Below are 58,998 nucleotides of genomic sequence, written 5' to 3' on the forward strand. Positions count from 1 at the left end.
TGCTCATCATGCTTAAAAACCTTAATGATTTCTATTACCGTCAAATGGTTACAATGAGATACAATATTCTTGGGCATATGGAACAACATGGGTTCGATATCGACACATATAAATTACTAGACCATAGACCAAGGGTCAATCCATGTGCCGAAACATCTAACAGAAGATCATTTACAGAAATTAATGAGCCTCTAAGTGTGGTGTATCGTCGTTTGCACAGGCAAGGCCTTATAAGAACAAAGGGATACGTATGTGCAATCCCGCCACCTGAAGTAAATATGGAGAGATACTATAGTTATTGCAGTCAGTTTGGCCATACAACTGATTCATGTTATGATCTTCGATGCTCTATCCAAGACCTCATTGATCGTAGGATAATCGACCCAATCCACACAAGGCCTAGGACTGGACACAATCTTGTGCGACGTTTTTCATCGCAACAATGGTCATCTCAATCTGCAATATTTCGAGGATTACTCGAAGAAGGCGCTATTAAACACTTCCTCGACGACCTGGAGCCAACCCTATAGGAGTAGACCTCCACAAATATTGTCATTATCACCAACTTCACGATCACGACACCGATGGATGTCACGCTCTTCGCTTGCGCATCAAACATACCACCAAGATATCACATTTGAGTCGTAAAAGGTCAATATCCATTAATGTCTTATCAACTTCTAATGATGAAGAAGACCCTACGAGTCTCATGACATACGATCCTCTAAGTGAAGAAATGGGACGGATGAATGTGAATGAACGGTTATCTCCAGCACCACAATCCGATGGATCATCCAGTGATGAAGAACCCTTTTGGATGAAAGATGAGGAATTTGTCGTGATTGCGGATGGAGAAGATACACCCGCAACAAAAGTAGCTTCTATTCAATCAATCATGGAGCCACATATCTTTCTAAGACGGATCGACAACGAAACCAAGAAAGCATGTACTCAAGTATGTAAAGCATGGGCTAGATGGTTGTATAAAATGAAGCAGGATGGTTATGATGAAGAACCTAGCGAAGGTTCAGGACATTAAAAAAGAAATAATCATGATCCACACTTCCGTTCATTCTTAGCCAACCTCGTTGAAACGCAACTTCTAGAAAAACCCACAAAAAAAACAAAAAATAGAAAAACCCACAAAAAAAACCAAAAAAATATAAAAACCCACAAAAAAACCAAAAAAATAGAAAATCCCACAAAAAACCCAAAAAAATAGAAAAAAAAAAGAAAAACCCACAAAAAACCAAAAAAAAAAAAAAAATCCACAAAAATGTCTCCTTTTACTACCCTAAGAACTACGTGCAGCTTGATCCCCCATGGCACACTATAACACTGAAACTCCTATAATCACCATACCCTTAATTACTTCCTTTTCTCACCACGCCATTTGGGGTACGTAGGCAACTCAGGCATGAGTTCAGCTGCTCAAACACAAAACCAACCTTCCACTTTATATGTGTATTGCAAACAAAATAGAGATTATGCAGAATTTGGACTCGTACAAGGTACAAGGAGATACGCAAGCACGTAAGAAAATTGTTGAATTTCATGACATCCGCCGAAGAAAATTATTAAAGGGATACAGGCCCAGGCCATGTTCTACATCTTTGTCCTTTATTTTATTTTTTTCAAAGTTGGTATAACATGAGAGATGAACACCTATAAACTCTTTTGTTAACTCAGATCACTTCCCCTTATTGATTAATCATAATACATCTCCGTGTTTACATACCAAAATGGTTTCAGTAGCATGGCTAAATGTCAAACAATGAGCGAGTTCTAACATCTTGGGTGCCTTGTATGTAAAGAAGCATTTAATCTAACACCTTAATTCAACGACCCTTACTGACCTTTTCTTTCCTTTATCAAAACGTCATTTACTTTTTTTCCAAACAAAAAATTCATATATATGCATTTCTTAAGTTTCTTTTTTTTAAAAAAAAAAAAATTCTTATTTGGCATATGAATTTGCATGATTCATACATATCTTTTCTTTCAACTTTGGTTGACTTTAATACCCCTTGTATAGGTAACCACCCAGGATAAACAGACGTCTGATTTGGAAGCCTTCTCTTTACAAATATGACCAATCCCTCTCAACAAACCAACCTTTCAGGCCGACTAGAAAATCCCATCCTAAAAAACCAAGGTTTGATGCCCCAGCCACTTACTAAGGGTCTACAATTAATGATGAAAATGGGTTATATACCTGGTCAAGGTTTAGGTCGAAACAATGAAGGAAGGAGGGACCCTATCCCCATCATTGACAAGAAGAATCGCCATGGTTTAGGATATGATCCTAGCCACGACTTTCACACTCACAAAAGATCATCTTTAACACTCAATGGACAGTTCGTTTTACAAAATGATACCGAACCATACCATGAATTCCCTGAGCCATGGTATGACTTTGCCTCTCAAAAAATACTCCTTGGACTGGAAATCTTCTTCGCTGAGGCTAGAGACGAGGATGTGGTAGAAAAGTGGTTTTACGAGAAGCCTAAACAAAAGGAATACATTGATTGGATAGAGTACTTGAAGCATGGTGTTCTGACAAATTTATTTTCTACAAAATTTGGAGATATTGAAGACATAGATCCATTATCACTCATAGTACCAGTTGAGGGTGATGTTCAACTCCAAATGAAAACTGAAAAGACCCAAAACCAACCCTACCTAAAAGACCCTTCCCTTAAACTTTTTTCAAAAATGAATGAGATTCATTTCTCCCACTCAGATGGCTATGAAACGGATAGTTCTTCATCTAGCCAACTTTCCCTCCACACACAATCTGACTTTTCTGATCATGAAGACTTTGAAGCTCTTGTAGAATCTAAACATGTTTGTATGCAAGAAATTAATGTTGATTATCATGAGTTATCTGACAATGAATCTTTCAATGAGTCTAAATCATGCATGACACCTATAGAAGAGTCCATAGTAATAGATATAGGCATAGAAGGTGACATAAGAGAGGTTAAATTAGGATCTTCCCTCTCCCTTGAAGAACAAGTTGCATTCATTTCATTACTTAAAGACTATGTAGATGTGTTTGCATGGTCATACGCCGATATGCCAGGTGTGGACCGTAACATAGCTGAACATCGTATTCCTCTCTATCCAGACAGCAAGCCAAAACAACAAAAGTTGCGAAGAATGAAGCCAGAAGTCAGTCTTAAGGTTAAAGAGGAGATCCAGAAGCAACTTGATGCAAAATTCATTCGACCAATTAAACACCCCGAATGGTTGGCTAATGTGGTGATAGTTCCCAAAAAGGAAGGAAAGGTTCGAGTATGCATAGACTTCAGAGATTTAAATGCAGCATCGCCAAAAGATTATTTCCCACTGCCCCACATAGATGTCTTGGTGGATAGTATTGCGGGACATGCAATGTTCTCATTCATGGATGGTTTTTTAGGATATAATCAAATACTGATGGCGATGGACGATACACCAAAAACATCGTTTATTACCCCATGGGGGACATTTTGCTACCAAGCGATGCCCTTCGGACTAAAAAATGTCGGGGCTACTTATCAACGTGCTGCAACAACCATCCTACATGACCTCATTCATGACACTGTTGAAGTGTATGTGGATGATATGATTGTTAAAAGCCATGACCGCATGGAACACATATCGGCATTGAAGTCTTTCTTCGATAGAATTTGGAAATACAACTTAAGATTAAACCCCCAGAATTGTGTGTTTGGGGTAACTTCCGGAAAACTTCTAAGATTTATTATAAGTCAAGAAGGAATCATGGTTGATTCAGATAAGGTTAAGGCCATTAAGGAATTGCCTCCTCCAAAGAATGAAAAAGAAATAAGAGGTTTTTTGGGAAGAATTCAGTACATCAGCAGGTTCATATCACAACTTACAACTAGATGTGAGCCAATCTTCAAACTTCTTTGGAAAAATGTGCCAAAAAAGTGGAATGATGAGTGTCAAGCTTCATTTGATTCAATAAAAAATTATCTTTCTAATCCTCCAGTTTTGATGCCATCCAAGCCTGGGGAACCTTTGCTCTTGTACTTTACAGTGACAGAAACTGCCATGGGTGGATTGTTGGCGCAATATCAGGAAGGTACCAAGAAAGAAATTGCTATTTATTATCTAAGCAAAAAGTTCTTAGAATATGAGACTAGATATACTCCCTTAGAAAGGGCATGCATCGCTCTAATCTACGCGACAAAAAAGCTCCGACATTATCTACAAGCTCATACAACATTCCTTATCTCAAGATTAGACCCTATCAAATATATCTTTGAGAAACCTATTCTGAGTGAAAGATTTGCGAGATGGCATGCTATTCTCTCATAATTCGATATTCAATGTGTTAGTCAAAAATCTGTTAAAGGGAGAGCCATATCTGAAGCGTTAGCTGATGGGCCTATATCAGGAGATGAATTCAATAATGACTTTCCGGATGAACATTTATTCAATATCAATACATCACAATGGAAGATGTACTTTGATGGAGCATCTAATAGAAGGGGGAATGGTGCAGGTGTGTTACTTATTGATCCACATGGAGTTCATATTCCCTTTTCAATAAAACTTAGTTTTCCAACAACCAATAACACCGCTGAATATGAAGCTTGCATCTACGGTGTAAAGGCAGCCTTAGCAGCAGGGGCAAGAAATCTTATAGTATATGGTGATTCAAACCTCATTATATCTCAGACAATTGGAGTATGGAGGGTTCGAGATGAAAGGTTGCAAATGTATACTGACCATCTCCAACAACTTATCCCCTGCTTTGAGGAAATCGATTTCAAACATCTCCCTCGAGAACAAAATAGTTTCACTGACGCGCTAGCAAATCTGGCAGTAAATTTAACCTGGGAAGATAACGTTAAAGTTCGGTCTGTAACTGTAAAAGAAAAAAGTTCCCCAATGATCATGGATGATGAAATGATCGCATCATTAACTATACGAGACGAAGAGGACGCTTGGTATAGCGACATAAAAAATTTCTTGGCCACTCGGGAATATCCCGAAGGAAGTCATAAAAAAGATCAACTTGCAATACGAAGGCTAGCCGCTCACTTTGTGATATTAAAAGATCAATTGTATCATAAAGGTTTTGATGGAACCTTGCAACTATGTATTCATGGTGAACAAGTCCGAAAGGTCATGGGAGAAATCCATGGAGGAGAATGCGGACCACATATGAATGGACGAATGTTGGCTCGTAAGATTTTGCGAGCCGGGTATTATTGGACCACCTTGGAGACAGATTGCATACACTTTGTAAGGACGTGTAAGAAGTGTCAAATCTTTGCAAATCTCAACCATATGCCACCCGTGTCACTACATAATCTCACTTCACCATGGCCATTCTCAAGTTGGGGCATCGACATCATTAGACAAATTCATCCGAAAGCTTCAAATGGGCATCAATACATTTTAGTAGCGATTGATTATTTTTCAAAATGGATTGAAGCAGCATCATTTTCCAAGTTAGGTGCAAAACAAGTCTCGAAATTCGTGATAAACAACATTATTTTTCGCTATGGAGTACCTTTTGAAATGATTTCGGACAATGGGTCGCAATTCGAGGGGCAATTGAAAGAAACTCTTGAAAAGTATAAAGTTAGACATCATCAATCTTCTCCTTATCGCTCTCACACCAATGGAGCAGTTGAAGCAGCCAATAAGACCATTCATATAATAATCGCAAAAATGACTGAAAAAACAAGGGAATGGCCTGAAAAGTTGCCGTATGCTCTTTGGGGGTATAGAATCTCTATTCGAACCCCAACAGAAACTACTCCTTACTCCTTAGTGTATGGGATGGAGCCCATCCTTCCCATAGAAATCGAAATTCAATCCTTACAGGTCATGAATGAAAGTGAAATCTCTGAGGATCAATGGTTCAAACTTCGGAATGATGAACTTGCCTTAGAAAATGAACGAAGGTTACAGGCTCTTCACAATACCCAACTTTACCAACGACGCATTACTCGAGCCTTCAACAAAAAAGTTCAAGATACATACATCCGAGAGGGTTATTTGGTGCTAAATGAAAATCGCGCTCCTCTTCATGATCCTCGGGGCAAATTTAAACCAAATTGGTCAGGACCATTCTTGGTCAAACATATCACTCCTGCCGGGGCAATACAGTTAGTCGATATGAATGGTGATACTTTCCTCCACTTCACCAATCTTGATCAGCTCAAAAAGTATTACGCTTAGTATCCATACCCAAGTCAATACGGGTAAAAAAAAAAAAAAAAAAAAAGATCTTCGCACGTACTTTGGTCAATAAAACGGGAAATTTCTTGTCAATGTATGACATTCAATCAGCTCTAAGGTTGCATACGAATTATAGTTTTTATAATCTCGTCTCCTTTAGATTTATCGATTGTATATTTAGGCTTTAATGTCATTGTCTAAACTTTGGACCTCCATTTACGGTTAAAATACATGATTGGGCTCATAAAATGGAATATTCTAAATCATGATCTCATGTTCATAAACTTTAAATTTCAAGTAACAAGTGTCAAAATTTAGAGCAACAATACAGTTGACTTTTAAAGAAAAACTTCATTCCAATGAGAAATTCCAACCTTAAAAACACAATGTTACAAAAAATGACATTCGATCCTAATTCGACGCTTCAAATGCCCATAGTGCTAAGGAAACCATAGACTTATTACGTAAAAGGTTCAAGTGCAAAAAAAAAGGGGGGGGGGCATTTGAATCTTTCCGTTCTTGACTTTATAATTTCTCTTCCTTAATCCTCTTCGAATCGCTGATCGAGGGTTCATCCTCTATCTTTGGCCTTTTAAAAGAACCCACATCTTTGAGAAGCCACCCTTCATAATAAACATCAATAGTCGAATCTCTTAAGACAGGGAGAAATGGAATTTTCTTAACCTCGTTCCCAAACTTTGAACAGATCCCTCAACATGTTGGTATCTATCCAATGAGTAGTACATTCATCAGTGGGAAGATCCTTTAGGAAGGTTTGTCGCTGCCCGAGCTGCCGAAGACACCTCCACGGATAATAAAAAGTGATCTTGTTGATACTTGGAAGCACTACACCCCTTTTGTTAGCAGTACTATATATGACTTCTTTGATCCCCAAATGAGAGGTTACCCATTGGATTTCACCTTCAAGGCCACAAGTGAAGCACCAGTGGGCTCCCCTTCATGAAGGTGTATGGATGTTCCTTTTGATGATCAAGACTAAGGACCAATTCTCCCAAGATCAATGGCCCTAATCGGCCCCCATAAACCATTTGTAGTGCATAGCTAGCTACATTGTTATGACACAACCCAAGATCTTCCTTGAACAACAAAAGACCCATGAGGGCAATCAAGCATGCTCGACTTCGTGCGGAGCCATATGAAATATTGAGTTTAAGACTGGTACCTTTTGCTTTAAAAGGTTCGATGACACAATTGATAAGGATGGAATATTCATGATGGAAAGTCATACCATCATGATAAGATATGCCTAAAGCCTCATGTAAATAACCACTAGTAGAAGTACACTTTTTTGTGGTAACCAATGGTCCACTCATAGCAAAACCCAAGAGGCCTTCAATTTCTTCTACCATTAGCACCATCTCCCCACCTTTAAACCTAAAAACATGCTTTTTTCTCATCCCAATATTTTGTAGAAGCATAAATAAGGTCATAGCAAAGTGGAAGTTTGAGAAGAGGAAGAAGGGAATCAAAGAAGATTTTTGCATAACTTTTCTCTCCTAAAGCAACCTCTACCCCCATGGAAAATAAAGTGTTTTTGTAGTATACTTCATTGATTTCATTCAAGTAGCTGGGTTCTTTTCCTTTCATATCCATAATTTTGAAAGAAAAATTGAGGAAAAGGAGGAAAGGGAAACAAGAAAACTAAGTATTCTTGTTTCAAAGGAGAATAGAAGTGAATGATTATGATCACCCAAACTCATGTCTTATATAGGCAAAGAAAAACCCCACCTTACATTGAAACACCTATAAGATTTCATGCATTTAGTCCCACCACAACATGCAAAAATCCCACATATAAGCTTTCATGCATCTAGTCCCACCACAACATGCAAAAATCCCACCTTACATTGAAACACCTATAAGCTTTCATGCATTTAGTCCCACCACAACATGCCATTTTTCTTCATGTAAACTTTATTTACATGCATGTGTTATGATAACAATCAATTGTTTTTTTTACTCCATATTCTCATGGTTAAAGTTACCCGTGAAACTTGCTTTTTTTGTACATGAATAGTATAGTTAAACATAATCAAATTAATTCTTAGAATGTCTTTTTAGCCAATTTTACGGTTACACTTTGATATGCCTCAAGTTGTTTATTATTATATCCGTCCTATCTATATAGAGTCTTTCAAGCCAATTTTTCAACCATGAGTAATGAACGATTAAGTTCTTTATCGAAATTTCCAAAGCTGGTTTTTCAACCACAACTGATCAATAAATCAAAATTTTCGAGCCGGTTTTTCAACCGCAACCAAAATTCCCAAAGCTGGTTTTTCAACCACAATTGATCATTGGTTAATTGACCAAGACTCTTTAAGCCGGTTTTTCAACCGCTATCGAGATTTTCCAAAGCTGGTTTATCAACCACAACTGATCAATAAATCAAAATTTTCGAACCGGTTTTTCAACCGCAACCAAAATTCCCAAAGCTGGTTTTTCAACCACAATTAATCATTGGTTAATTGACCAAGACTTTTAAGCCGGTTTTTCAACCGCAATCGAGATTTATCAAAGCTGGTTTTTTAACAACAACTGATCATCAATCAATTATTCAATTTTATTTAAGCCATTTTTTTTTCAACTGCAAATAATTGGCGATTAAGTTTTAACCACAGTCAATACGTTGTATTTGACCGCAAATATTCTTACACCACATTTCAGCATATGCTTGATGATTATTAGCATTTTGTTTTATTTTACTCTAGTTTCTTTATAAGTTCTATTTAAGGATCAAAATTTACTATCTTTTTCTAATCATTGATCATCGTTTGTTCCAAACTCGATCAATGAGGGGCATTCTGTAGACACCAAATTTTGATCCCCTATTTTCCATATTTTTTTTTTACTTTCAATTCACTAATAAATTTTGTGTTATTTCATAATTATAATAATAAGATCTGATTTTGCTGACGAAAACCGCAATAATTAGACATAAGAGACAAATTCAAGTAGTGTTTATTTATAATTTTGGAGTATACAAAACTCTTACAATTTGTACTCCTAATTTACGAACAAGATACGAGATTAATTCGAAGCATAACTCGAACCTTGTACACTCCGTACCGGGAACTTCAAGTCGTCATTTATTCATGATTATGAAAATCATTAATGCCATTAGTAGCATCACTAACGCCATGATCAAAGCTAAATATAAATTTAGCACTCGAAAATGCTCGTCGAACGGAGATGGAGCTTGACGATTTTTGTTGCCGGGAGCCATGGAAACCGAAGAGGAAAAGGCAAGGGGTGTGTTTTTTGAGTAAAGGGTGATTTCGGATAAGGGAAATCTCCCTTTTATAAGGGATAAATCTTATCCGTATTTTTGTCGTATCCCAATTGTATAATCGTTTAGTCTAATAATAGTAGTAAGTGTATCTTTTAAAAATAACATAAAATAAAAACAATGTTGTTACCAGTGACATATGTAATAATAATGTTGTTTGACATATCCTGGTCAATAGTATCAAATTTTGACCCTTTAGTCTGTACATTTTTAAAACCGTGACCATTTCTTAAGTATCACTTTCTAACCCCTAATAAATTTTTAGTAATACTGATTCTTTTTTATCCTATTGTTATTATAATTATTCTACTATTTTTATATTATAATTGGGTTCATCATATGTTATGTAAATAATTGTTACATTGTTGTTGGATTTTGTTTCACGATATGCCTAACCCATTAACATATTCATGGCTTTTGTTTATAATTTTATTATTTTTTTTAAAAAAAAAAAAGGAAAAATACAAATCATAAAGGACAAATTAGCATATTTTGATTATGTAAAAGAATGCAAAGCATGCATGCATTACACTAAGCTATTACCAATGCTAACAAAGTCACGGTTTTCCCCCCTCCCCAACTTATCATTTTTATTTTTTTATTGTGTACTTTAATTTTTTTTTTATTTTTCACTCATAAAATGCATTTTTGTTAGATTTCACTTTGTTAATAACGTAGCTACTACCTTATATTTCATCTTCTACTTTCCTACTCAACTTCCCACCAAAACACCATTACCACTTACCTTCATGAGTCATCTTTTATCTGTTTCACACACTCAGAAATAACAAGTGTAAGTATGTATGCTATTTCTCTTCCGGGTTATTGCAATGACGACAATATTTGACAGTAAAAGAGTGGCTCCAAGCAAAGATACCTCTTCCATTACCACTCATTTGATATGTCAAATCTCTACAGAAAAAGAAAATGGTAAGCTATGGTTGTAATTTAGTGACGAGAATCAGAAAATGGTGTGATATGACAATACGTTGTATCACTGAGCCGTGTTTCTTCCCAAACGGTAGGTGATATGACTATCCACAATCAATGGCAACCAATTTTTTTCCTTGTTATTTTCTGATAAGTGGGTTGTGTAATAGTCGTATTTTGCTATGGTAAGTTTAATATACGAAGAGTAAGTACACTCTTCAAAGGAAAGTAGTACCAATTAACCATTGTATTCAAATTATATTAGTACTTTTAATTATTTTTACTCATTAATAATATTGTATTTTGTTCAGTTAATAGTAATTAAGTTTTACATAAAGTAGTAGCTATTCTATTTGTCCTCTACCTCATTAAGACGATTTTTTATTATAATTTCTACCTAACTCTTGTATTCGTACGTATTTATTTTGTGTAACAGTATATTCTATGTATTTTGTATTTTAGCTCCCATTTGCTCCCATATATATACCACCCCACTCTTCACGAAAGGGAAAAAAAATATCGAAGAGAATAGTTAAGAAAGAAGCTAAAAAAAAAACTCATAAAAGAAGTCTAAATTATTTCAGCACTATAATTAGATAAAAAAAAAAAGGTAATCAAATTTTTATTTTCAGTAAAAAAAAAAAGAATATAAAAAAAATTGTAGATGGACTTGGCCTAAAAAAAAATTAAATCGATCATTTTGACACTACCTTGACTAATTCCTCAAGATAGCTACTCAAATCCAAAGGTAATATCTTCTTTCTTTTCATTTGTGATTTCATATTATTTTTTACATACATTTACTAACTTTTCTACTTTTGTGTGTTCCATAACCTCCTAGGGCACTATACGTGTCGGTTTCCTAATTTGGAAACCAAGTAGAATTCGACCGACCGCGAGCGAGTTTGAGAGTTAGTATATATGGTTTGTTTGATTTTTTTTCTTGTATGTATCATCCTTATGTATAGTATGAAATGGAAACAATGATAATTGTACAAAATGCATAAGGAAGCTCCAAAGAATGAATGATGGAATTCTAGCAAGATAGCATTTTCGACTACTTTTTTTTTATTATGTAAAAAATCGTTATTCATCATAAAATTAAAACATAAATTTTTCAAATTAATATTATGTATTTAGGAGTGTATGAGACTTGGAATTTTATAAAAATAAATTTTAACCAACTCACAAAAAATCAGACATGAAGACATAGTAACACCACAAATTTCTTACTACAGGTCTGTCTATTTGCCAATTTCGACCAGTATCCTTTTTTAATAATAAAATTTGAATTGAATATCTAGAAAGAAGATTCATTAAGCTTTGTAAGTTGGGGTCACACGTTCCCATAGGATAAATACTCTATTTTTTATGATTTTTACAAAACAAGGTATCAAAATGATAAACTGATTTGAGGCTGTTTTCCCTAACCAAGCATACTCTTTTTATTTGGCATATCAAATGACTTCTAAAAAGGGGGAATTTTCTACAGAAAATTTATATGCTTGTCCTTAACATACCATTAAAAGGATCATGCCAATTTCGAACTACTTTGACCATTATCACCCAATTCCTCATGAACGTCCCAAACCGGAGTGTTTTTTAAAGAAAATTCATTATCTTTCATTTCAACAGCTAGATGAATCCCAATTTTTGATATGTTATATAAGACTTATAGAAATTTCCAAAGACCTATCATATGCTTAAATCCGACTGTTAGAACCTGAGTTATGGTGTCCGAAATATTAGAGACACTTTAAACCCTTAAGCTTTTTAAGGAAAAATGGAATGAACATTATTATATAATTTGTGTCACCCTATCATGTATACCTCTGGTTTTTTTTTTTAGTCATTTGAGGAAGTTATAAATTACTCATGCCTCAAGTTGATATTAATCCAAAAAAGAGACACATTTGTATCAATTTAAGACTAACACTTTTTTTTTTTATTTAAAAAAAAAAAGTCTTCTTCATTCTATGGCTATATGAAAGGAGCATTATAAATAATTCATTTAGTTTGGAATAGAATGTCTTATAATTTTTAAATAAATCTTGTTTAACTTTTAATTCCATCATCGTTCGGAAGAGCAAATTTCCTTATGCATTTCTTAATAAAGAGACAACTAACTTTTAATTAAGCAAAATATGGCCTTGCATGCTTGTATCATTTCATTAATAAAATAAATCTTTCGAGTTATGGTTTATGGCTTATATTTAAATAAGAGGGTAAAGTTGAATATTCAATCATGATAGGTTATAAGATGATCTATTTGCCGCAGAGAATTATGCTTTTAAAGTTTTATTATCTCTGATAGATCGCTTACTTAATCTAACGTGATTAAGGTTTTCACATATACTACCTATCATTTAGATTTAAGCCATATAGAATGTCCATTCTGCGTAAGTCAATTTCATACAATCTAGACACATTTCCTTCATATTCTTCTCAAATTCATACCAAATAAAATTCCTTTTTTAGCACACTCAAATAATCCCACACAATCTCTTTCTGGAAGTTGGTCAACCCTAAATAAAGTCGTTAATTGAAACACATTTTACAAACAAAATCATTCTCCTCAAAGAAACTCCTATGGTGTCGCTGATTCTAGTGACTTCCTCAACCTTGATAAATTGACCTCCACCTTGAAAGCAAGATTGCTCAACCTCATTCAAATGACCCTATATGGATCGACCACCTCTCCTAAAAAAAAATATAAACTTTCTTGAAACCTCGTATGAAATTTCGAACATGTATAAATGGACGTTCGTAAGAACTACGTAGGGTTTTGATCCGGGAGTGGATTCAAATCCCACAATGAACGGTACGTAGGGCAACTTTAATGCTCAAACCCACCATATATCATAAGGTTTAATTCACTTTTATTTTACATTTGAGTGTGATTGACAATGTGGAAATTTTCGTGTTTTTATGCATTAGGAAAAGTATGTGAATAACCATAAATAATTAGCAACGTACTAGTAAGAGCCTGTTCATTAGAACAGAGGAAGAGACGAGTTCCAAACGTTCGATCTTCCTAACTTATACCCCGTACCTAGATCTCTAATTTTTCTAAGACCATACTTATATAGTGCCTCACCTAATGGAGTCAATGTCGTTTTCTATTTGAAAGCGATCATAAACCAAAAGACCATCTCTATTCGGGCAAAAATAGAGTGGCGACTCTAATTTCTTTATTTTAGTCAAATTATCGACTTACGTGGGATTTTGAATTCTAATTTTAATTAGTCAAAAAATGGGTACCACACATACAAAGCATATCGTTCTTAGCTCCTTGACCTAAGCAACGTTCATTATGCAACAATCACTTCTTAGCTTCAAGACCTAAGTGACGTTCAAGATCGTTTCTTTACACCATATATGATGCTTAGCTCCATGACCTATGTTCATCTATCGTGTCGCATGATGTAATTGTCCTTAGCCTCCTGGCCTAAGAACATGCATCATGCCTAAATTATTTTCAAGACAAGCAATTCAATCCATACGATTCATTTCGTCTTGCTTAAGGCGGAAATTCAAAACTTCTTCCCTTTTTAATTATTTTCTTTTGGGGAAGTTCAAAAAAAATTTCAAAATTTTTATCGAGGGAAGTTCAAAAACAAAACTTCATTTTTCACGTCTTCTTTTTTGGGAGAAAGTAAGTACCTTATACTCGTTTCATGACAAAAATGACGGAAATTTTTTGCTTTTGCATTTTCTGTTGCTTATGTGTGCACACACACTCAAACTATACACACACCACAAGCTATACACATGTCATGTCGTGTCAAGTCAAACTTGGTCAAGTCAGTTGGTCAACTCAATGATAGTCTATACGAGTCCCTTGGCAAATTTTATTTTGCAGGTCTCAATTACAGCCCACGTCCGGGGACAAGCGGACCATCTATAGCCCACGTCCGGGGACAAACGGATCATCTATAGCCCACTTTCGAGGACAAGCGGACCATCTGTGGTACCTGGTTTTTAGCGGACAGAAATTAGTCTATAAAAAGGTTCCACTTAAGTGTCTGATAAGACTTATAAACAAAACTTAGAGTCGCCACCTTATTTTTATCCGAATAAGGACGGATTTTAGAACAGTCAATTTTAAGAAATTAAAACTTAATAAAAATCAACTGCTAACTCCATAATAGGAATTAAGGCACAGGGGTTTAGGTTAAGAGAATCGAACGTCTGGAACTCGTCTTCTCTTCCGTTCTATGGAACGGGCTCTTACTATTGCGTTGTCAAAAACAAGTTTTAAGACATATTAACCACATAAAAAAAAATATTTAATACAAGGTATGTTTGAGCACCAAAGTTGCACTATGTACCGATCATAGTGAGATTTTTAATTCACTCACGGATCAAAACCTTCGTAGTTCGGACAGATGCCATGTTTTAAATAACCAATTCCATTGGGTTTTTAATTTGGGTTGTTGACATAAATGTCATTTTCGTAAGTGGGATTTTAGTGATTTTTGATGGATTCACTCATAAAAGTAAAATGAACCACCTTAGTTGAGGAAAATCACCCCGATTAGTGATCACCAAAAAAATGTCTTTTGAATAAGACAATTCAACAAATGCGTCCCAATTGACGACTTTTTAGTGGGTCAAGGTATTTTTTGGAGCGAAACTTTAAGGGTTCACTATATAATCTCACTTTGGGTTTAAATTCACTCAAGGATAATTTTTGTAAAGTTTTAAGGGTTTATGTGTTTAGGCTTAATGGCATTGGACAAGTAAAACACGACACTTGTCAAGGCCTTACTTCCAAATAAAAGGGAACTTACTTCCAAATAAAAGGGAACAATAAAATATTTAATCATATCTGATTGTCAATTAATCCATCGGGAATTTATAATGGAATTTAAGTTTATTTTTATGGAGATAGATAATTGTTACAACCTTATACAACTAAATAATTAATCTTAACCTCATGTTTGGAAATGAGGCCATAACCTCATATTAACTATTATTACCTAAAAAAAACAACCAATCAAAGTTATGATTCATTCTTGTTCACAAAAGGGTTTGAAATAAGAAGGTTCACAAAATTATAAAAGAAAATAATGCTTGTTAAAACTTTTATTTCTAAAGTCTTAAAAGAAAATTAAAGTCCTTAAGACATCATTTATTTCAAAAGGTATCTTAAAAACTAAGATTAAAGATTTCAAAATCAACAACATTTAGAATTAAAGACTCTTATTTTTAAAGTCATCTTTAAAATAAGATTAAAGTTTCTTAAAATAACACTTAGAATTAAGGCTTGTTAAAACTCTTATTTCTTAAATCATTTTTTAAAATAAGATTAAAAACATTTTCATTAAAAATTCATAAGTTAAGAAGTAAATATATAATATAGTGTAATATAGGTTTCATACCACCATTAATAAAAATTATAAAAAGCAATTAAGAGAAAAACGTGCATATTTCATCTTTTTGATAGTTTGAACTAAAAAAATCATTAAAAATCATAGAAAAATCGAAAAACTTGTTGTGAGATATGGTTGGAAATATCTTGAAAAGTTCTATTACTTGAGCTAAAGAACTGGAACTGATTCTGGTCGTAAAGGTTCTTTCATAGGCCATCTTTGGGACGTGGTAAGTAATTCCTTACTCTTGAACATCCTGCACATAAACTCTTAATTCATTAAGTCTTTAAGCTCACTTTAAGAAATAAATCATTCTAAAAAATATGCTTTAGGAAGACACATGAATGTATTGAACTTTCATATTTAAAATGCATTAGAAAGAGATGCAATGCAAAATGCAATTACCCTCCTCTTTTGTAACCTATCACCTCACCAATAGGCTTGGCTTTCTAATGTGGAGTAATGAAAGATTTAGGGCTAATTTAGCACCTAAAATCGTCATTACCCCTATTGGTAAAACCACATGAAAACAAACACATTAGTTAGCATACTAATAATAATTAAGGAAATTAAGAAAGGAATAAAAATAATACCTTGAACTAGATGTAGCAATATTTTTGGATAACCCTTCTTACTTATCAAGAATGAACAGATGATTACTCCTTAGTTAAAGTGTAATAAAGAGACTAAGTGATTTTTTTTTGGAATTTTGAGATATTAAAAGAAATTAATGCAAAATTAAGCTAAAGCACCTTTTTTTTATGATTTTTTTTACTATAGAAAATAATCTTGAAAAATAAAACTAAAACTTAAGAAAGAATTTTTTTTTGGTTTTTTTTAATATATACTAGGATACTTGAGTAACTAAACTAGTGTTTTTAACAAAGATAATAATAACAACAATAATTGAACTTGAAATATTTTTTGTATTTTTTTTATAGGAATTAAAGATAATAACAATACTTAAATAAAAAAAATAGAAGTAACAACTTAATTATAAGATGCTTTTAATAAGCTAATAACTTAAAAATAAAGCTAAATTAGAGAGATTTTAACTAAAACAAAGATTAGAAGAGAAATTTTTAGAGAGAATTTTTAGAGAAAGAAGTTGTAAGAATTTTTTTGATGTCTAAAACTTGAGAATTAGGGGGGTATTTATAGGAAAATAAAGGGGTTAACTTGTAAATAAAAGAAAGTGAATAAATTAAAATTCAAGGATTATTTTTGTAAATATCAAGATTTTGGTAATAATGAGAATCTTGATATTAAATTCTCTTGTTTTACATGTAACAAACTTGCTAATCTGTTTTGCAACGCTTAAACTGATAAAATAAAGAAAACCGTAATAAAATCAACTCTAATATTCACATAATAAAAAAAAAAGGTTCTAAAATACCATGGTATATATATATAAATAATATATATATATATATATATATATATATATATATATATATATATATATATATATATATATGACCAAGTCGTGTCATAACTCAAAAAAAAATAATACTCACATGGTATACAATAAAAGAGTGCCTAAATTTAATTAGTCACTATTATACTCACCAAGGTGTTAAAAAACACTTATAATAAAAAGTCAGCTCTGAGATGTCAGCTGTAAAAGATACACAAAGACATTAGGTTACAATACTAATATGGTTGGACAAAATATCTCAGAGTTATTAAAAAAAAGCAAAAAAAGAAATAACCCCTGCCCTTATTAGATAGTACAATTACCCAAGAACATCTGAACATACGACAAAACCTTATATATACGAGCATAACCCTTACTAAAAAAAAGTAGATCATATAAAATCATAAGATTGACATGGTCAACGTGAAAATACATCATACAATACTAAGCCATACAACATAAATTTTAAGGTGGTCAAGAGTAAAATATATTCCCTTGACCGGATGACCTTTAAAAAAAAAGGTGAACTCTTATCTTACTTTACTCTACTAAAACACAAATTTATATTTATCATAGTCGTAAAAAAAAAAAGACAAAAGGTACAAAACTAGATCAAAACAACAGAAAAACAAATAAAACAGAAGCCATACTCACGTCGGCAAAGTAAATTATCATAACAGAAATTACTATTTGGAATAGTCTCAAATAGTGTTTGAATAGTGAAATGCAATATATGACACGCCTGAAATCTAGCTGTCCCAACTAACGTCAGATAAATATTGATGCAATTGGTCCAAATTGAAATTTATTGGATACAATATTAACCGCGGGGGGTAAAAAAAAGATGACGTTATTTCACTATTGACAATTGTTTATCAAAACTGACAAAAGAATACACAAAGTAGACTGAGTAAACAAACCATACACAAAAAAAAAAAAAAAAAAAAAAAAAAAAAAGCGAAAGTCGAAAACCACAAGCTATTGAATTCATTTTGTTAAACTGTCAGAATTCATTTTGTTTTCTATTGAAACGAAAGTCAGAAATCACAAGCTACATGAATTCTCAAAAAAAAGTGAAGTATCATTGAAATGATATGAAGCACGATCCTATTTTTTAGGAACAAACACTATTCATCTATACGTGCAATTATACATTTACACCCATACGTATCCCTCTTTTATTCTCATTCATACAATACTCAATTATCCTTAGATAAATATCAATGGGTTTGGTCCGAACTTATATTTATCGGATAAAGTATTAACTGCGGGACAAAGATATTATAACAAGCGTACATAAAAGGGGCCCCTTTAGCACTATAACATGTAGTACTCATTTAGATGTGGAAATATTTGTCATTTCCCTATATTGGTTGGACATGAGTCTTTAGAGTAATGGATTTTATGGCTTAGGTAAATTGGTCATATAATAGGGGAGTACACAAATAAAAAAAACTCTAACAATCTAAGTGAACATATTAATATACTTATTATACTCTAAAGGGTTAAACGATACTTGGTTATAAGGAAAATGACATATCCCCTGGAGAGACAAAAAATATTGTACTTTATACTATACGATTATTATACATATACATATAAAAATACGGTCTAAAATACTTATTTTTACTATAAAAAGAAATTACCCTTATCCAAAATCTCCACTCACCACTTAATTCTTATCTTCCTCCATCTTCCTCCTTACCCGAAAAAAATCAAACAAAAACCACCATTAAACTCAACCACCATGTTTCAAGAAAACCAGGAAGATCAACATGTCTTCACCTTTGAGGAAGACATGAGGATGATAAGGGTGTACTTCATGTACATTGTGGGGCTAGTGGTCCTCCTAATGGCTGTATTAATTTACTTGTTAATCCATAAGTAAAAACCCAAAAATTACTTCGGTGGAGCAGGGTAGAAATGTATGTAGTGTCAGTTGTACTTCAATATTTTGTAATTTAGTAATTTAGAAGTACAAATTGTAACATGTATTTTGGAAATTATGAATAAAAATCATTATTATTACTCGTTTCCTTCGTTTTATGTAATAAAACAAACGTCATTAAGTTTATAAAAATAATTAGCAAAATAATAATTATTATTTGAAAAAAAAACAATAATTATAGTAATAAAAAATAATTAATAGTGATAATTAAAAAGGTAGGATCAAAATTTGGTGTCTACAGATTGCCCCACATTGATTGAGTTTAAATAAAACGATAATCAATGTTTGAGAAAAGACACAAAATTTTGATGTATGTTAAAAAAAAAAAAAAATCCTAATTGATCTTCATTTAAACATTGACCTGAGTGCAGTTGAAAAACTGGCTACAAAATAGAGTGAAATTCTCACTCAATTACAACACAAATGTTGGCTTGGGTGCAGTTGAAAAACTAGCTGAAAAATAAAGTGAAATTCTCACTCAATTGCAACACAAATGTTGGCTTAGGTGCAGTTGAAAAATTGGCTGAAAAATAGTGTGAAATTCTCACTCAATTGCAACACAAATGTTGGCTTAGGTGCAGTTGAAAAACTAGCTGAAAGAGAAAGAAAAAAAATAGAGTGAAATTCTCACTTAGTTGCAACACAAATGTTGGCTTGGGTGTAGTTGAAAAACTGGTTTAACCTTGAAGAAGATTAAAACTCCGATTTGCACGAGCTTGAAGAAAAAATAACAATCATTCTTGAAAAAAAAAACACAATTTATGGATTTCGGATGCAAAAACAGCAGGTGGTTTGTACTGAGTTTTCGGAAAAGTAAACTCCTTCGGCCTTTTCTCCCTGGCTCTATTAACACCACCACCCCTATAAAAAAAAAGGTGGTGTTCATTCCTTTCTACACCAAATCAACTCCCTTCTTCTTCTTTCAAGCTTCTCAAGTCTTATTTATTCTCTCCTCAAATTTCTAAAAAAAAATGAATGTCATGTTTCAAGAATTCAATGAAATCAGTGGAGCTAGAAAGCTCCAACTAAAAGGGGTGATAGAAAAAATTTCTCCACCTCGTCTTTCCTCTTATACAAGTGTCTTTACTAGAACCATCACCCCTCTCCTAGTTATTCAACCTCGGTATGATATGATTCATGATGCTATTGAATTTTGGGATGAAGAACGCCATGTTTTTCGTTTTGGAGAGACGGAAATGACTCCTCTTCTAGAAGAAGTGGAGGGTTTACTAGGTCTTTATAAAGAAGGTCGTGTGATTACACCTGCTGACCCAAGGGCAACCAATGCAACCATGAGGGATTTGCTAGGCATACCATTAAATATGGAGAGCAATTATCGCCTGCTTGACAGCTTAATGTTAGATAATTTCCTTGAAACCTTCTCTATATCTCATTGGGAATCTGCCAACAGTGAGGATTTCAAAAGGTGCCAAGAGAAAGCTTGCATCCTTTTATTGCTCGGCCTTCTTTTGTTCAAAGAATCATTATTTTCCTGTCATGTTCGTTGCCTTTCTTTGCTGTCACAGATTGAGTCAGGGAACCGTTTAGGGCCTCTTATCCTAGGGGAACTTATGATGGGGCTTGACCATCTGAAACAAAATCCAGGTGGTTTTGTTAAAGGGTGTCCAATTGTGCTTCAACTTTGGTTATGCGAGAAATTCAAGCTATCTAGACCACCTTTTCGAACTCCTTACCAAACCCGACATATTCGGGAGAGAGGCTTTTTTCCTATATTTCGTCAATGTTGCAATCATGGTGGATGGAAAGACGTCTTTGCCGTAGCTGATGTGGAATGGATCATTTCATTTCTCAACATAAATTCCATAACAATTAGCACTAGCAGACGCAGAGGTGTTCAACTTCCAGGATTGTGTCGTGTCACATTCTATCTTCCTTGGAGATACTTGAGACAAGCGGGCCAACTGCAACGACTCCTAGAGCTTCATGAGCTCCCAGTGGTACCTTGTTCCACTTATGAAATTGGTAGTGTGGAAGCTCTTAGGGCGTTATCCCATGTATGGCAATTTGCACGAATGCTTCCAGCACTTTTAGTCCTCGAAGATGATGTTCCAACCGCGTCCTATACAACATGGTTGTTGGAGGACCTCGAGGGCGATGCTTGAATAAATCCCTAGAGGGATTTCGTTATTTGTACTTCAAAATTTGTATTTTGTGTTTCCCTTGCTTATGCATTTTCAATTCCAAAAGAAGAAATCGTATCCGAAGGCATTGGTCTCTTGGTTATGGTGTATGTGGTTGTTGTTTCCATGTTTAAAAATGGATGTAATCTCGCCAAAAACTGAGAGAGTTTGTGTTATGATCAAATAAAAAAAAATGTTTGTTGTAATCATATTTTGTTAAGTATTGCCTTGATCATGATCTTTTAATAATAATGAATATTTCTACATGACTCTTAAGCATGCAATGCAAACATGAATGAAATCTAAACTTTAACATGATACACATGACTATCTAGAGTTAGTAGGAGATTCACGTTTTTTTTTTCGAATCCCATAAATACAACACCGTACTAATCAAGCATAATACTTTTTTAACTGATCAAGGTTGGTGAAATGAACAAATTCATTTCCATCAAGATCCACCAATTTTACTGCTCCTGCTGGTGTAAGATGTTTGACCAGGAAGGGACCAGACCAGTTGGGCTTGAACTTTCCATGTGGATCATGAATTGGTGCTCGATTTTCCTTAAGTACCAAATCTCCCTTTTGGATATTCCTTTCCCTGACCTTTTTATTAAATGCCTGAGCAATGCGTCTTTGATAAACTTGAATGTTGTGAAGGGCTTGTAACCTTCGTTCACTTGCCAAAGAAAGTTCATCATATCGTTCTTTAAACCATTGTTCTTCAAATATCTCGCTTTCATTCATTACGCGAAGCGATTGAATCTCCGTTTCGATTGGAAGAAGCGGATCCATTCCATATACCAAAGAATATGGAGTAGTCCTAGTTGGTGTTCGAATGGAAATTATGTATCCCCAAAGTGCGTAGGGAAGTTTATCGGGCCATTCTCGAGCCCTATTTGTCATATTGGCGATTATCGTCTTGATAGTTTTGTTAGCTGCTTCAACAGCTCCATTGGTTTGAGGACGATATGGTGATGATTGGTGATGTCTGATTTTGTATTTCTCAAGGGTTTCTTTGAGATGGCCTTCAAATTGCGAACCATTATCGGAAATAATTTCAAAAGGTACCCCATACCGACATATAATGTTATTGATTACAAATTTTGAAACTTGTTTTGCCCCTAGTTTCGAATATGATGATGCCTCCACCCATTTCGAAAAATAATCGACAGCAACCAATATATATTGATGCCCGTTCGAAGCTTTCGGATGTATTTGCCCAATGATATCTATGCCCCAGCTGGAAAAAGGCCATGGAGAAGTAAAATTATTCAGGCTAACTGGCGGCATATGATTAAGGTTTGTAAATAGCTGACATCTTTTGCATGTTCGTACGAAATGGATGCAATCACTTTCCAAAGTGGTCCAATAATACCCTGCTCGCAGAATCTTCCGAGCAAGCATTCATCCATTCATGTGAGGCCCACATTCTCCCCCATGTACCTCTTCCATGATCCTTCGTGTCTGCTCCCCATCGATGCATAATTGCAAATTTCCATCGAAACTCTTATGATACAACAAACCTTTCAATATTGTGAAATGAGAAGCTAGCCTTCGAATAACCAATTGATCCTTCTTGTGACTTCCTTCAGGATATTCTCCATTGATTAAATACTTCTTAACGTCAGTATACCAAGCATCCTCATCATCTTCTTGGGTTAATAAAGCAATTGTTGGTTTAAAATTAACCACTAGAATTTCTTTTTCTACAATTGTTACCGATTGTACCTTCACATCATCGTCCCAAGTTAAATTTACCGCCAGATTTGCCAAAGCATCGGTGAAACTGTTTTGTTCTCGAGGGAGATGTTTGAACTCTATTTCTTTAAAGAATGGGATAAATTGTTGAAGATACTCCGTGTACATTTGCAACCTTTCGTCCCGAACTTTCCAAGCTCCAATAGTCTGGGAAATTATGAGATAAGAATCACCGTATACTGTGAGATTTTTTGCACCAGCTGCTAATGTCGCTTTGATTCCATTGATGCAGGCTTCATATTCAGCCGTGTTATTCGTCGTTGGGAAACTAAGCTTCACAGCGAAAGGAATATGTACTCCATAAGGATCGATCAATAACACCCCTACACCATTTCCCCTTCTATTTGAGGCTCCGTCGAAATTCATCTTCCATTGTGACATACTAAGACAGAAAATATGTTCATCTGGAAAATCATCATCAAATTCATCACCCGATATAGGTCCATCAGCCAAAGCTTCAGATATAGCCCTCCCTTTGACAGACTTTTGATTCACGCACTGAATGTCAAATTCTGACAATATCGCATGCCACCTTGCTATTCTTTCACTCAAGATTGGCTTCTCAAAAATGTACTTGATTGGATCTAACCTCGAAACCAGATAAGTAGTATGTGCTTGCAAATAATGTCGAAGCTTCTTTGTCGCGTAAATAAGGGCAATGCAAGCTCTTTCTAAAGGAGTGTATCTAGTTTCATACTCAAGGAACTTTTTACTGAGGTAGTAGATAGTTATTTCCTTCCTTGTACCCTCTTGGTATTGTGCCAAAAGAGCTCCCATGGCTGTTTCCGTAATAGTAAGATATAATATCAAGGGCTTCCTAGTTTCGGCGGCATTAAAATCGAAGGATTGGAGAGGTATTCTTTCATTGAATCAAATTAGGCTTGACATTTGTCATTCCATATTGTAGGAACATTTTTCTTAAGTAACATGAATATAGGTTCACACTGGGTTGTCAATTGCGATATAGACCTACTAATATATTGAATTCTACCAAGAAATCCCCGAATCTCCTTTTCCGTCCTTGGCGGAGGAAGCTATTGTATGGCCTTTACCTTGTCAGAATCAACCTTAATTCCGTCTTGACTTACGACGAAGCCTAGAAGTTTTCCCGAAGTTACTCCAAATACACATTTCTGAGGATTCAATCTCAGATTGTATTTCCTAATTCTATCGAAGAATGATTTTAAAGCATCAAGGTGCGTTTCACGATCATGACTTTTGACAATCATGTCATCAACATAAACCTCCACAATATCGTGGATGAGGTCATGCAAAATCGTCGTTGCAGCCCGTTGATAGGTTGCCCCGGCATTCTTTAATCCAAAGGGCATTGCTCTATAACAAAAGGTTCCCCATGGGGTAATAAAAGAAGTTTTGGACATGTCCTCTTCTGATATAAGCACCTGATTATATCCCGAGAATCCGTCCATGAATGAGAACATGGCGTGTCCAGCAGTGTTATCAACTAGAACATCAATGTGGGGCAAAGGAAAATAGTATTTTGGTGATGCTGAATTTAAATCCCTAAAATCAATGCACACTCTGAACCTTCCATCTTTTTTTGGGTACTAGCACCACATTCGCCAGCGATTCTGGATGCTTAATTGGTTTGATGAAGTTGGCATCAAGCTGCTTTTGAATTTCCTCCTTAACTTTGAGACTAACTTCCGGTTTCATTCTACGAAGCTTTTGTTGCTTTGGCTTGCTATCGGGATAGAGTGGTATACGATGTTCAGCAATGCTACGATCGACACCAGACATATCAGCATAAGACCATGCAAACACATCCATATATTCTTTAAGTAAAATAATAAATGCATTTTGTTCATCGAGGGAAAGGGTGGATCCTATCTTGACTTCTTTTACATCATTATTCGTACCTATGTTTACAGTTATAGACTCTTCCATGGGTGTCACACATGATTTAGGTTCATTGAAAAGTTCATTATTAGAAAATGCTTCATGATCAAGATCAATTTCTTGTACGCAAATATGTTTACAAGTAATTTTATCGATATCTTCATGATATGGGATATCAGGCAGTGTATGGATAGATGATTGGCTAGATGATGAGCTATCGGTTTCATAACCATCTGAGATAGAGGATTGAAAAGGATATAGTTTAGGGAAAAAAGGGAATTGTTCTCGAGTTTTGGATCGGATATTGTTTCCAACTTCTGTTTTTATTGGAGTAATAAGCGTAATGGGATCCAATCGGACTTCATAATCAGAAATTGATGAAAACAAGCCTCTTAGAACTCCTTGCTTTAGATGGTCAGCCCAATCAAAATCTTTCTTAGATACTGGTTTCTTATCAAACCATTTCTTAATAAATTCTTCATTCCTTGCTTCTGCAAAGAAAATTTCTAACCCAGGGAGAATTTTCTCTTTATCCAAGTCATACCAAGGTTTAGGAAACTCATAAAATGGCTCAGTGTCATTTTGCAACACAAATTGCCCATTCAAAGTGAGAGACTTCTTTTTCATAACCTTAGAACCCATGTTCTCATCGAAGCCCAAACCATGACGATTTCGCTTATCGATTATTGGGATTGGGATTGGGTGCCTCATGCCTTCACCGTTTCGTCCTAAACCAGCTCCTAGAACATAACCCATTTTCAACATCAATTGAAGTCCTCTAGTAAGTGTTTGGGGTATTGGATCTTGGATTTCTTGAATGGAATCCGAGGGTAGAGTAGATTTTCGAGTTTGGTTGGTCATGGGTTGGCAAAGGATACCTAAACATTACATACTGAAGATTAGGATTTCCTCATTTTTTTTTTGAAAATAATTAAAAAAAAGTAAACGATAAATGCAAAAATGCATGCGAAAAAAAAGGATTTTGGTAAAAATTTAAGGACGTCTATTAAGTTAGATAAGTTAGTGGGGTGTTCATTCCCAAAAAAAAAATCTTTTTAATTATTTCGGGTCGCGCCATAAGGCTGCCTACGTATCTCCAGATAGATTTTTTTGTATTTTCCTATTTTTTTTTCTCTTTTTTTTTTTGGAGAATCAGACCCGTCGTAGTTCAAATCGGAAGAAGGAGGTTTTTTTTTTTAAAACAGCTGCACACGATCAGAGTTGCCTACGTACCCCAATAACAATGTGCGTGCAAGTACAATTTTGTGTATGATCATGAAATAGTGCTTTAGGGGATCAAGTTGTACGTAGTTCTTTGTAACAAAAGAAAACATAAGGAGGATAAAAAAAAATGCTTGGTTTACAGTGCTCATACTACCCCTTTTATTCATCCTTCTTGATGGAGGGTAAGATAGAGGTCACCATGTCGTTGTAGATGCTTCCTTTCCCATGTATAGATTCCTTAGGCTTTAAGGTTTTCAACAGTCTTTCTCGTAGTTCGAGTAGTGACGAGCAATCAAAAGAGTGGGATCATCTTCGTGTGTCCAAAGAGAAAGGGAATTTATGGACACTTTCTGATTCGGGCAGGAAATTCCAGTTGTGCGCTTTATACACCAACGGAGGGCGTGACATTCGTTAGTATCATGGCCATGTAACTGATGATAGTGACAATATTTGTTGAGATTTGGTCCAACAGGATCAGCTCCTGCTCGACGAGGTAGTGGCTTGATACGACCTTCTTCGAGTAGTTGAAGGAACAAATCAGCTTGAGAGGCTCGTAGCTGTGCCGGGCTTGTCTCTGGTATGCTAGACTGAGGATGGGCCGGAGTGATGATCCCACGATCAATAAGATCCTGGATTTCACATTTAAGGTCGTAACAAGTATCGGTTCTATGCCCATACAGATGACAATAACTGCAATATTGTCTCATATCGGTCCCATGTGGTGGTAACGAATACACATAGCTTTTTGCCCGAAGAATACCCTTTTTGCTCAAACGATCGTACACCACACTCAATGGTTTGTCAATTCGAGTGAATATCCTCCTGTTAGCTCTTTCACCTTGAGGGTGCACCTTAGGCCTTCTTTCCTGTAGTCGATAGGCATCAATTTCGTAACCGTGTCTCTCCATGTGCGAGAGATTGGCGTATTTGATGGAGACCATATGTTGATAATAAAAAATCATTTAATTTTCTTAGCAATATCAACATAAACTCCCTATCAGTTATGGGAAAACGAAGTCGAGCCCGAATGTAAGAACATCTTGAAAAGAGATGTGAAAATGATTCCCAGTCACTTTGCTCCATATTCACTAGCTTCAGTTTTTCGGTGTCAGTCTGTCGAAATTCAAATGCCCAGTCACTGAATGCTTGAGCTATTTCTCCCCAAGAGCCTTTACTTGTTACCCCTGAGGTATAATACCAGGATAACGCGGGTCCACCCAGACTTCTATTAAACAACATAGGAAAATGTTCTTCTGGAACATTCAAAGGGTATAAGGTGTTCACAAAGTTGTATAAATGGAGAATAGGATCTCCCAACCCATTGAACTTCTCAAACTGAGGAAGATTAAGATAACGATCTACATGCCTGTAGTTAGGGAAAAGAATCAACTCCTCCGGGTATACCAACCTTCTATAACACAGGACATCAAAATCCAAATCAAAATCCTCGGCCCTAGACCTCTTCCGAGATCCCTCATCATGTTTAAAGGAATTACTTATCCAAGATTCTCCTCTAAAACAAGGATCGCTGTCTTTTGGAGTTTTAGGCTCCTCTTCTACCCCATCTTCATTGGACCAGTTTGTTCCATCTCTAGCTCCTTGGGGATTAATCTCATAATCATTTTCATTTTCTTGAAGCTCTTCTTCTGGATCTTCCTCAGTTTCTTCTTTCGGATCTTCCTCAGTTTCTTCGTCTTCCTCTAAGTCCTCTTCCCGATCTTCCTCCGTTTCTTCTTCTTCTTTCCATGAGCTACTTGAATCAAATCTAATATTATGAATAGTGAATCCGTCTAATCGAATACCCTCTTCTTCATCTAAATGGAGCACTGATTTTCCAACAGTAGAAACATTCATAACTTCTGGATTACCCACAAGTGTCACTGCACCATGATCTGTGAGCAGCTTCACCTTTTGGTGTAAGGTAGAGGCTACCGCCCTATTCTCATGAAGCCAAGGTCTACCGAGCAAAAGGTTAAAGCACGCTTCAATATTAATTACCACAAATTCAACATTTCTAGCCACTGGTCCATATTCCAAAAGTAACTCAATTGACCCCAAAACGTCCCTTTTCGCATTGTCGTAAGCCCTAACAACCTGTCTTGAAGGTGTCAAATCTTCTTTTTGATAACCGAGCTTCGTCATAACTCGATAAGGACATACGTTGATGGCAGAACCATTGTCAATAAGTACCCAGGGTATTGTCCACCCATGACATTTCACAGTTATGTGGAAAGAGTTGTTATGGTTGACACTTTCTAGGAGATCATCGTCGGTAAACATTAAAGTGCGGTTGGCTCCATGAATAAGTCCTACCATTTGATCCGGTGTTATGGATGCATCAATTGAAACCTCATTGAGATGTCTCAGAACAGCGGCCCGATGAGGTTGAGAATGAGTCAGTAACTTCCATATAGAAACATTTGCATTAACCTCCTTCATGCGCTTAATAGCATCATCTTCTTCCTTATTCACCTCTACTAATTCCCTGTCTTTTTCTTTCCTTCTCAGGGCTTCCACAGGATTCTCATCTTCAAGATATGAAGGTTTAAAATGACGACCTGCACGAGTCAAATGGGCCACATGTAGATCTTCATCATCACTAAGATCATCAAGATAGATCGGACATTGGAAATTACTAGGGGTACTAAGGTGTGCCCCAACATTTTTCTCAGCCATTGACAACAACGAGAGAGCATCCTCTTCATCATCTATTAGGCAAAATGCCCCATCATATCCTATAGTGGAGCAGACATTGGAGAACGAATCTCTATTGAAGATGACATCCAAACCTTTGCATGGCACAAGCTTGACCTTTTGCTGAGTGGAGTGATCATACACAACACACACATAATTTCCGGATAATGGCATCTCATACATTTGAGGGGTATTTCGAACCATTAGTAATGTTGGATCAATCTGGTTATTGGTAGTGGATATGGTGTTTATAGAGACAGGAGGCTTATGATTGGGGAGAGGATTATTAGTGATGCTTGGTTGTGTATTTTTAAATTTATCAGAGGGTGCCCCAACTGAAAGCCTTCCTCCATCTACTAGATCTTGAATACGGTGCTTGAATGCTGTGCAATTTTCAATGTCATGCCGAGGCCCTTGATGGAATTCACAGTGTTGGTTTGGGTTGTAACTGGGAGGAGGGTTTCTTGGGGTGGCCTTAGGTTTAAAGGTTGAACAAGGTTGGCCTTTTTAGTTTGGAGAAAGCTTGGGCATAGGTCATGTTCAAAGGAGAAAAATTCCTCTACGACCTGAGTTGGAATGCTGGTGTGGCACCAATATTGTGTATCAAGTTTGTTGGTTTTGACGGTATTGAGTCGTTGTTATTGGTTTTCCTATTCCCCCCAAAATTAAGATTGTAAGAGGTGTTACTGCTTCTCCCTTCATCCTTTTTGATATCTCCCTTTTTTATGGCATCCTCTACCAAAGTTCCTGTTGATATGAGGGCTTTAAATGACGGAAAATATTGGAAAGCCATTCGTCCTTGATAGACGGGAAGAAGATTCTTCACTATCATCTGTAATTTTTCTTCCTCGTTCGCCTTGTTTCTCCATCTAGTAATGAAGGCGGAAAACGTCTCATTAGGATTTTGTGCAGTTGTCTCCAAATCCCTCCTTGTCACATCGATCTCTTCATTATATTTGTATTGGATAGAAAATTCTCGCACAATATCGGCCCACAAAGTTTTCTTTGAATTTTCCAGATTAAGAAACCAATGAGCGGCAGCCCCATCTAAATATTGCTGAAAAAATTGCGCCATTAAAGGTTCATCAACACCCCAAGGACTCATAGCCCCTACGTATAATTTTAAGAAATTGGTGGGACTTCCTGTACCATCAAATCTCGTGAGATTCGGCATCTTAAACCCAGGTGGCAGTCGTGCTTTCGGAAATAAGGTGAGACCATGAATATCTAACCAAGGTTCTGCTTTGGTCATACCCTTCAGTATTTCCTTGAGCCTGAGAATATCTTCCTCAATTTTGGTAGGAGCTTCTCTATCACCATTTCCATCATCCAAATGCAATGGTGAAGCTACCTCTGAATCATGGTGAGGAGGAGGAGCACTTGCACTCTGCCTTAACAAAATCTGTATTGTTTGTTCCATAGTATCTTGACAATCAAGGATAGCTCGCATCATTCCTCGAAGATCATTGGATGGATCAAGGTTTAGCGAACTTTCATGGCCAGGAATCTCGGACATTTCGCTTGGTGGTGGAGAATAAATTTCCCTTGGTGTCGAATGACCCGGTGAGAAGGCTACTGAATCGGATTGTAAACTGTGAAAAGAGGTTTGTCGGACAAGCCTAGATCTTGTGCGGGTCCAAGTGGATTTCCTGGGTAGAAAGGGAACATTACAAAAAAAAAACTTCTTCAACAAGCTAAAAAAAGTAAATAAAAGATTTTTTTTTAAGAAAAATGAACACCCCTTTTTTCTAAAAAAAAGTTTTTTTTCCCAAAAATAAAATAAAATAAAAAATATTGGACCCTACTACAAAGATCCTTGCGTGTTGAACACACCATTGGTTATTGGCTTATAAAAAAACTAAAACTTGAACAAGGATTATTCACCCAAACTTCTTCTCTCTCTAAAATCTCAAGTGTTTTTTTTTTAAGATTTTGCTTACTTTGCTTAAATGTAAGTTATGGATCCTAATGCCTCACGCGTTAGAGATTTAATTCACTTCTTCTCTGACACTTCGCGCTCCTCCCTCCAAGAGTTACGAGAAAGAGAACGCAGCGAGATTCTTAGTTCAATACGGCTAGAAGATCATCCATCTCAATTTTCTAGGGAAAACATCTCTCTCCCTTATGATCAAAATTCTACAGCTATCCCACCTTCAGTTCCTCAAGTGAAACTTGCACTAGTGACTGGTCCACCCCAGGTACTCGAGATAAATAACTCTCCAGAGTCACTTTCCTTATTTGTGGCAAATACAATGGTGCTAGCTATGTCTCTATTTCTACGTTTCTCCGAAGACTCGTTTTACCCTATCATAGCTACTATAAGCCAACAAAACCTCCCATTCGCTAGCCAACTCGTAGAGAGTCCGAACCTGCCATCACATTTCCCTTTTAATCTTCCTATGTACTCATCTCTCAGGTTACTGTTTTGGGGTGCTCGTGGGTACTGTACGAGTCAAATATTACATAATATCTCCTTATTACACAAAACCCATATTCCTACTTGTTTGGTCTTACTCATATCTAATTTGTCGATTGGCAAGGAGGTCTCTGAAAACACAGATGTAACAAGGTCTTGTATTCTCGCAGGGCATAATTCTCTCCCATCCACTCTATTCCTATGGAGTGACACGTGTTTCCTTTCACTCACTCGATTGTCTGAAGGATCAATAGCCATATCGGCTTACAATACCCCTCGCAGTATTTATTCTGGGACTTCCTCGCGCCAAGGGAGAGGCCCACCCCAAAGCTCAGTTAATCATCCCTGGTTGGGTGTATCAGACTTCATAACCTACAATCACTTAACAATGCTGATGGGTGGTCCTTCAAACTATCGAGAATCTAAGGAGAATTTTCTTCAAAAACTACCTCCGCGTCATAGGCGTTACGTGTCTCGTCTCCCTGAGACTTTATGGTCAATAGGTCAAAGGAGTCTCTTCATAATAATAGATAGATTAACTAAGGCATTGTCGACTACTCCTTAGTCACAAGAAGATCCTCATACTCTATCTCTAGCAGCCTTATCGGATGGCTTAGATGGATGTAGAGGTGGGTATATATTGCGAGAGCCCAGGCATGTTTGGAAGTTTGGTTTTGGTTCAAGGCTTAGAGGACCTAGCTTTTCCTTTTTCTCGCTTTGTTTAATTCAAAATGGATTGCAAAAGGCTTGCTCTCTAGAGGTGAAACAATTAGAAGTAGTGATGGGCGTTAACCGCTTCATCTCATCTTTGTCTAGGCTTGATGTCTACCCAACAAATACCGAGCAAAAGTTATGCGACATACTACTCCTAATGCGCTCTCGTGGTTGGGAAGTTAGTATTCGACATTCCCCTCAAGACATGCTTCGAGGAGTCTGCCTTATGGTTAATCATTGCCAAGGGTTTACTTGGGGTCAAACAGAGGTGTTCGAAGCTCCACCGTCTCCTGAGATTCAGTTAGGGCCTTTTTGACTTCTGCATTATGTATTTTTATTTACTGTTATGGTTATATCACTATGTAAATATGAATTAATGTTCTTTTTCGTCTATTTTCCATCTCATGATGAAGGAAAGCAAAATAAATAAATAAATCAATAAATAAATAAGTGAATCCTGCAGCAATAACAAACTGTTAGTGGCCGGGCCCGAAGGCTGCCTACGTATTCCTGAGTGCGGAAATGTGCTAAGTGTAATGTGATTCAGGAAATCAAGCTTATCGTTGTTCGACACAATAAAGAAGCCAACTTTTAAATTTTTGCGACTACACTCAAAGCGAGCTGCCTACGTACCCTGTTACAAGATTTATTTTTCATTTTTTTTTAATTTTTCATTTCTTTTTTAGGGATCAACTCACTCATAGTTCGCAACAAAAAAAAACTTTTACAAAAATAACTTTCATGAAAATGACACTACCATGCATCTATTTCCCCGGTCAAAAGTTGCTTCTCCCAAGCAGCTTTCCGTTTAGCAACATAGAAAAGGTTATCTTCTTTGTCCAAGATCCATGATGCCCATGCTTTACATACTACTGTGCACGATTCTGTTGTAAAAAGGTCGATGTTGTCGAGGAAGATGTAGGGTTCCATGATTTCTCGAAAAGATGCCACTTTATTTGCAGATGTTTCAACCCCCTCATAAGGAACTGCTATATCTTGATCGTAAAGCCAATTAAACCTTCTTCGAATATCATCGGCCTTTGCCTTATTAGGCATCCAATTTGGATTGTCCCGTTCATTCTCCGGAATAGGAAAATATACTGTTCTTTTTGCAAAGGGTGGACGCCTTATTAATTCAACAACTTCATTATTTTCTATTCCATAACCTGTTGTGCTTATGGTGTTTATCCAACCACCATATTGTGACGAGCTTTCTCCTTCATAGGCTCCCCTACTATACTCACCACATATAGTGATGATACCCCACGACGTTCTCATTCTTAATTTTTGATGTAAGCTAGACGAGACTGCTTTACACCCGTGCAACCATGGTCTCCCTAGTAACAAGTTGCATGAGAGTCGAAAATCGACTACCATAAACTCTATGCTGAACAGAGAATTCTCATGTACCAAAGGTAAGACTATGGAGCCCGTCACTTCCCTGGGTAATTGGTCAAAACCTCTGAGAAGAATGGAGCGGTAAGTGATATGTAAATTGTTGTACCCTATCTCGTACAAGTATTCTCGGGAACAAAGATTAACATCTGATCCGGTGTCAACCAAAATGTGATTAATATAACTTGCACCGTGTCGAAGAGTGATATGCAGTGGTTCATTATGATAGTGATTAGGAGGTAAATTGCTATTTGTAAAGGTGAGTCCTGGATCAATATCGTGATGTTCGACATTTTTCCCTTTTCGCGAGGAAGAGTGAAAAGCGTCTAAGGTTTTGAATACATTTTGAGAATACATTGATTCATGGATAGGCACATCATATAATAATTCTGGGCTAGTTTGACGAGAATGGGGGGAAGTGTTTTCTTGGCGAGAGGCCTTGGATCGTTCTATAGTGGAAACTTTTGGATGTGGGCTTTTATCATTTGGAGATTCAGGCCTTAAAGTTAAAAATCTTAGAGCCATCATGGAAGGTCAAGGATTCACGAAGTCGGGCCGGCGTCTTTTGGGATTGAACTAACATAAGGGGATGAAATTGGTAAATCCAAGGCTGACCGAGTTTGATATCATAGGGAACTGGTATATCACAAATTATGAAACTTGTGGTGAAACTTACACCTTTGTATTTAACAATTGCATCAATTTTACTACATACATTTTCATATAAATCGTTGTTACAAAAATCATCTATTGTTACAGGTTTAAGTTCTTCTTCCTCAAATTCCCAATCAACATGATAATACTTGATGTTATGACTCATTGCATGATCCAGTGAGTCACTTATAAAACCCTTTTTAATCAAATCGTCTTTGACCTGGTGCGGATCAAGTTTGAAGATTTCCCTCAAATCTCTAAAAGGGGTTGAGGCATTTATGATTGTTCTTTTGAGATAATAGCTAAAAGCCCCACAATACATTGAGGAATTTGATAGTAAATCCCATAATGATTTTTCACAATTCTCCTTCTTTGGTTTCAAAGTCGAACCTTTCCCAAAGCTCACCATATTACACACCGTGGTTGCCGTGTGCGGTAAGGCTGCATCCCCATGAATGGTTATTACGTCGCCCGGGGTTGAAAATCTAACTTTCTGATGGAGTGCAGAGGCAATTTCCCCTATGTGTTGTAACCATGATTTTCCCAAGGTAAAGGTGAGGCTTTCCGGGTCATCGATTACTTGAAACTCAGCATTACAAACCCAATCATGATATCCTAATGGTAAGGTGATTTCCCCAATTTCCCGCATGAGAGTGCGATCGCTTGTTCTAACCACCTTCTTTGAGGGTCTTAAAGGAGCGTCTTCATACCCTAATTTCTTGAGAATCGTTTTGCTGCAGATGTTGAATGTGGACTCTCTATTTACCAAAATTCCTAAGACCTTGTAACAATCCAATACCAAGGTAATGGACAAGGGCCGGTCATTACTGTAGTCATTCGGCAAATTTGCATCGGTAAATCGTAAAGTAGGTGGAGTCCACGATCTTGGAATTGGAATTTTCCCATCATCAATGAGTTGTTGGACTGCATGTCTAAGATCACTACAAACATTTGTATTGTGTCCGTAGTCATGACAATAGTTACAATACTTTCCCATATCAGCCCCAGGAGACGGCATAGTGTAGTTATTGTGTTTTGACTTGAGGAACCCCTGTAACTTTAGTCGATGATATATAGAACTTAGTGATTCACACCTCCTAGAGTAAATCTGGCGGATGGAACCCCAACGTCGTCCTCCAATACACATTTGTGCTCCTGTATCCATATCTCGATCTCTAAACAACAAGTAAATTGCAATTTCAAGAACATGGTTAAGAAAACCTTCAAGGTGTTGAGGGGTATAAGACTTTATTTTGAAAAGAACAGTAACTCATATATTAATTCATAGATAGTGATTAAACCATTCTTTAAGTTGAAAAGGTTTTAAAGGGAGGTTTTGGCATCACTTAAAATGCACCACATGTGGTGTTAGTAGTCTTAGAAAGTTAAACTCTCTGGAGATCATATGAGGGAAAGTCTAAGGATAACTCTTAGTTTATTGTTGGGTCCATAAGTAAGCTTTCTAAAAAAAAAATTCAATTAAAACAAGTTTTTGTTGAAAAAAAAAACTTTCATGACAACACAAATGACCGTAGAGACTTCATGTATGTATTGATGCACATGTTTCTTAATCTAAAGGTCAATCCATTTTCAGGAAATTATTAACCAAGTGGCCTCGTATCACTTCCAACTGTGAACACCGAGGTTGGACGTTCCTAACAGAGCCGATTGCAGTAGCGCACGGATGTAGGTTTACGCCCTTAATTCATTAATTTTGTTGTCTAAATCCGACCTTACCAATAGGCAGAGGTGTCGGCTTAAAAAGAAAAAAAAATGCTCATGCTCATGACAATTGATGAATGATGAATGACTACATGAGTACACTTAACAACGCAAATTCAGGTTTAAACCAATACACAAAAAAAAAATTCCCCAGCGGAGTCGCCAGACTGTGGTACCTGGTTTTTAGTGGACAGAAATTAGTCTATAAAAAGTTTCCACTTAAGTGTCTGATAAGACTTATAAACAAAACTTAGAGTCGCCACCTTATTTTTATCCGAATAAGGACGGATTTTAGAACAGCCAATTTTAAGAAATTAAAACTTAATAAAAATCAACTGCTAACTCCATAATATGAAGTAAGGCACAGGGTTCGGGGTTTTGGTTAAGAGAATCGAACGTCTGGAACTCGTCTTCTCTTCCGTTCTATGGAACGGGCTCTTACTATTACTTTGTCAAAAATCAAGTTTTAAGACATATTAACCACATAAAAAAAATATTTAATACAAGGTAGGTTTGAGCGCCAAAGTTGCACTACGTACCGATCATAGTGAGGTTTTGAATTCACTCACGGATCAAAACCTTCGTAGTTCGGACAGATGCCATGTTTTAAATAACCAATTCCATTGGGTTTTTAATTTGGGTTGTTGACATAAATGTCATTTTTGTAAGTGGGATTTTAGTGATTTTTGACGGATTCACTCATAAAAGTAAAATGAACCACCTTGGTTGAGGAAAATCACCCTGATTAGTGATCACCAAAAAAATGTCTTTTGAATAAGACAATTCAACAAATGCGTCCCAATTGACGACTTTTTAGTGGGTCAAGGTATTTTTTGGAGCGAAACTGTAAGGGTTCACTATATAATCTTACTTTGGGTTTAAATTCACTCAAGGATAATTTTTGTAAAGTTTTAAGGGTTATGTGTTTAGGCTTAATGGCATTGGACAAGTAAAACACGACACCTGTCAAGGCCTTACTTCCAAATAAAAGGGAACAATAAACTATTTAATCATACCTGATTGTCAATTAATCCATTGGGTATTTATAATGGAATGTAAGTTTATTTTTATGGAGATGGATAATTGTTACAACCTTATACAACTAAATAATTAATCTTAACCTCATGTTTGGAAATGAGGCCATAACCTCATATTAACTATTATTACCTAAAAAAACAAACAATCAAAGTTATGATACATTCTTGTTCACAAAAGGGTTTGAAATAAGAAGGTTCACAAAATTATAAAAGAAAATAATGCTTGTTAAAACTTTTATTTCTAAAGTCTTAAAAGAAAATTAAAGTCCTTAAGACATCATTTATTTCAAAAGGTATCTTAAAAACTAAGATTAAAGATTTTAAAAACAACAACATTTAGAATTAAAGACTCTTATTTCTGAAGTCATCTTTAAAATAAGATTAAAGTTTCTTAAAATAACACTTAGAATTAAGGCTTGTTAAAACTCTTATTTCTAAAATCATTTTTTAAAATAAGATTAAAGATATTTTCATTAAAACTTCATAAGTTAAGAAGTAAATATATAATATAGTGTAATATAGGTTTCATACCACCATTAATAAAAATTTTAAAAAGCAATTAAGAGAAAAAGTGCATATTTCATCTTTTTGATAGTTTGAACTAAAAAAATCATTAAAAATCATAGAAAAATCGAAAAAATTATTGTGAGATATGGTTGGAAAGATCTTGAAAGTTCTATTACTTGAGCTAAAGAACCGGAACTGATTCTGGTCGTAAAGGTTCTTTCATAGGCCATCTTTGGGACGTGGTAAGTAATTCCTTACTCTTGAACATCCTCTACATAAACTCTTAATTCATTAAGTCTTTAAGCTCACTTTAAGAAATAAATCATTCTAAAAAATATGCTTTAGGCAGACACATGAATGTATTGACCTTTCATATTTAAAATTCATTAGAAAGAGATGCAATGCAAAATGCAATTACCCCCCTCTTTTGTAACCTATCACCTCACCAATAGGCTTGGCTTTCTAATGTGGAGTAATGAAATATTTAGGGCTAATTTAGCACCTAATATCGTCATTACTCCTATTGGTAACACCACATGAAAACAAACACATTAGTTAGCATAATAATAATAATTAAGGAAATTAAGAAAGGAATAAAAATAATACCTTGAACTAGATGTAGCAATATTTTTGGAAAACCCTTCTTACTTATCAAGAATGAACAGATGAGTACTCCTTAGTTAAAGTGTAATAAAGAGACTAAGTGATTTTTTTGGAATTTTGAGATATTAAAAGAAATTAATGCAAAATAAAGCTAAAGAACCTTTTTTTTATGATTTTTTTTTACTATAGAAAATAATCTTGAAAAATAAAACTAAATCTTAAGAAAGAAATTTTTTTGGTTTTTTTTAATATAGACTAGGATACTTGAGTAATTAAACTAGTGTTTTTAACAAAGATAATAATAACAACAATACTTGAACTTGAAATATTTTTTGTATTTTTTTATAGGAATTAAAGATAATAACAATACTTAAATAAAAAAAATAGAAGTAACAACTTAATTATAAGATGCTTTTAATAAGCTAATAACTTAAAAATAAAACTAAATTAGAGAGATTTTAACTAAAACAATGATTAGAAGAGAAATTTTTAGAGAGAATTTTTAGAGAGAGAAGTTGTAAGGATGTTTTTGATGTCTAAAACTTGAGAATTAGGGGGGTATTTATAGGAAAATAAAGGGGTTAACTTGTAAATAAAAGAAAGTAAATAAATTAAAATTCAAGGATTATTTTGGTAAATATCAAGATTTTGGTAATAATGAGAATCTTGATATTAAATTCTCTTGTTTACATGTAACAAACTTGCTAATCTGTTTTGCAATGCTTAAACTGATAAAATAAAGAAAACCGTAATAAAATCAACTCTAATATTCACATAATAAAAAAAAAAGGTTCTTAAATGCCATGGTATATATAAAAAATATATATATATATATGACCAAGTCGTGTCATAACTCAAAAAAAAATAATACTCACATGGTATACAATAAAAGAGTGCCTAAATTTAATTAGTCACTATTATACTCACCAAGGTGTTAAAAAACACTTATAATAAAAAGTCAGCTCTGAGATGTCAGCTGTAAAAGATTCACAAAGACATTAGGTTACAATACTAATAGGGTTGGACAAAATATCTCAGAGTTAGTAAAAAAAAGCAAAAAAAAGAAATAACCCCTGCCCTTATTAGATAGTACAATTACCCAAGAACATCTGAACATACGACAAAACCTTATATATACGAGCATAACCCTTACTAAAAAAAGTAGATCATATAAAATCATAAGATTGACGTGGTCAACGTGAAAATACATCATGCAGTACTAAGCCATACAACATAAATTTAAGGTGGTCAAGAGTAAAATATATTCCCTTGACCGGATGACCTTTAAAAAAAAAGGTGAACTCTTATCTTACTTTACTCTACAAAAACACAAATTTATATTTATCATAGTCGTAAAAAAAAGACAAAAGGTACAAAACTAGATCAAAACAACAGAAAAACAAATAAAACGGAAGCCATACTCACGTCGGCAAAGTAAATTATCATAACAGAAATTACTATTTGGAATAGTCTCAAATAGTGTTTAAATAGTGAAATGCAATACATGACACGCCTGAAATCTAGCTGTCCCAACTAACGTCAGATAAATATTGATGTAATTGGTCTAAATTGAAATTTAGTGGATACAATATTAACCGCGGGAGGTAAAAAAAAGGTGACGTTATTTCACTATTGACATTGCTTATCAAAACTGACAAAAGCATACACAAAGTAGACTGAGTAAACAAACCATACAAAAAAAAAAAAAAAAAAAAAAAAAAAGCGAAAGTCAGAAACCACAAGCTATTGAATTCATTTTGTTAAACTGTCAGAATTCATTTTGTTTTCTATTGAAACGAAAGTCAGAAACCACAAGCTACATGAATTCTCAAAAAAAAGTGAAGTATCATTGAAATGATTTGAAGCACGATCCTATTTTTTAGGAACAAACACTATTCATCTATACGTGCAATTATACATTTACACCCATACTTATCTCTCTTTTATTCTCATTCATACAATACTCAATTATCCTTAGATAAATATCAATGAGTTTGGTCCAAACTTATATTTATCGGATCAAGTATTAACTGCGGGACAAAGATATTTTAACAAGCGTACATAAAAGGGGGCCCCTTTAGCACTATAACATGTAGTACTCATTTAGATAAGGAAATATTTGTCATTTCCCTATATTGGTTGGACATGAGTCTTTAGAGTAATGGACTTTATGGCTTAGGTAAATTGGTCATATAATAGGGTAGTACACAAATAAAAAAAAACTCTAACAGTCTAAGTGAAAATATTAATATACTTATTATACTCTAAAGGGTTAAACGATACTTGTTTATAAGGAAAATGACATATCCCCCTGGCGAGACAAAAAATATTGTACTTTATACTATACGATTATTATACATATACATATAAAAATACGGTCTAAAATACTTACTTTTACTATAAAAAGAAATTACCCTTATCCAAAATCTCCACTCACCACTTAATTCTTATCTTCCTCCATCTTCCTCCTTACCAGAAAAAAATCAAACAAAAACCACCATTAAACTCAACCACCATGTTTCAAGAAAACCAGGAAGATCAACCTGTCTTCACCTTTGAGGAAGACATGAGGATGATAAGGGTGTACTTCATGTACATTGTGGGGCTAGTGGTCCTCCTAATGGCTGTATTAATTTACTTGTTAATCCATAAGTAAAAACCCGAAAATTACTTCGGTGGAGCAGGGTAGAAATGTATGTAGTGTCAGTTGTACTTCAATATTTTGTAATTTAGTAATTTAGAAGTACAAATTGTAACATGTATTTTGGAAATTATGAATAAAAATCATTATTATTACTCGTTTCCTTCGTTTTATGTAATAAAACAAACGTCATTAAGTTTATAAAAATAATTAGCAAAATAATAATTATTATTTGCAAAAAAAAAACAATAATTATAGTAATAAAAAAATAATTAATAGTGATAATTAAAAAGGTAGGATCAAAATTTGGTGTCTACACCATCTACATCCCACATCCGGGGACAAGCAGACCATCTACAGCCCACGTTCGGGGACAAGCGAACCAATTACATCTCACGTTCGGGGATAAGCGAACAATTTACAGCCCACATTCGGGGACAAGCAAACCATCTACAGCCCACGTATGGGGCAAGTGGACCATCTATAGCCCACGTTCGGGCACAAGCAAACCATTTACAGCCCACGATCGGGGACAATCAAACCACCATCGTTTCATGGCGCAAGGTTCTCGATACACAGAGACTTGCAATCTCATCATCAGACAAGTCTTTCCTCAAGCATGAAAAGTATTATCGGTGGGTTTTTTCAAGCATAGAATAACACCAAATTCATATATCGACTTTCCTTAAGCATGGAAAGTATCATCCTGTAGTTTTCTTCAGGCTTAGAAAGCTACCAAACTCATCAGTCGACTTTCATCAAGCATGGAAAGTATTTCAATAAAACGTCATTCGGTGGATTCCTTCAAGCATAGGAAGCTACCAAGTTCATTTTCCACCGATACACTGGTGTTAGATAAGCATTCTATCCTTTTAATCTTTTATCTGTAGAACTAACATTTTTCTGCAGGTATCGGTTGTAATACCCCGTATTTTTAAACCCGTTTTGTGAAATATTAATTATGTTTTGACTTGAATACGTCATAGTTTATTAATAATACATATTATTATGTTTTAAAGTGAAAGAAAAGAATTTTATTTAGTTTTATTTACGAAAATCATTTGGTTAAAATTAGGTTTTATAAAAGATTTTGATATGCAAGCCGGGAATTTAGTAGCCGAAATAAGATTTTTTTTCTACCTTGAGTATTTCTTTGCCAAAGGACCTAAGTCCATTTCTTACTCCTAAAGCATGACCAAAGTCACAAACTTCTCTTGCAAACTTGAATACTTGGTCCCCAAGTTGTTGACATCATACATGATGTCAATAACATGACCTCATAAAGTTCCTTGTCCCCCAAGTTGTTGACATCATACATTATGTCAATAGGACTCTCAAACTCTATAAATAGGACCCAAAGTTCAGCCATTTAAGCCAAAAGGCTCTTGCCCTTAAAGTTCCATTCTTCTTTCTTCTCTCTTCCTCCCATTATCGTACTTCTTCATCCTGTATATGCTCCAGACTATTTTTCAGCCAATTCTATTCATTTTTAGCCTTTTGCTGTTTGAGACAAAGTTGTTCTTCTCAAAAACTTCTTGAGTTTAGGCTCAAAAATCATCCAATTCGGAGTTATATACTATGAGATATGGCCTCTGAAAGATCTGACTCCTCCTTTTCAACGTGAACCTTCCCGTGAGCTTTGCTACTTTATATTGTTTTGCGGTTAGTCTTTCAAAACTAATATCTATTTTCAATTTATGATTTTTGTAAGTTTTTATATTTTATTCTTATTTAAAATACTCCATATAATGTTTATTTAGGAGATAGTTCGTGGTTGTAAATCTAGGTGAAATAGTTGTAAAGATCAAGGTACGTACTCGTGGCTAGATCTTTAAATATGTGATTTTATACAAATTTGTTATGTGTTTTGAATGATGAAATATGTTTTAATGTTGAACAAGGATTTATGAATGTTTATGAAATGAAATGAATATTGTGAAATATTTTACTGTTTGATCTTTGGAAATAATTTCAATGTTCTAAAAGTTGTTTATACACATACTTGAATTCAAATTCATTTTACAGAGCAAATGTTGTTGAAATCTCATACATGAGAATTGGAATGTTGATTTATCAAAGATATATATTGGATTTTTATGACTCCCACTACGTGGAGATAAAATTGAAGACTATGGACTATGTATGACCTAGTCTTTCCCCTTGATAGCACTATGTAAGGAGTTACTAGCTTGGGGGGTGTGCACACTTAGGTGGAAAATGTTTTACGAAAATATTGATCTTCCATTTCTATTGGAATCTATTTTGGAAAAGTCGTTGGTTTTGCAATGTTGATAATTTTTGGAATGTTTCTAAACGTTTCTTAATGTGAAGTTTCTATTTATGGAAGGTTTGAATAAATACTATTTATAAATGCTAAATCTTACGAACAATGTTTAATTAAATAACTTGATTTTACGTATCTAGCATTGGTATGTACTTAGCGTTTTGCTCATACGTATTTCTCTTTTGTTTTGGCTTGGCCCTACTTATCAATATGATAAGTAGATAGGTGATTATGACTCAACGTGATCTAAATGTGGCATTGGGGATGAAGGGCGATAATCATGTAGTCAAGGTCTCATGGTTGACGTTTTGTATGAAAAATTCACATATGGTTCAATTTTGAAATCTACTATTACTATTATTATCAATATAAAGGTTAAGTATGTATTTTCTCCGCTGCAAGTCTCTGTTTTTGAAAAGCCTTACGTAATCACGCGGCGGTAATGCTCTAAGTTACTCTCTTAATCAGGTTTTATAATGATTAATATTAGAGAGTAATTTGGGGGTGTTACATCGGCGTATACAGAATGATTTAGGATCGCAGAACATTTTAAATCATTCTCCGTCCCTATCGACTACTTTGACTATCATTTTCGAAACCGATGTTTCTACAAACTTAGTCAAAGTGGGGGCTTCTGTAGACACCTAAAAATGTCTCCCCAAAACCAAACTCGATGATGAACAACCTTTCACCGCCATTATTGGTCGAGTCGAGTATTTAATCTTGGAGTGCTTAAATCCATATTTCCATTTCATAAACCAACCCAACTTCTAGCCCATTTCCCAAAACCATAACTTATTTTCCTCTTTTCGTGCCTTTAAACCCAAAATAATTCATTTCGTGTCCTTTAAAATCATCATTTCGTGTCTTTTTTATAAAAACGTTTAGTCCAATTTATTTTTGTCCATTATCTGGGTTCAATGATTAAATAGTTGGATGGGGCTTTAAAATAGATTTCGAACAATACAATATAAGCCCAAATCCGAGTTATAACGAATAAGTTATGGCCAAAATATTAAACTGAGCCCAAACCGAACCTAAGCCCACCTTACCTACGACCCAATGATCATGTGGAGGGTCCAAATTATTTAATCTCATTCCTAAACCAATTAAGATTAATTAGAAGCTTATATAAATTTCTAAAAGATCTTAATTATCATTTTTGAAAAGATAAGATTAAAGAGTTTGAAATTGAATAAAACTTTCTTTTTTAAAGTCCTATTTTCTATCCGAATTGAAAGACGTTCAAAGATAGACAGATACTATTTTCGTGTATCATAGTTTTTATCCAAATTTTATATGGTTGGATAGCCCTTGAAATTATCTTTCCAATGATATATTATAATATCAATTCCGAGCTATAACGGAAAAGATATGAATAAAATGTCAAAATCTATCCAAAACTGACACCATCTCACTATTTCGGCCATATCTTTTATTATAAAAAATATTTTAATATGATTTCAATTGGGTTAGAAATTAGACTTCAATATCTTTCCAACGACATATTATTTATCTTATTTCGATTTCTGGATCAAAATATATGATAAACACAAAAACTGCATAAACTGCTGTCTATCGCAAGAGTTTTATCCAATTCAAATTCTTATCTTTTATTGATTCTTCGACCCTCTTTTTTTCTTATAAATAGAGGTAATAACTCCCCTTTTTCAATCATCAATAAGCTTGATCAAAAAATAATTTCTTCTCCATATTTAGCCTAAATTCTAGCCACCCTATTCTCTCATAATACTTCCTTAAGCACTCCAAGGAGTTCATACAATACCCAAAGTTATATACTTTAACCAAGGAGTGAAATGTACAAATAACTGAGGGTTTGGACCAAATAAAATCTAATTTTTATTTTATTTAATTTCCATTTGATTTATTTTTAATTGAAGTTACTAACAGTTTATTCATGATGAAGCAATTCTAGGAAACGCGGAAAGTGAGTAATTAATCACTTAATTACTCTTATTCTTATTCTTATTGCTAGTATCATGATTAGGGTTATTATTATTATTTGATTTGACTAACTTTATTATTGTTAAATTGCTTCCAATATTAATGTTTATTCTGTTATATTTTATTGATCACCATATTGCATGTTTTTAAAGGGAATATGTAATTGAAAATTACGCCTATTACGATAATTTGGACAACCGGTTTAGGTTCCTTTTTAATCTTGTTATTAATTCAAGTGAGAATAAATATTTTAGAATTATGTGTTGCATTAATATTTAACCAATTTAGCCTAATAATAGTTTGGAGCAAATTGAATATTTTGTTTGTATGCCTTTGAGATCGCAGGAATCACTTTTCACTATAAGAATCGAGTAAAGGCCAATACGGGCGAATGTGACTCCATGACTCACTTCGTACACTCATCCTCGATCCTCCTTTAGTGGTTCCAAACCATATGGAGTTAGTAATCTCATGGATTATGAATGGAGTGTAACCTTCACGGGTCAATCGTTGTTGCCTATCGTTGTCTCTTAATCGTGGTTGCCTTTTGTGATCCGTGAACGGTTTACAAGTTCCTTAAAAACTTGTTGGCGGCTCCCTACTTTCCTTGTCCCTAATCATATAATGTCAATTCCCACTTCTTATGAGTGCCAAGCATATTCACAACATGCTTAACGTAGGCGCACTTCGAACGACGCCTACAACGCTCTAAGCTCGAATTCCTGACGTCTAAATGTTAATTACCTGGTTGACTTATTAATTCCTTCCGGATTAATTCGTCGCTTCGTTTTGTTAGTTGCTTGGGTGTGACCCGAAGGGTTCAGTCAAGATTAAGCTGTAATATTAATTATGCATTAATATTACTGATCGGAAGCGGCCTCCGATCCACCCAGGCATTCCGATCACTTGACCTTACTGAATATATTAGCTTTCTAATAATTCTGAACCCACTAACGGAATAGTACAATTGTTCGAAGGACACCATTTCAATCTCCCACTTGTGCTTCCGGACAAGTGCGCATTCAGTGTACAACCTTTTTCCTATGTCGCTTAATGTCTCTTCATGAACTATAAGGTAAGATTATTTTGTCATCCTTATTACGTCCAGAAGTGTTTCTCAATTCCGAGTCCAACTGTCAATAAACAGATGAATTCTAAAATCCATCCAAGCACGGCCAAGCATTTTCACAGTCTCGCTCTACGAGAGGCCTTGTATACAACAAAGATATCTTCCCTATTTTAGTAGGGGGACATTCCCAGTCTTGTAATGTAGCTTCTCTTACTGAGAGGACCTAGCCGCCCGAGTGTTGTCGTTATAATCCCCTGTTACGGCAGACGTTTGACAACATCAAAGCGGACTAGTACTTAAACAAGAGAACTCACAATACTCATGGTCGAGGAAATAGGTTCCGATAGCCATAATGAGAAGTATACGTATGAAGATTTTTCATCTCTTAAAGTATTCTCATAGGTCGATCTAGTAGTTCTAAACCAATACCTGTGCAAATGATTTATGACAATCATGTCCTCGTAGCACAAGAAACGGTGTTATAAATCAGACTACACACTAATCTCAATTGGTCATTAACCGTCCACGTTTAAATGACCTTGATTAGGGATAATTTTCGATTATAATATTCAATGTTCACTTAAAATGTGTTTCCTTACCAAGACTGGTCTTGATACCCTATTTTGAATATTCTCATAATCGAATGGACTCATTATTTAATCCTAAACCACAATTAAATAGCAAACGACGTGATAAAATATTGCATGAAATTTATATTACTCCAAAACTTGAATGGCTCATCTTATGATAAATGGTTTTTCCGAATGTTTTAAGAGTATTACTCTTTATAAAACATCTATAGAAATCACACCCATATCTAATATGCTTGATTTCTTTCATGCAATTGTGAATGTTGTCGTTCACTTATTGTATAGGTTTAGTTATAACTTCTTTGCTAATCTTAGCATCTTCATTACTGATCACTTTCATAATAAGATGATAAAATTTGAGAGTGTCATGGATTATATGTGATTTAGTATTTATTGTCCAAGTGATGGCTCCCACTCATTTTCATGATTGAGACCTTCAACTTGACAACCTACAATCATTAACGTTCATCAACAAACTTTCCATAAAACATCTTCTTTATTATCACCATTAAGGCAACAATATTCTCAACATATATTTTAGTAGACTTCCTGATGATGCTTTGCTTGGGTTTCATTCCAAACGGCTCACAATGATTTGGGATACCCTAATCACTTGTGATCATGGAAATTTTCCTTAAATTCTTGCACATTACACATGGATCCACGTCCGTGTTACCATTCTCAAACCAAGACTCATTTAAGCTCATGCTTATAAACGGCTTCCTTGTTAAGGATCTAATCCTTGTTAAGGCTTGTGCTTGCAACATCAATTCTCAAATTGTATTTGTTTCCACAAGTCAAGAACTCATCCTGTTACTTATCCAAGTACTTTGGATGTTCTTGGCCATAATCTAACAATATAATACATAGATTCAGGTTGATTGGTGCTTCATACATACTTCACATGCTCTAAGCAAGTAAGTCTAGGCGACGATTCCATATCACAACGTACATGATGGATTAAATTGCAGAGTAATTCTTAATCTTATTCCATCAATCTATCATTTTAGCTCATTCAGTTTCACTGAGTCTTTACTAAATTGTTTGCTATGTGATATGGTTGAAAGTCTCTATTAGAGTCTTTCATATTTGACTTAGTATTTAGGCTAGCTTATACTTAGTTCAAACATTTACTTAGTTTTATACATATGGGTCGAAATTCTTTCAAAGTCCTTCAATTCATGTTTAACACGGTAAACTCCTTTACACGTTCAAACATTTTATCAAGTCTATACAATAGAACTTAATACCCAATACGTACTAAGTATCGTCTTTTGTTTGGTCCATTGTCAAAAATACTTTCAAATCTAAGCATTTAGCATTTTATAGTTATTTCACAACAGAGTTCGTAGACTTCTTATTGGACCTTTATATAATTTACTTTTGCTCCTACTAAACTTCTTATTCATAAGAATTTCTATGTTTCTCCATGAGTCAATCCTCTTATTAACTTCATGAGAAAACACGTTCCAATTCCTATATGCAATGCTTCCTTAAATCCCATAACGAATTCCTTGAGCTTGCTTTCAAATCTAGCATTATTTAGATTTTCAAAACCCTTAGACTATTCCATAGTCACTTCCAAAATCCTATTTTGGGAAGGCGATTTTGGTATCTATTTTTCCATATTTCATATGTGCAATTTTTCTAGATCAATCACGAAAAGACTTAAGCATTCCGATTGGTGAATAGGTTTTTATTAAAATCAACTCCATGAATTTAATTGTACCCTTTTCATCCAATCTAGCTATGTATGCATATATGTTTCCACATTTGTTAATTTTCTCCCTGAAAACTTATTTGCAATCGATGGGTCTTTCACCCTTTATGCAAATTAATCAAGTTTCAAACATGATTAACAAACATGGAGTCTATCTTGGATTTTTATGGCCTCTAACCATTATTCGGAATTTGGATTTGTCGTAGCTATCTTATAAGACATTATTCCTTTATTGTCTAATAGTAAATAGTATGCTTGTAAGTCTTAGGTTTATTTCTAACTTATTAGAAATTTATAGGATTCAATCCAAGCCTTTGGTGAATTCTATACCTATACGGGGCAATTGCATCAACCACTGAGTTTCAAGGCGCTTCCAAAGCGCTTTTATCATGTTGATCTTACTCCAACATTTCTGATGTTTTGTGAGTAATGAATTCTCTTTTAAGGCACTTGTAAAGTCCTTTTGAGTATTCTTGATCAAGCATTCTCACGAAGTCCTTTTAAGGTCTTCTGAGATTCTCAGTTCTATGGTCATCGAGTTCATTTTCCTCCCACTTGTCGTTTTGGAAACGTGTTACTTTCCAGAAAGACACCACTTAGAGCAACAAACACTATGTTCTCAATTAGGTTGTGGAGGTAATTCCCATGGTCTCACTTGAATGCTTACAAAGAGACATGTATATTGTCTTTGGGTAAAAGTTCGTTGTAAAACATACAGTTATCTCCCACTTGAGCTATCTTAGCCTTTAATGAGCTATTAAGCTCTTACTCAACCACTTAGCTCTTGTTAAGCCAATGAGCTCCCATTGAGCCAATAAACTCCCACTGTGGCTAAGAGTTTTAGACATATACTTGAAAAGACATTTAAAAGATAATTCTATCCATAATTGAATATGGCGTCCTTTCTTAGCTTTGACATTTTGCTTAGTGTAACATTAGTCCTTCGTGCAAATCTCAAGAACTTTATAGGAAGGGATGTGATCCATCATTGTTCGAGTCATTTTTAAATGGCATCGAGGTCTCCGTGAAGTCACACTATGTTCTTTGTTGATTCATTTATGAAAATTTCAATTTCATAACTTTGTGATGGTCACGCTTGGCTCAAGCAAACATCGCTCGATCTAATCTAGACGTTTTGATATCTTGCCAAGTCGATTCTGTACTTCACTGAACTCTTGAACTATTCAAGGTCAAGTTTGTTCACATTTGATGAATATAGCCATATTCTTTCAAATTCTTTGTGAAACGTTGAAGTAAATTAAATGAATCATCTTTAGCTTTCGGAGTCAATTGTCTATACCAAGAACAATAGATCTTTACTTTGTCGGTTTCAAAAAGTAAGACTTTCTTGTCTTAGAACGATTCCGAATCGATCAACTATCAATAGCCTATCTAATAGAGCCTTGAGTACGTTCTTGTCGATGTGACATTGCTATAGATGTTCGAAACGCAAATCATGCCCATGACTTTGAGCTTTTGCCAGTTTATCATGTTAAGAAGATGTTTTTCTATAATCAAGCATTCTTGACTCATGGTTTAGACAACCATGCCATTCAAATAAATTTGCAAATATTGTTCATTGCTTTAAATGTGAGTCTTTCCGTGTGTAAACAGATTAATTGCTGATGGAACACAATAACCATTTATTTCTTCCAGCCTTAGCTTAAAGGTCTTTAAACAAAGCATACGACCTTATAACTGATGTAGCACCACTTGCTTCATTCTTAGCTTGTAAGTCGATAACTTAGCTTATCTTCAATAGTTTGAGGTCATTCAAAGTGGAACACTCAAGCAGTATCCGATACTTGTGAAGATAACGAATTGCTAAGTTAACTTCAATAACATGAACTCATGGGTTGAAATGGAATCTTATTCCTTTTCTTCGTTCCTCGTTTCCTATATTTCTTATCATACTTTATCTCATAATATTTTAAGAACCATTTCTTTAAGAGTCTTTGACTTTTATACTTTGTTAGGCATAATTAAGCATCTAATGCGCCGTAAAACAAAGTTCCATCTTTTCCTTTAATTCACGCTTGAATTATTACATCAATGAGTCCTACTCATCTATGTATTTAGCGAAAAGATATGTTGGTTGTCAATATTGAAAATTTGAGTTTGCAACTCAGTACTTCATGTTTTATCAAAACTACCTAGTATTTTGAATACACGATGTCCAACCGTCCTTAAAAGTCATTTATGAGAATTGTATTTTAGAAATGCTTTACTTTTCTTTGAGAACCATTCTCAAAGATTTCCTTTACCACTCATGGAAACAGTATTATTTGATTTAGAATACTATAAATATAAGTGAAAAGTGTAGGGAATATTTCAAACATTACCCCAAACTTGAACCCCACTGTGATCATACACTAAAGTACGGTGGCGTCCAAAGGGAAAGAAGATAGAGCAAAAGAGTCGCCAACAAGTTTTTTAGGAACTTGTAAACCATTCACAGGGTGAAGGTTACACACCTTAACGATCCAAGAGATCGTCAACTCCATAAGGTCTTGAACCAAATAGGGTTCGGGGATGAAGGTACAAATCCAGCCTAAAAGAGATTGAACCTGCCCTAATAATAGGCCTCTACTTTATTCTGATCGTATTCATGTGCACTTTCTGACTAACATGCAATCAATAGGTTTAACCCCAAACCTGTTTAATCTATTTAGGTTGAGTATTAATGCACAAATAAACTATTATTGACGATCACTTGAATTATATTCATAATTAACCCTAAACAATATTAATAATTATCTTATTAAGCGTGATTACAAGTACAAATTCCCTTTAAACATGCATAAAAGGCGTGATCAAGCAATAACAATAAATATCAAGCAACATAATAATAATCATAAATTAATAATAATTATAACAATTATAAATAATCACGATCATGTTAAAGCAAAATAATAGCAAGATCCTAGGCATGATACTAACAAGATTAATAACAAACCCTAGCATGTCACTAAGCAATAAAAATCATATATTTAGCCCTAACATGATACTAACAAAAATAAATATTAGGAAGAATATAAAAGGCATCATACAAATCATACTTAATATTAAAGTTACCCTAAACATGATACTAGGAATCAATATAACAATGTAAGCATGATTTCTATATTACAATATCAATCAAACCATTAAAGTACTTACTTGGATGCCTCGTACCTCTTTCTAATAACAAAATACATGCGTTAGTAACTTCAAGGAAAATAATAAACAAAAATTAAATTAAATAATTGAAATACAGATTTGGGACCAAACCCTCAGAAATTAAAACCTTTCACGTCTAGGGAGAAGGCAACTTTGAACTTGGCTAGGTTTGTCTAGTGCTAATGTATGAGGAATTTTGTTTATAAAAGGGTTGGCTTAGAAAGAAGGAGAGAATAAAGAATTTCTTGATGAGAGTTGGTGAGTGAAAACGGAGTTTTTAGGAAGCTATTTATAGAAAAAATTAGCCAAAAAGATAAAACATCAAAAATAGAGTTCTGACGTGAAAACCAGGTTAGCGCCAAACGTTGACCTTAGCGCCAGACGCTAAGGCTAGCGCCAGGCGCCAAGCGTAGCGTCAGGCGCTACAGCTGGCGTTTGTCGCTGACTAAGAAATTGACTCGCTTTCTTAAAATCAGATAGAAATTGCCGTACAGGAGGATAAAATCGTATTTTCCTCAAAAACGTTCTTTTATTCTGATTAAAACTCTAAAAGGTCAACAAAAGTCAATTTACCAATGCTAATTGAATTAGGAATGATAAGAACCTTATAGAAGAATCTAGAAGACTAAAACCATTCCTAATTGCATTAGGAATGATAAATCCATATTAGGCCCTCCTCTAGATCATTGGGCCGCATATAAGGCTCAAACCGGGCCCAGTTCAGTAACTTGGCCATAACTTCCTCAATATTCATCGGAATTGGGCTTATAATATATCGTTGAAAAGGTCTTTTCAAGCCCTATCCATCTACATTACTATTGGACCCATATCATGGACCAACCAAACTAGAATGCACGTTTTCTTAAAATAGTTTTTCAAAAACAGAGAGAAGAGAAAAGAAATTAAAACTATCCGCAACACTAAACTTTCCACACTTTCACTTTATTCGATTATGATTCGACGCGAAAGGTACTCATCACCGGGTTTGGTTTTTGGGAGACACAAATGGGTGTCTACAGAAGCCCCCACTTTGACTGAGTTTGGAGAAACGCAAGTTTCGAAAATAAAAGTCAAAGTATCGATAGGGACGGAGAATGATTCAGAATGTTCTGTGATCCTAAATCATTCTTGTAACGCCGATACTTGCAAACTAGCGTTAGTTAAACAGATAAAAGAGTTAAGAAACGCGTATCTTGCACCGTTGAGCACACGTCTCTAAAAGGTAACCGATTTGTTGTGACGATCTTCCGCAAGCTAGAGAATGCCGCCTGAAGACTGCTACACCTGTAACTGCCTCCAATTTCCGCTATGATAGTCTTCGAAAAGATCACTGACTGTTGATCCTTAATGTTGCTATGCCAGTATGTCGGTGCTTTGCTGCTTGTGAACCAGTATGTCGGTGCTTTTGCTGTGATGACAATCCTCTTTTCTTTGGGAATAGTTGCCAGCACAATTCTTGTATGATGTATGACAATCTGATTTAGGGAAAGTTATCAATGCTTCGTAACAATCCATCCTTGAAAATGTTGCCACGATAAAGCGACAATCCGTATCTCGGAAAATTTGCCAAAATCCAATTTTTGGGAAAAGTTGCCAATGCTTCGTAACAATCTGTCATAAGAATTTTGCTACGATCGACAATCCACATCTTGGAATATAACTCTTGAAAGCAATCCCCCTTGGAAATTTGCCAACGCTATGCGACAATCCTATTGGGAAAATATTGCCACTATTGACAATCCGCGTCTTGGAACATTTGCAAAAAAGAGTCGACCGACAATCCACTTCGGGAAAATTTTCCACTAGCTGAAATGAATGACAATCCACGTTGAGGAACCTTTGCCGAAATTTATAATGAATAGAGACCTACAACAATCCTTTGGGAAAGTTTTCCATAGGGAACTAGGTGTATGACAATCCAATCTCGGAAAACTTGCCAGCGATGACAATCCGAACTTGGAAAAAAATTGCCAAACAGAGAAGGAGCACGACAATCCATGCTTGGAAAATTTACCAGAGATGACAATCCTATCTTGGAAAAATTGTCGTTGAAGAAGATGCACGACAATCCATATTTGGAAATGTTGTCGTTTAAGAAGAGTGCGCGACAATCCATATTTGGAAATATTGTCGTTTAAGAAGAATGCGCGACAATCCATATTTGGAAATATTGTCGTTTAAGTGCTTGCTTTTAAACCGATACGTTGGTGCTTGTAATGAGCTAGTGCTTAGGCGCTTAAGCTAAGTGAGATGATTTTTTTCAGGTCAATCACTTGCTACGATTGTAATCGAGCCGACTACTAACCATGTCAATTTGCTTATAGGGCTAACTAGCGTACCAAGGAACCCGAAATTGCTGTATGAAGTCGAAATAACCGTTCTGAGAGGCTTCGAGCTCTGTCGCTGCTGAAATATCGCTGGCGCCAAGAATTGACTCTGTCGCCAGACGCTGAGATCTAGCGCCATGCGCTAAAATCTTCTGCCAGACGCTGGATGTCGTTGTCTGGTGCTGGAGTCGGGTCTTCCCTATTCTGCTCTTGCTGCCGCTGTTGCTTGATTTCGCTCTGAACTTTGAACTTGGTCGTTTCCTTTCAACCAAATCCGCTCAAATCTTTTGTAAATTAAAGCTCTTCATCTCTAATTTACTGATCTATGTAATTTTTCTCAAACTCCTCTCATCTTGGAAGAATCTCATGTATCATATTCGCGGTTTTTTTTCGAAAAAATCCGGGAATGTTCTTGCTTGCTGGGATGCACCTGCATTTAATCTTTGACTATAAGACTTTTCTTATCTTTCTTTAGGGTTGACCTAAGACTTAGTGTTGCTTGACTCATTGACTTGACATGACTCAAGGTATAAACTTGACTCGCTGTGATTGACTCGAGGTTGACTCGACTCAAAGTGTTTGACACATGTGCTAGACTCAAATCAAGGTGATATGACACGACATGACTCAATGTGTACATGACTTGTGTATGCATTGTAATGTGATCGTGCGACTCGAAAATGCAAAAAGCAAAAATTTTCTGTCATTTTTGTGGAGGGTACCGACTCTCTCCCGAAAAAGAAAGACACGAAAAAAGAATCAAAGTTTTCGAATGCATGTTGAATGAGCTTAGTCAAATGTTGTTTGATACTATCTCTCAAGGTGCAAGGATTAATCCATCCTAGGCTATATCAATGGTTGACTCAATGATGAAAGTATTTGGATAACTTAGCCACGGAGGCTAAGCACTTCATACTTCGTGATGCAATGACAATTATGATTGATGAGTGATGTTGATATGACAAGGCATGATTCAACGTTGTGTTAGGATTCCATGACAAAGGGTTCCTAAGGGAAGTATGTATTTGTGATGTGCGTGATAGTGACACTAAAGTTAGGCCGCAAAGGCTAAGTGTGTGGAAAGATAATATTTTTTTACAAGAGTCAAATGGTGGTGACTCTTAGGCTAGGTAAGCTAATGACGTAAGGATCAAGCCCCCAAGTCTAGCTCTAAGTAGATAGGGATGAGCATTGGAGATCCCTTGATATGATCATGATGTGTGAATATGAATGCATGTTTATTACGGCCGCACCTCGATGTGAGGTTGCCTACGTATCCGTTAGGAATCAGGCCGAACGTAGCTCTAGCCGAACCTCGCTCAAGTGTGTGTATACCTCAAAAAGGTATTTTTAAGGGTTGTAACGTGGTTAGGCTAAAGGTTGAAGAAGAAGGGGATAAAGGCTCAAGACCCTCGATAAGCCCCCAAGGTGTGCAACCTTGCTTTTGAATCTTTGTATTATTGTGCTTGAGGTTTCTCACTTTTGAGCTCTTTCTTCTTTTTTTTTTTTTTGCTCTTTTTTTTTTGCTTTTGCCATTTTTTATTTTTATAAGTGTGGACAATCCCGATCATGCGGTCTATCACTCACTTGGCATTCATGTTTCTCAGGCACGGTACCGAGCACTCGATAAGAGATGTAATCTGAGACGTGTTCATATCAAAGACATGTTCATGTCAATGACATTGGAACACTTGCCCTTTTGTACACTTTTATTTATTTTTTGCTTATTTTTGCTATTTTAATCTTTTGAAGTCACTCAAGCTTTTTAAAATTGCATAAGTTGCACACCATCCTATCCCAAATTTAGGTAGATGTAGGTTGAAAAATGAAAGGTCTATCATTAGACGAGGCTCAAAGTTGTGTATCAAGAAAGGGTTGTATATTTGAAGGGTGAAAATGATATGATGTGGCTACAAGGGGGCCTCAAATCATTGGTATACCTTGTGCTTAGTTCGACATGGATTTTTTTTAATGCAATATAATGAAATGATCATATATAAGGAAATAAATGCTCATTTTATTAAAAGGAAAAAAGGAAATAATCTACAAAATTAATCTAAGGGAAGAGAAAGGTGCCTATGCTAGAATTATTGGGGAAAGGAAAAAATGAAAAATAGAAGGAGAGGTCATGAAATCTTGTCATTGAAGCTCGCCTCTGTCCTGTGTTGTTTGCTCCGACATCATCCAGTCTTCTCGCTAGCTAGAGGCAATGGGATCTTATTTGCCTCTATGAGATCTTGAATGAGGTTTTGAAACTTGTAGCATTCATCAGTGGTATGACCATTTCCTCGATGGTATTGCAATAGGAGTTTGGATTCCATCTCGAAGATCGATTTTCTGGCGTTGGATCCTCGGTAGGGCCAATAGGTTTGATTAATCCTCGATCGTAAAGACGGTCGAAAGAAGCATCGTAGGTCATTCCAATGGGTGCGAACTCTCTCCTGGGTTTCCTTTTAGATCCTTGATTGTCCATGGCTAAAACTTCACTGAGATTAAAGGTACTAACATTGTTACTAGAGTGGGCGTTTTTCGGGAGAAGAGGATTGTCGTTCTTTTTTCCTTTCCAGCCACCGTGGTTACTATTGTTAGTAGCTTTTTTCTTTGCGAGGTCGTCTTTGATCTCGATACCTATGTCATAGACGGCTCTAAAAGTATTCAAGTTGTGTTGATATTTTAAGTGCTTTGAATACTTTTCTTGGAGATTCTTGATAAACATCCTCACAGACTCCTTTTCGGTGGGGACCTCAATCATCTTAGCGGAAGTTTCCCTCCACTTGTTGAAGAAAGAAGTAAAGCCTTCATTCTCTTTTTGCCTTAGCATCTCAAGTTGTCTATAATTGGTTTCAACTTGAATATTACACTTGTACCTATCAATGAAAGCGTTTACTATCGATTCCCAGGTAGAGGTTTTCCCTTTGTCAAGGGAGAAGAACCATTGTTGGCAAACGGTTTCAAGAGATAAAGAAAACAAAGAATGAAAGACTTTCTTATCAATCCCCTTAATGCTCATTATGGTTTCAAAAGCTCTTAGATGAAATTAAGGGTTATCTGTTGCCTTGAATTTTGGGATGTCGTTGGCATTGAACTTATGCGGAAGAAGTTCCTTGTCCAACGAGACCCCTTGTGAACTAATGCCCTGAAATTTATAGTCACTAGATAGCTTGCTCAAGCTTTCTTGCATAAGGTTCATTTGTTGTTGTTTCACAGGGTCATCAATTTTGAGGGTTAAAGCCTTTAACGTCTCAGTCACGTCAGTCAATTGATTCCTAAGTTCATTAACTTCCTCTTGAGTTGCCATTATCTTTTTAGCCTTCCTCTTTTGACGAATTGGTTTATCAAAAAGTGAGACTTGAATAAAGAGGTTATCCTTGATTAATCGCCCTTCTCTCCTCGACCAAGTACTGTGGAAAAGGAATTTGGGGATATTCATTGTTAATTATTTGACTCAAACTTTATTCAACAAGAAATGGATAGAAGAAGGTAAAAAATGAGGGTGGAGAAGGATGTAGATGGAGAGATATGAAGGATTAGGAATGGAATGTACCCCCAACTCAAATGACAGAAAAAACCGACTCATGCATGAACCTAAGACATGGTCATGGTGACATGTATACTCAAAGTGTGTGCTAAGACTAGTGAGTGTAGGTGACATGTTAAGACTCGTGTCATGACCATGTGGCTAGATTATGTGACTAGACTCAATTAATGTCTTAACAAGGCATTATTGACAGTAATTTTTAATCGAATTAATTAGTAAACTTGGTTAATTAGACACAAGGTGATGACTCGAGCAATAAACCGAACTGTCGCCAAAACGACAGAACTAGCGTCGCACTGTGTAGTGTAGCGCCAAACGACAGAGCTGTCATATCCATATTCTTTCCCTAGTGGAGTCGCCAAAAAACTGTAGGGAATATTTCAAGCATTACCCCAACTTGAACCCCACTGTGATCATACACTAAAGTACGGTGGCGTCCAAAGGGAAAGAAGATATAGAAAAAGAGTCGCCAACAAGTTTTTTAGGAACTTGTAAACCGTTCACAGGGTGAAAATTACACCCCTTAACGATCCAAGAGATCGTCAACTCCATAAGGTCTTGAACCAAATAGGGTTCGAGGATGAAGGTACAAATCCAACCTAAAAGAGATTGAACCTGCCCTAATAATAGGCCTCTACTTTATTCTGATCGTATTCGTGTGCGCTTTCTGACTAACATGCAATCAATAGGTTTAACCCCAAACCTTTTTAATCTATGTTGGTTGAGTATTAATGCACAAATAAACTATTATTGGCGATCACTTGAATTATAATCATAATTAACCCTAAACAAGATTAATAATTATCTTATTAAGCGTAATTACAAGTACAAATTCCCTTTAAACATGCATAAAAGGCGTGATCAAGCAATAACAATAAATATCAAGAAACATAATAATAATAATCATAAATTAATAATAATTATAAAAATTATAAATAATCACGATCATGTTAAAGCATAATAATAGCAAGATCCTAGGCATGATACTAACAAGATTAATAACAAACCCTAGCATGTCACTAAGCAATAAAAATCATATATTTAGCCCTAACATGATACTAACAAAAATAAATATTAGGAAGAATATAAAAGGCATCATACAAATCATACTTAATATTAAAGTTACCCTAGACATGATACTAGGAATCAATATAACAATGTAAGCATGATTTCTATATTATAATATCAATTAAACTATTAAAGTACTTACTTGGATGCCTCGTACCTCTTTCTAATAACAAAATACACGCGTTAGTAACTTCAAGGAAAATAATAAACAAAAATTAAATTAAACAATTGAAATAAAGATTTGGGACCAAACCCTCAGAAATTAAAACCTTTCACGTCTAGGGCGAAGGCAACTTTGAACTTGGCTAGGTTTGTCTAGTGCTAATGTATGAGGAATTTTGTTTATAAAAGGGTTGGCTTAGAAAGAAGGAGAGAATCAAGAATTTCTTGATGAGAGTTGGTGAGTGAAAACCGAGTTTTTAGGAAGCTATTTATAGAAAAAAATCAGCCAAAAAGATAAAACATCAAAAATAAAGTTCTGACGTGAAAAACCAGGTTAGCGGCAGGCGCTACAGCTGGCGTTTGGCGCTGACTAAGAAATTGACGCGTTTTCTTAAAATCGGATAGAAATTTCCGTACAGGAGGATAAAATCGTATTTTCCTCAAAAACGTTCTTTTATTCTGATTAAAACTCTAAAAGGTCAACAAAAGTCAATTTACCAATGCTAATTGAATTAGGAATGATAAGAACCTTCTAGAAGAATCTAGAAGACTAAAACCAT

General features: G+C 35.2%; 1 protein-coding gene across 1 annotated transcript; it reads right to left on the minus strand.

The window, feature by feature from the left end:
• Positions 1-22,735: 22,735 nt before the first annotated feature.
• On the minus strand, positions 22,736-23,866 carry LOC110684590. Its single transcript, XM_021861028.1, has one exon. It carries the CDS (start codon positions 23,864-23,866, stop codon positions 22,736-22,738), a length of 1,131 nt encoding a protein of 376 aa, XP_021716720.1.
• Positions 23,867-58,998: the final 35,132 nt, after the last annotated feature.

Source organism: Chenopodium quinoa, unplaced genomic scaffold, assembly GCF_001683475.1.
Source record: "Chenopodium quinoa cultivar QQ74 unplaced genomic scaffold, ASM168347v1, whole genome shotgun sequence".
Classification (NCBI taxonomy): domain Eukaryota; kingdom Viridiplantae; phylum Streptophyta; class Magnoliopsida; order Caryophyllales; family Amaranthaceae; genus Chenopodium; species Chenopodium quinoa.

Excerpts from the sequence above, each read along its gene's own strand:
- LOC110684590 (XM_021861028.1), bottom strand. The coding sequence starts at position 23,866 with ATGGGAGCTCTTTTGGCACAATACCAAGAGGGTACAAGGAAGGAAATA.